The following is a 61,678-nucleotide window of genomic DNA, read 5'->3' on the forward strand; positions in this document are numbered from 1 at the left end:
TCTGTGGATTGCTTTCAATATAAGCATGAAGGACTGAGTATGCATTCCACTATCCATGTAAAAAGCTGTGCCAGGTATATGAATGTCATTTACATATTAGTGAAAAAATATATGTGAAGAAAGCTGGTTATTGCTGGCGTGAGAGTCCAGTCCTATTGGTGAATTTCAGGTTCAGTCAGACAACTTGTCTAAAAACACAAGGTGGAGAGTGTGAAAGAACACAATAGATTAATTATTAAATATAGGCCAACATAATGAGTAAGCAATACATTCTTATTTCTTATTTCTAATTACAAACATAAACAAATTGGGAAAAATATGCATAGATACTGGGCAAATAAGATAAAAATGGAAAAATAAATAATTATTTTTTATGTGATTTCTATATGGCAAATCCAATATTTAAAAGTGATAAATAATGTGCTAGAATATATAGACATTAAGGTTTGATAAAATGCACTGCTAGTTTGAATACATGAACAATTATAAAATGACCTTCTACTAAAGTAGAGCATTTGCACTTTGCTTAAAACAGAGCAATTTAGAAAAATAACTGAAAATAGCTTTATATTAGTAGTCAACATTAGCATACAAATTAATAATTGATGAGTTATATCATATGGTTTTAAAACGTTTGAAAAAGCTTTAAAGTATTCAATACTAGAGATTACAAAAAAATCAAATAACTAGAAATATATTTTCTAAAATAATGTTTAAATAGAAAAGATAATTCTGACTATGGTTGTAGATTATAAAGCTAAAACTATAATAATAAAGGAAATTAGAAAATTTTAATAGCATGTAAGAAAATATAAATTCATTATCAATTCTGTGTTACAAATCAGTCATTAATAAATGCAGTAAAAGGTGCCAATCATTGAATTGCATTTTTTCTTTCAATTTCATATTTTTAAAATTACAAAAAATATTGTTTGGCAAATACTTACATACATACATACATACACACATATACACAGATAGATATAGATATAGATATGGAAAGATTAGATAGATATAGATGTAGATGTAGATAGATATAGATATAGATATAGATATAGATATAGATATAGATATAGATATAGATATAGATATAGATATAGTTGGCATTTCTCTTCCAGCTCCATCATTCTGTCTCCTCTCTGCCAGTCCATTTCCCAAAGTCATGATTTTGTTTTTATTTTGTGACCAATTTAGTTTAATCAGAGTCATTAGGACTATACATTGGAGCTTTTCATGTTCACAAATGTGTATTAAATTTAAGGTAATGGCTTTTCTCTTTCTGAACTTATCAGAAACAAATAGAGCACTTCCTCTCTCCATGTATGAAGATTGAGGACTCCATTTAATGGCAGATCAGTGCAGATATCCACTGCTGTTATTATTTTGTGGCTTCAAGAGCTGTGTTTTGTCCAGAAAACTGCATTGCATAGCTCTAATCTCAAGAACTCATTTTTAAATAACTTTACAAAATTATTTATAGTAGACCGAGAATGAAGAGGAAGTATTTAATATTTATCATAGTGGTTGTGTTTCCAAAAGAGTTAACAAAAATGTCCACAAGGGTATTGCAGCATGAAGATTTCTGACTTGATAATTTTATGATATATAATATTCAAAGCAATGTAAAATAAACATAGTGTACTGACTATATATTCACTGAAAATATGCAGTAGCAAAGAGGTTGCAAAAGTAAGACTTTTAAAAAAAATAAAATATCACACCACATATATTGCCCAAAAATAAATGAATGAAGAAAGCTGAAGCAGAGTATGGAGGCAATTAAAAAAAAAAAACTTTGGGTGCATATATCACACAGAGACATACATGTACATTGTTAGACTGAGAAGAACATGTGCCAAAGTGTCAACTTTTGTTAGTCTTTCTATTCAGTAAAATGCCAATTTTGAAGTTGCCAGTATTTGCCTATAACTAACTTCTATTTTAATAATTTACTTTGAACCCAACTTAGGATATACAGATTATATTCCTTTTCAGATAGTTGTATTTGTGATTTAGCATAACTGAAAATAATTTCTAAAACAGCAGTCAATAGTTTTCATATACAAGTCATAGTTTCTTCATACAAAGCAATATGCTTATAATGTTAATAGTTGACATTTGTGATTATTTCCTCAAATGGATTTCATATTTCATTTTAAAACATTGTTTTGGAATTATTCTCTCTATTGCTGATGAAATTGAGAGTTAAGCACCCTGTGAAATTTGCTATTTCATACTACAAGAGGATGCCATCTGAGACTGTAGTCACTTTGAAAATTGCTTTACTCATAAGGTAATAACTTAAGATTTGAACATGGTATAGCTTTAAGAAGTGTAAACATGTCTTCTATTTTTTTATATTAAGTGTCCATAAAAACTGTGTGTATAACAAGTATTTCATTTTCTATATAAAATATACTTTTCAAAATGCATTCCTAGAGATTTCCAAGAAATGTTTGTATAATGGAAATGCCACAGCAATAATACAATAAAAGCTTTTGCTTATTTTCAGATGGAGAGGCCAGGGAGATAATGTGAATAAAGTTGAATTCTTAGCATAGTTGTAATTATCTTATTTGTCCAGAGCTCTCTCCTTCTTCTTGGTAACTCTACTGACAGCACATTTCACTTCTTTGTTTCTGAGACTATAAATGAGTGGGTTCAGCATAGGTATCACAATGGTGTAAAACACAGAAGCCACTTGATCCTTTCCCAAGGAGAAGGACTTATTTGATTTTAGATGAGTAAAGATCAAGGTTCCATAAAATATAGTAACTGCCAAGATATGAGAGGCACAAGTTGAGAAGGCCTTTTGTTTTCCGGTAGTTGAATTGATTTTCAAAATAGTCGAAAGAATGGACACATAAGACACAGATATTGTAATAAGGGACAACAGTAGGGAGGACGCAGCAAAGACAAATATAATGAATTCAATATCATGGGTGTTACTGCACGACAGGGCTATAAGTGGGGATGTGTCACAAAAAAAGTCATTGATGACATTAGACTTGCAGAAATCCAGTGTTCCCATGCATATCATAACAGCAGTAGAATCCACAGCTCCAAGCACATATGAGCCAGTAAGAAGGGCACTGCAGAATCTGCTGGTCATAACAAATGAATAGTGTAGAGGGTTGCAGATAGCTACGTACCGATCATAGGCCATTGAAGACAGAAGGAAACACTCAGTGGCGGCCAAAAGGACAAAAAAGTACATTTGGGTGAAGCAGCCCATGAAGGAAATGCTCTTGTTTGAAGTCAGCAGGGTCTGTAAGGTTTTAGGTGTGATGACAGTTGAGTAACTGAGGTCAAGGAATGACAGGTGGGTGAGGAAGAAATACATCGGAGTGTGAAGCTGGGCATCTAGATGAATGACCAGCATCATGCCTATGTTCCCCAGCACAGTGACCAGGTATATCAGGAGAAACAGCACAGAGAGGACCAGCTGGATCTCCTTGGAATCTGTCAGCCCCATGAGGATGAAATCAGGCTTGCTTGTGTAATTCCAGGTGGTCATAGTGAATAACCCAAAGCTGTTCAAAATCAAAGGTGACACTATGTTGAATGAATCTTAATAAAATGTTTTATGTATGTTTACCTATTTTCATAATGAATTTCTATTGCCTCAATGTTGATATAACTTTTATGGTGAATTAAAAAGAAGGAGTGCCAAAAAGTGAATCATGACCTTTGGTTATTATGTAATAAAGTTAATAGAATTCTTTACAGGTTCAGTGGAACTTATATCCCATCATTTGCAAAGAGGAGCAAAGTGCAGAATATTAAATAACTACTGAGTGTTTGCATCAAATACCTCATGGTTGTCTGTATGTTTTCTGACTCCAGAACATTCTTGTGATCCTGTATTTCTTTTTATCCTTAGTTTTTGAAATTTAAACAAAACTTTGACTATACCACAAGCAAAGCTAGAAAACCATTTTAAAGTATTATTTGCTCTTCATTTTCTTGAAATATGCATTGTGTCTCATTAATAATAAATCACCTTTTTAAATAAGTCTTGTTGGCTGCATTAAAGCTTATGAATATTGATGAAAAGATAATCTGCCTCAGCAATTCAAAATTCTACTAGAAGTAGAGTTTCAAAATATGACACTGACTTTTAGAATTTCATGTCATTAACACATTTTTTTGTAGAAATCCTGACAGTCCTTGTGAAAGACCCAATCTCGGTGTGTACAAACAGTCTTACAATAAGAACCTTGTTTTATTTTAACTGTCTACGTTCTTATAAATTTCAGAATACTTACTGTGAGCCAAATTGTTGGGAAACAACAACCACAGACCTTTCAATATCATATGCCTAAAATTTTGACAATTTTCAGTTTTTTTTCAAAAAATAAAAAAAGGAGTTAGTTTTAAGGATCTTAATGCTTCTGAAGTATGGTTTTTCTTCAGATTTCCAAATATCAATGCATTCATTTTCTTTAAATTTTGAAGTAAGCCAAAATATTTTATTCAGATCTTGTTTAATAGAACATTCACAGAGCCAAATGAGTTCTAGGAGCTCCTATGAGTCTCAGTAGATCAGTGAATGTCCTTCCTCTGTCCCTAATAATTATAGGAAAATTTATCCAATAGAGTTTAGCATCATGTAACCTGTGGTTATCCTCAGGGGCCAATTTTTAAGCAAGATTGGCCTGCTTTTGACAACCAAAGTTCAAGGAGTAATTGACCCAAAGTTTTCATTTTCTCTAGAAGCCCCACAGTGAATAGAATGGACCACGTCTTCCCTTCTATCAATACATTTGCAATGTAGATTGGTCATATGCAGTCATTTTTTATTACTTAAAAAGAGAGAAGATGCTCATAGATGTACATGTTTAGTAGTGGATCCTCGAGATGGTACATATGAAGTTTTCAGTGAGATATATTTTAAATCGAAAAGAATGATTCTATAAACAAAGGCTGTGTTCATTAAAAGAATATACTACAATAAAATATCAGCATGCCTCATTTCTATAGCCTGCTTATGATTTATTTTTTTATTTCATTAAACATGACAAATGAGATACAAAATTAAAAATTACTAACCATTAAAAAACACATAATGGTGCAAACCTTATTCCATTTTATGGAATCAGGTTATACACTTTCTTAAATGAGAATAAACTGTTTTAAACAATGATGTACATAAAGTTAAGTAGTTTTTGAAGAATGTTTCCCCAGAGTGAAAAATATAAAGGAGAATAAGTTATTTTACACAGAGAGAACTGGAGAAAAGACTGTTGGTGATCTGTCATCAACTTAAGGTGAAATAAAAAAAAATCTTTACATGTAAAAGTGATTCCTTTAGTAGGGGGTACACACACCTTAAAATTTCAGAAGATATTTTATTATTGTGGATGGAGACATTTATTTGTGTGTATTACATCTTTGATGGATTTTGTATGACCAATGCTATTTGTTAAATGAATCTTAGCTATTACTGACTAGACAACATAGTTTGTGGAAACCAGCATTTAACCATTTGACAAACAGGTGACCTTGATGATTTCAGATAACTGAGATGCTAAGGTTGGCTCTCTACATGAATCTCAGTATACATTCTAATTTCCAGATCACCTTGAAAATATTTTACTTGGACATTTTCACTGACATACTTTTGTGAGTGTGGATTGCAAGCAGTTCAGGTCATGACAGTGAAGTCAATATACCTATATGTAGTCATTGTAGAAGCCAGCATATTTTCAGAGTTTATGCTGTTTCAGTTTACATAATAATTCCATTTACAAGTTAAGGTAAGACTTAACACCTCCCCATTTATTAAGATGGGGCAAGGTTACCCAGTATGATAAGTAGGGTCCCAAAAGCCAGTAAAAGAATCAGAGACAGGCCCTGTTACCACTGTTAGGAACCTTGTAAGAGGACAGAGCTACACAACTGTAATGTATATGCAGAGTGTCTAGGTCAGTCCCATACAGGCTCCCTGGTTGGTTGTTGGTTCAGTCTCTATGAGCTCAGGTTAGTTGATTCTGTGAGTTTTCTTGTTGTGTCCTTGACTCCCCTGGATCCTACAATCCCTTTTCCCACTCTTCTTCGGAATTCCACAAGCTCTGCTTAATGTTTGGCTGTGGGTCTACATCTGTTTCCATCAGTTGCTGGACAAAGCCTCTCTAACGGCAATTGCCTAGGCACCAATATGATCATAGGAGATGGCCAGTTCAGGTAACATATTGTCTACTGCTAGGAGTCTTAGCTGGGGTCATCCTTGTAGATTCCTTTGCACTAGGTTTTTATGTGACCCCTAAAACTTCCCTTTCTAGTAGTAGTCTCAGCACTTTCTCCCTTCATTCCACACCAACCCTGATCACCCATGTCCCCATGCCCATTCTCCCTCAACTCATGAAATCTGTTGAACCATCCTTGTTACCTAGTCTTTCTAGGTTTGTGGTTTATAGCATAGTCAGCCTTTATTTTATAACTAATATCCAGTTAAGAGTGAGTGCAAACCATGTTTGTCTTTTTTGTCTGGTTTACCTCACTCATGATGATTTTTTTTCTACTTCTATTCATTTGCCTACAAATTTCATGGTATCATTGTTTTTAACAGCTGAATAATACTTTATTGTGTGAATGTGCCATGTTTTCTTTATCCATTCCTCGGCTGAGGGACATCTAGGTTGTTTCCAGACTGTGGCTATTACAAACAAAGCTGCTATGAACATAGTTGAGCAAGTGTCCTTGTAGTATGGTTGAACATCCTTTAGGTATCTGCCCAAGAGTGGTGTAGCTGGATCTTGTTGTAGATTGATTCCCAGTTTTCTGAGAAACCACCACACTGGTTTCCAAAGTGGCTGTACAAGTTTGCACTTCCACCAGCAGCTCCACTTCTTCTCCAGAATAAACTACCATTAGTGTTTTTGATCTTAGCCATTCTGACAGGTGCAGGATCTAAACTCCAAGTCTCAGCCATTTGAGATTCTTCTGTTGAGAATTCTCCTTTTAGATATGTACCCCATTTTTTAATTGGATTATTTGGTTTCTTGAGTTCTTTATGTATTTTGGAAATCAGCCCTCTGTTGATGTGGGGTTGCTGGATATCTTTTCTTTTTCTGTAGGCTGCACTTTTGCCCTATTGATGGTGTCCTTTGCCTTGCATAAACTTTTCAGGTTCATGAGGTCCTATTATTAAGTGCTGATCTTCATGTCTGTGCTGTTGGTGTCTTGTTCAGGACGTTGTCTCCTGTGGCAACATGCTCAAGGCTAGTTCCTACTTTATCTTCTATCAGGTTCCATGTATCTAGTTTTATGTTGAGGTCTTTGATCTACTTGGACTTGAGTTTTGTGCAAGGTTTTAGATATAGACCTATTTGCATTCTTCTACATGTCAACATCCAATTATACCAGCACTATCTGTTGAAGATGCTTTCTTTTTTCCATTGTATAATTTAGGCTTCCTTGTTATAATCAGGTGTCCATAGATACGTGGATTTATGTCTAGATCTTCTATTCAATTCCATTGATCCACCTGTCTGTCATTATGCCAATACAATATGGTTTTTATTACTGTAGTACAGCTTGAAATAAGGGATGGTGATACTGTGGAAGTTCTTTTATTGTACAGGATTGTTTTAGCTTTCCTGAAATTTATTTTTCCACATGAAGCTGAGAATTGTTCTTTCAATGTCTGTAAAGAATTGCATTGGGATTTTAAAGGAGAATGCATCGACTCTCTGGACTGTTTTTGGTAAGATAGCCATTTTTACTATGTTACTCCTACTGATCCATCAGCATAGGAGGTCTTTCCATTTGTAATTTCTTTCTTCAAATACTTGTAATCCTTGTCATATAGGTCTTTCACTTGATTGGTTATAATTACATCAAGATATTTTATATTATTTGAGGTTAATATAAAGGGTATTGATTCCCTGAATTCTTTCTCAGCCTGTTTATCATTTGTATATAGGAAGAATACTGATTTTTTTTTAGTTAATCTTGTATCAAGTCACTTGACTAAAACTGTTTATCTGCTGTAAGAGTTCCCTGGTAGAATTTTTGGGATTGTTTATGTATACTATCATATCATGTGAGACTAATGCTTGGACTTCTTCCATTCTAATTTGTATCCCCTTCATTTCCTTTAGTTGTCTAATTTCTCTAGCTAGAACTTAAAGTAATATATTTAATATATATGGAGAGATTGGACAACCTTGTCTTGTTCCTGATTTTAGTGGAATTGTTTTGAGTTTCTCTCCATTTAATTTGATGTTGGTATTTGGCTTGCTATAAACTGCCTCTATTATGCTTAGGTATGTCTCTGGTATCTATGATCTCTCCAAGACTTTTATCATGAAAGGGTGTTGGATTTTTTTTCAAAGGATTTTTCAACATCTAATGAGATGATCATGTGGTTTGGTTTTGTTAGCCTTTCAGTTTGTTTATATTTTCATATGTTGAACCATCCCTGCTTCTCTGGGATGAACCCTAATCTTGGTGGATAATCTTTTTAATGTGTTCTTGGATTAGGTTTGCCAGTATTTTATCAGTGTTCATGAATAAAATTGGCCTGTAATTTTCTTTGGTGAGTCTTTGTATGGTTTGTGTATCTAGGTGACTGTGGCCTCATAACATGAATTTGGTAATGTTTCTTCTGTTTCTGTTTTGTGAAATAATTTGAGGAATATTATTAGATTTTCTGTGAAAGTATGGTAGAATTCTGTACTGAAACCATGTGTCCCAAACTTTTCTTTAGTTGTTGTTGTGGGACTTTTAATTACTGCTTCTATTTCATTAAGGTTCATCAGTATATATGTATATAAATTGTTTATCTGATTTTGATTTCACTTTGGAAAGTAGTATCTATCAAGAAATTTATCCATTTCTGTTAGATTTTTCAATTTTGTGGAGCACAGTTTTTTGTTGTATGATCTAATGACTCTTGAGTTCCTTGGAGTCTGTTGTTATATCCTCCTTTTCATTTCTGATTTTGATATTCTGTCTCTTCCTTTGAATAGTTTGGATATGGGTTTGTCCATTTTGTTGATCTTCTTGAAGAAAAACCACTTTGTTTTTATTTTATTGATTTCAGCCCTCAGTTTGATTATTTCCTACCTCTACTTTTCTTGGGTGTGCTTGCTTCTTTTTGTTATGGAGCTTTCAGATGGAATGTTAAGTTGCTAGTATGAGATCTCTCCAAATTATTTATGAAGTCACTTACTGCTATGAACTTTCCTCTTTGCATTGCTCATTGTGTCCCATAAGTTAGGATATGTTATGTGTTCACTTTCATTAAATTCTAAGAAGTCTTTCATTTATTTTTTTATTTCTTCATTGAGCCAGTGGTAACACAGTATAGAGTTTTTCAGTTTCCATGAGTTTTCTGTTGTTGTTGAAATCCAACTTTAATCCATGGCAGTCTGATAGGATACAGGAAGTTATTTCAATTTTCTTGTATCCGTGGAGACTTGTTTGGTGGCCAAGTATATGGTCAATTTTGGAGAAGATTCCATGAGATGCTAACAAAAAGGTGTATTCCTTTTGTGTTTCGGTGAAATGTTCTGTAGATATCTTTTAGGTTCATTTGAGTCATAACATCTGTTAGTTCTGTTATTTCACTATTAATTTCTTCCTGGAAGACCTATCCATTGATGAGAGTGGTTTGCCAAAGTTCCCCATGATTATTGTGTGAGGTTTGATGTGTGATTTAAGCTTTAGTAATGTTTCTTCTACAAATGAGAGTACCCTTAGGTTTTGGTCCTAGATGTTCAGAATTGAGACATCATCTTGATGTATTTTTCCTTTGATGAGTATGAAATGTCCTTCTCCATTTTTCTTAATTAATTTTGGTTTCAAGTCCATTTTGCTAGATATTAGGATAGCTACACTAGCTTGCTTCTCATGTCCATTTGATTGGAAAATCTTTGTCTAGCCCTTTACTCTGAGGTAATGTCTATCCTTGATGTTAAGATATATTTCTTGTATGCAGAAGAATGATGAATCCTGCTTTGGTATCTATTCTGTTAGCCTTTGTATTTTTATTGGTGAACTGAGTCCATTAAGATTGAGTGATATTAATGACCAATGATTGTTAATTCCTGTTTTATTGTTATTATTGTTGGATCTCTCTCTCTCTCTCTCTCTCTCTCTGTGTGTGTGTGCATGTGTGTGTATTTCCTTTTTTTGTAGTTTTGCTGGTGTGAGATTATCTATGGCCTGTGTTTTGGTAGATGTAGTTAACTTCCTGAGGTTGGAGTTTTCCGTCTGGTAACTTCTTTAAGGCTGCATTTAAAAACAGATACTGTTTAAATTTGGCTTTGTCATGAAATGTCTTGTTTTATCCATCTATGGTAATTGACAGTTTTATTGGATATAGCAGTCTGAGCTGACATTTGTTGTCTCTTCTGGATTTTAAGGTCTCTGTTGAGACATCAGGTTTGATTCTAATAGGTGTGCCTTTATATATTACTTTGTATTTTCTCCTTGTTACTTTTAATATTCTTCCTTTGTTCTCTGTGTTTAGTGCTTTGATTATTATGTAGAGAGGTGATTTGCTTTTCTTATCCAGTCTATTTAGTATTCAGTTAGCTTTCTGTACCTTTATAGCCAGGTCCTTCTTTAGGTTGTGAAAATTTTCTTCTATGATTTTGTTAAACGTATTCTCTGAGGTTTTCATCTAGGATTCTTCTCCTTTTTATATTCCTTTTATTCTTAGGTTTGGTCTTTTCTTAATGTCCCAGATTCCACTAGTGATTTACTTTAGGAAATTTTTATATATAACATGTTCTTTGGCCAATGAATCTATTTCTGCTATTGTGTCTTCAGTGCCTGAGAATCTTTCATGTACTCTGTTGGTGAAGCTTCCATCTGTAGTTCCTGCTCAGTTACCCAGATTTACCATTTAAAAAATTGCCTGTGTGTGTGTGTGTGTGTGTATGTGTGTGTGTGTGTGTGTTTATTGCTTCTATTTCTATTTTTAGGTCTTGGACAGTTCCCTTCATCTATTTGTTTCTTCTTAGCATTCTTGGGATTCTTTTAGGGATCTATTGATTTCGGCTAATTTTTTGTATGTCTTTTCTTCCATTTCTTTAAGGGATTTCTTTCATTTCCTATTTAAGCACCCCTATCATCTTCATAAAATCATTCTTAAGGTCAATTTCTTATGATTCAGCTGTGTTGGATTGTTTAGGTCTTATTGTCATAGGATAACTATGATGGTATAATATTGCCCTTTTTGTTATTGACTGTGTTCTTACACTGACACTTAAACATCTGGATTTGAGTTGAATATAAGTCTAGGTGTTTATCAGTTGGATGGGTGTTTTGTTCCTAGGTTTCTCTTCCTTCACTGGTCTTCTGGCCTGGGGTTCCTAGATCCAGCCTGAGCTCTAGTAAAGCCAAAGTCTTCAGAATTTGTAGGCCAGGATATGGAGCCCAGGGGAGGGGATTCAGTCTAGAGTTGCTTGACAGGCTTAAACGGATTATGTGGGTGGTGGGTGGTTTCTTACTTGGGGTCCCTAGAAGGAGCCTGTCCTCTGGTAAAACTTTGAAGGATTTGGGCCCTGGTGTGGAGACCAGGGGAGAGGGTGCAGCCTGAGGTTATTGTGTATTTTTTAAGAGTGTTAGCAGGCAGTGTGTGGTATCTTATTTGTAGTCCCTAGGATGATTCTCACCCCCACTAAAGCTGCTAGTTTTGTGGCCCTTAAATAAAGCCCAAGAGGAGGGGTGCAGTCTGGCATTGTTGAGTAGGCTTAAAGAGGTTTAGTGAACAGTGGGTAGTTTCTTACCTAGAATCTCTAGGACCAGCCTGGCCTCCCACAAGGCTACAGAGGCTGTGCTGCCTAGTATGAAGCCCAAGGGAGGAGATCTATTTTATTTTATTATTTTATTTTATTTTATGTGTGAGTGCTTGTATAAGTTTATATGTACCATAAGTGTACTATAACCAAGAAGGACAGAAGAAGGCATTAGATCCTCTAAAACTAGAGTTATATACTGTTGTGAGCAGCCAGGTGAGTACTGAGAACCAAGCCCAGGTTTGTTGCAACATCAGCAAGTACTTTTATCTGCTGAACCATTGCTCCAGATCTAATTTGCATCTCGGAGTCTGAGGTCACTACTATTAACAGAAAATAAGCACTGCTGATGTTTTGAATGAAATAAGGAATGCCACTTCTGATCCTTTCAAAGAAGCAGATATTAGAAAAAAATTATACATGTTTCTAATACCTTTGATAGTTACATAAAGAGTACATTCTTTAAACATGCAACACAAGAAATAAGTTATGTAAATAATCTCATATCTATTTATGAGTCTTACATATTCAATGAAAACTACGCAAAAAAAATAGAGGCATTTTTAAGCATAAAAACATTCAGCTTTCCACAGGACTGAAGTTTGAGAGGATGTTGGATGAACATTCTTTAACCATGCAGAAGATCGCAGTTAGAGCAGCAGAAAAACAGCACCGCCTGCAAATATTTGTCACTCACACTTTAGTCCATTCAGGAAAAATAAGGATAAAACAACCTGTGGGCTACATCCAAGGACATTTTTGTCTTTTTTGAGCCAATCTCTTTCTAGGCCTCTTTACTGTACTTTGAAGCTTATTCCCTAGCCATAAACCCCATCTCCTGAATAATGCTGTCTTATGATCTCCATCCCTTTACCAAGTTCACTTTTCTGTATATAAGAAAGTACTTGTGTATTTATATTTGAGACATCTAATATATTACTGTGAAAATCACACTAGCTCTTGCCTGCAGCTCTAGGGAACATTTGAAATTAACATAAACTTCTCAGTGTCTTCTGTTTTTAAATTATATTTTTGTGGAAACAGGGAACCAATATGTAGACAGTCGAATGATTATGTTCATAAAATCTATATGATATAACTGTGATTAGGACTAATGTCAATATGCTAGAATTAAAATATGAGGTATTTTGTAACTAGCAATTTAATGGTGAGCAAGTTATTTATTCTATGAATGAAGCAGACTCATCAGTATAGCAGGTCCACAAAGTACAATTAATGAGATGCTGCACTGAGGTGGAAGAATAATTCTTATGGTCTTTTACTTAATTATGTTAAAATAAAACAAAACACTAAGCATAAGACATACAATAATATAGCTAATAACTTCTATGAAATATAAATGAATCACAAGAGAGGGATGTCAACAGATATCACTTCAAATACACAAAGCAAGGGTGGTTTCATTAACTAAGAAAAAAATATTTTCACTTATTTGCATGAAGCAATATTCAATAAAGAAATAAAAAGGAAAATGTCCAGTAAATATTTGGACCAACCTTTAAAGGGAAAACACAGGACTCCTTGCTGTCAAAATCACTTAGCATGACCCATGTAATGGATAAGTTTAGGAGTGAGTACATCATACTTAACTGACTATCAGTTGTAAAGATAAGGAAATTACTCTACATGTGAACAAAAGACTTAGTCTTTTGTTAAGAAGGTATTAAAACAGAATCCAAATTTATTCTACAGGTAAAATCAACATAAGCTCATAGAATGGGTAAAATATTGTTGGATATGATAAAATTTCTTTTTTCTTTCTTTTTTTTTTTTTTTGGTTTTTCGAGACAGGGTTTCTCTGTGTAGCTTTGCACCTTTTCCTGGAACTCACTTGGTAGCCCAAGCTGGCCTCGAACTCACAGAGATCCGCCTGGCTCTGCCTCCCGAGTGCTGGGATTAAAGGCGTGCGCCACCACCGCCCGACTGGATATGATAAAATTTCAATAAGTTTCTTATTATTTAGTTTGACCAGCTGTATATGATTACAGAAGCCTGAGAACCCAGCATTTGGGAGATGAAGGACTGAATACCAAGATTCTGAGGTCATCTTTGCAACACAATAAGCTGAAAACCACCATTACCTAAAGGGACCCTGTATCAAAACAAAAATTAAATCCTTTCTTGAGCATGGGCCCTACCTGCATATAGTGTGATGGATTCACTTAGTCTCATTCCACTTATAAAAACTCACTTTTCATCTCTCAGCAAGTATAATTTGTGAACAGCTTCTTGGTTTTCTGTTTTCATTTGGTTTGTTTGAAGAGAAAGCAAGAACTTTAAGTCTGGTGAGTAGAAAAAGAGAGGCTCTGGGAGGAGTTGGGGGAAAATAAGGATGATAAGAATGTATTGTATGAAATTCCCAGAGAATAAATAAAAACAAAGAAAAAGAAAAATATAAAGTCAAACAAATTAAAAAATAAAAACTGAGCTTGTCAAATAAAAATGTAATTTCCATTAGTTAAGGCTTTTTTGTTATTTCTCAGTTGCCAATTTTATTGTAAATATAAGGGCTGGAGTAATGGCTCAGCCATTAAAGGCTATGTTCACAACCAAAAATATTGTAAATATAAAAACTATATATAAAGTATAAAAAGGCATTTTGGTATATATTTTGGAGAAAATATAGTTGTGTCACACTTAAATATTTAAATACAATTGTAAAACTATCTACATTTAGATGTCACCTTATCAGATTTTGTTGTTCTTCATTTATAACTCAAAAACAAAATTGAAATATACTTTAGAAACAAACAAATAAAAACAAGATAAAAAGATGTTAAAATGATTAGAAAAAATGAAACAAATAAACAAACATAATCTTCTCTACAGTGTATTCAATATCAGTAATGAGCCAAAGCAGGGAATATAAACACCTATCATTTTCATATTTCTAATTACAAACACAAGCAAATTGAAATAATAATAGTTGCAGATTCTAGACAATACCAGTACAAGAACAAAAATTAAACTTAATACTTTTCTGTGATATAGGATGCCTCCAAAAGTTTAAAAAAAAACAGAGAAATACAATACATATATTAAAGTTTTGGAAAAATCAGATGACAATTTCAATTTGTAAACAATTATTAATTATCTATTAAAGATATAGTTTAAATTTGTTTGTAAGGACTTGTGAGTTTTAAGAAAAATAACTAAATTCAGTTTGTAGTATAAGGTTTATATATTTCAGCAAACAAATATTTAAAGTTGGATTGAAATAATTTCAGTACTAATTGTTACAGGAATAAAGCAACAAAATTTAGCTAAAGAGACCACAGAGGATAGTATAGCTTGTTACGATTGCTTTGGATTGCTGGCCTGAATCAGGTGTTAAAACACTATTCCTGAAGATTATATGCATGTTAGTTATAGGACAAAGAGATATAGAGCTGAAACTGTAGTAGGAGCTTATTTCTTGTTGCTGTTTAGTGTACACAGAGCTTGAAAGGACTGTTCAGGCTGCTTGAGATAGAAAAGTCATCAATGGTATTTACCCAGCTGTGGACCCTCCATGCTACAATACCCAACTGTCAGGGAAGGTTATGCCCACTCATAGAATAGTGCCATGGATATTTCAGGAGTAACAAACCACTCTTCTACATTTGAGATCTTCTTTTGGAAACTACACCTGGTACTGCAATCTGATCAAAAGTCTATGATTTGGGAGATCACGGGTCCTATAGGAGAACATATTGACATTATTTTGCTGAATGGACATGTTACCAAACTATCTTCTAAACATGTATGCTTATATGCATAGAATAGCACTACTTTAACATTTAGACAAGAAACTTTGCTTACATAGTAGGAAACTGAATTCAGAGACATATATGGTAAAAACACTAAGAAAAGTGACTGTTGAGGAATCATTAGTAAAGGAAAATCTTTCATTCATTCCCAAACCAGGGAACCTTTAAGAAGAGGTGGTAGGAGGAAGGCAATAGTAAGAGGATTGGGAGAAATGCTATGGAACACTGCAATCCAGTCAGGACCTGGTCCTTGTGTCCATGAAGGCAAAGCAGAGAGAGATATCTGTAAGAACTTCCTTAGACCTTTCAGCTTTCTGCCATGTATGTGTGTGGTGTCTCTGAAGTCCCACTTTACCTCATTTAATGATTGCCAGGAGAATTACCTCTTCTTTTCACTGATATAGACACAGCTGACTTGCCCATGCTCCAGAAAATTATCTGTCACTTATGTTCACATAAGCTAGCTAGGCAAAGTAGGTCAAAGAAAAAAATCTATAATAGCACACTAACTTGGAAAAAGAGAGATGGGAAGAATAAAAGTGGGTAATGGGGGTTGAATAATACATACATACATATATATATATATATATATATATATATATATATGACTTTTAAAAAATAAAGACAATTAAACAATTGGGAAGTAGACTATATGTTTAAATAGAAGGAAGATAATTCAAACTGCAGTTACAGAACATGTACCATCATTGAAAAGCTTGCACATGGATGTTTCTAATTTTTACAATGTTTCTATTCCTTAAAAACTAAATATTTTTCAAATTTTCACCAAAGCTATCATATAGAATTTTGTCAACTTAATTCTCTTTAACAGTTTACTCTAGATTTGTACTGTACATTCCAGAGAATGCCCTTTGATAGATATATTTTGTTTGGAATGAGTGAATTTATTTAGTATATAGCAAGACTCAGTAAAACAACATATAGCAGGTTAGCTAGACAGATCAAGTATAGATGATGATGATGATATGTAGATGGTAGATAGTTCGATAGGTAGGTAAATAGATGATAGATAGATAGATAGATAGATAGATAGATAGATAGATAGATAGATAGATAGATAGAGTGCATCATCAGATCTAGTCCTCAAAATTGGCAGCCAAAAAGCAACCAGGATAATATCTGTAAGGAACTCAGATGGAGGTCCCAATAGTGATAGTAAAGCATCCCCTTGAGTGAGACTTCCAATTAAAACTGCAAATATGAACAGATGAAGGTAACATTACCAAATTGAACACACACATTATCAACAGTAACCAGGGAAACTGAGGAAGTCATCTGGTGTTCCCAATTGAGTTCTCTTGGTGGATGAATTTTTAGCTTCTTTTTTCCAACTATAAGCACTTTATTTCATAGTATAAACAGGAGTAACATATTTGGACATAATTCACCTTCTAGTGGTGCCCAAGAACGCATGTGACTATTTGTCATTCCCTTCCATCAATATTGTAGTGTTATAAGAGCAATATTATCATTTGAGATATTGGCAGATACTTTGAGACAAACATACTTGGCTCTAAAATGAGACAGGGTCACACCACTTTCAAACCCAACTTCAATGAGCACAAACAACACCTGACTATTTACCAATATAATGTAACAAAATCAGTGTCTGATAATCACTGATTGTGTTCCTTCTCATCTAATTGTGCTTTCCTGAACTATCTGGAAAATTTTTGGAAACAAAAGTAGATATTCTTCAAGAAAGGGCATCATGAATGTAAAATATTGGAAACTAAGTATTAATGAAAATTAATAGTATTTGTGTTTACTATGCTTATATTTATGATTTAATAATAATAGATTGAACATATTTCATCTATTATTCTATCACATACACCTTAAGTTACTCTGTCTACTCTGAAGCTGAGTAAAATGAGGCTTAAACATTCAGAGAATCATTAATCATTTCATAGCTAGCTAGTTAATTCATACACTATAAAAGAATGATTCACAAGCTATTGATATTGTGTCAAAGTTATCTTTTCAATGGCATAATTAAAATTTAGTATGTTGAGTTTCTGTTTAAGATAGCCTCAGAATTACACATTTATTTTATTAATTTCTACTACATGCCTTCAAAAACATAATTATTTTAACCATGACCAATGTGTTTCCTGACTACCAAATATGACAAAGTTTGGAAACCACATTCCTGTGAACGGTAAATACAGTGTTTGTGTAAGGGAAGCTACACACACATAGAAGTCAGGCTGTCAGCGTCAGATGCACTTAGAGAGGCATCTTTAATCCTTTAATCACTTAGCACCAATGTGAACTTAACTGCCTTGAGCCCCCCCGCTTCTTGATAACTCTGCTGACAGCATTTTTCACTTCTTTGTTTCTGAGACTATAAATGAGTGGGTTCAGCATGGGGATCACAATGGTGTAGAACACAGAAGCCACTTGATCCTTTCCCAAAGCATACGACTTACTTGGTTTCAAATAAGTAAAGATTAAAGCTCCATAGAAGACAGTGACTCCCAGGAGATGAGAGGCACAAGTAGAAAAGGCTTTGTGCTTTCCTGAAGTGGAATTGATCTTCAAAATAGTAGACAGAATGGACATATAGGATGCACATATTGTAATAAGGGAGACCATTAATGTGAAACCAGCAAAGATGAATATAATGATTTCAATGTCATGTGTGTCATTGCAAGACAGTGCTAAAATTGGTGAGGTGTCACAAAAAAAGTGATGAATTACCTTGGATCTGCAGAAATGTAAGGTATTCATACAAAGCATATTAACAGTGGAGTCCATAGTTCCAACCATATAGGAACCAGTGATAAGGGCACTGCAGACTCTTGTGGACATAATGACTGGGTAGTGTAGAGGGTTGCAGATAGCTACATATCTATCATAGGCCATTGAAGCAAGAAGAAAACATTCAGCAGCAGCTAAGAGGACAAAAACATACATCTGAGTAAGGCAGCCAGTAAAAGAAATAATCTTGGTGGAAGTCAGCAGGTTCTCTAAGGTTTTAGGTGTAATGACATTTGAATAACTGAGATCAAGGAATGACAGGTGGGTGAGGAAGAAATACATTGGAGTGTGAAGCTGGGCATCTAGACGAATGATCAGCATCATGCCTATGTTCCCCAGCACAGTGACCAGGTATATCAGGAGAAACAGCACAGAGAGGACCAGCTGGATATCCTTGGAATCTGTCAGCCCCATGAGAATGAAGTCAGGCTCATTTGTGTAATTCTGAGTGTTCATAGTGAATTACCCTAAAACAAAGGAGAAATCCAAGGTGATCTCAAGCTGAACAACTTTACTAAGAGTTTTATTGAATTGTACATGCTGGTATTTGTTTTGGTATAGTTTGGGTTAACTCGATATTTCTTTTACAGCACAAGGATAAAGAAAATTGACATGTATAGATGTAACAAGTCATATTTGAGTAAAATATGATAAAAGGTGGCATACTATGGTTTTTAACTACCATGGTAGTATTCTAAACAATTTCCTTTAATAGAATCTTAATTAATATAGAATATTTGTTTGTAGATAGAACTGGCATAGGTTCATTTTAAATGAAGAGTCTAGAAGGTTCAAATAACTTGTCAGACCTAATTTTAAATGAATGCTGCCTCTTTTCTGTTTTCTGTAGAATTTTGCTTAGAGAAGCATGAATATGATACCATATCTGGCATATTACTGATCATTAAATTCTACTTACTTACTATATATAATGAGAAGAGAAAAAAAACTTTATAGATTATCTTTTTTTCATTTAATATTGATGTCAGTTAAAACCAACTACAAATATATTTTAGTTTTTATAGATTTTAATACGGTACTTGAAAATGTATAAACATTAACAGAGACTGGAGGCTTTCTCTTCCTGTAAATGCAACATCAAATATCTTCTAAAATTATATTCATCATTCATAGACTTTTTTTTGTCTCTGTATAAACCTTGATATTTACTTGGACAAGGTGTAAATGCTATGTTTGTTTCTTTCCATAAAGCCCTTATTTCATCCTAACAGATCTAAGCCTTGCCAATTTTAAAAATACTTACTGTGAGCCAAAGTTTGTGAATGCCAATTTTAAAAATACTTACTGTGAGCCAAAGTTTGTGAATGGAAAACAACACCAACGAAAGTAACTGAATAAACCTATTAATATCATACATCCAAAATGATGCTAATTGCCAATTTTTCTTATAAATAATATATGAAATTTAATTAAAGACATGAACATTTCTGTACTGCAGCATTTTTCCCATGTGATCAATACTTTCATATATTTTCCATAATTTTTTAAAAATATAGAGTTAAGTCACCCTGGAAATTATTCTTGGGTCTCTACAAAAGGGAAATTTTCTCAGGCAGATATTCTTTAAAAGCATCTCAGAGAGCTACTGTGAACATAAGCAGAGCAATACAGGACTTTTCTCTCTGCCATTGTCTAAGGACATTGAGCATCATCCACCACGTGGTCTTTCTCAGGGACCAATTTTCTAGCAAGATTACTTGGCATGATTTCAAAGACCAAAGATCAAGGTTTTGGTTTCTACCAAGAAGCATGATGAGAAGGATAAATACGTTCAATGTGTCTGGTTTTATTTTTTATGAACTAAATTTAAAACCCTTTTTAAATTAACAATAATTGCAAGAATGTATGAATTTTTGAACTGTGTTGTTTAGGTAGTGCAATTGTCATATCAGATAATTTCTTACTCCTATGGAAACATAACAATATATTATGCATACATACATATGCACTTTGTAAGTTAGTTTATCAGTGACAGTCTCAAGGATAAAGTGGTGAATTTTTCCCTGAGAGAAAATTTAAATGTAAAATTGTGATTCAATAAAAGCAGTAGACTATGGCAAATCTGACATTAGTCAATGGAGGCAATCCCTAGTTCTTGTTAACTGTTATGTAACAGTAACACACACACACACACACACACACACACACACACACACACACATACGTGTGTGCCAATTTTCACAATCATTTTCTTCTGGGTACAAACACAGTTTTTTGTCTCACTTGCGTATTTTTATAATTATTATACTCTCTATATAATTTTTTCTTGCTATTTTGCCATTAGAATTTTATGTACTATGGACTGACTTGTGCTTACCTTTTACAAAACCCTTAATTTGATTTATTTTGTATTGCATGGGTGTCAGTCTTAACTAAGTGAACTCAACATTCCCAATCTGATAAACACATTTTAGCATCACAAGGATGACTGATCCTCCATTTTGATTGGGGATGTGACCTACTTTAGCAGCATATGACATTTGAACAATTTCCTTCATTTTCACGGTGAACTTTAATGTTAGTTTTATTTTATAAAGACATATTATGGAAAATATATGGACAAAGTATATTCTGAAGTTAATAAAAACGCTACAAAGAACTGAGTAAAACAATGCTCATTTCAAATATTCTAATTAAGTCAAATGGGCTCTGTAATAAGAATGAAATAATGTATGTATGATGTTAATATGGGTAAATATTTTATTTAAGTTTTTTTTGCTGGACAAGGAAGTATTGAATTGAGAATCAAAGTGAAATATTCTAGTGAGTTTTATCTTAATTCATAATGAAATCAATATTCCGGAATAGGTAAAAATGACTCCTATGGTTTAGACAACAAGGGGTTATGGCATGTTCAGTAACACCACAGGGTGTCAGATGTTAAATGAAATAGAACCTGAGGCTAAGTGATGAGTGGGATCCAGACTTTGGAGAATCTCATAAAAACTGAAGAAGGCTCAGCCTAAGAAGGAACTATAACTTCCAGCTAGCTGTATCTTACTTTTAGAACTACCTTGTATGTGTGTAAGTAGTTTAAATAAAACATTTGTAAATATCAGTATTTTGTGTGTGGAATTCAACAATTTTATATTATTTATTGTTATTAACAGGGTTTTACCATGTAAAACTTACTGGCCTCAAATGAAACATTGTCTTGTATCAGCCTCCTAAGTGATGAGAATATAGGCATGTACCTATCTATGTCTGGTTCAGTATTGTTTCTCATGTCAGTGCAATGGTTGATGAAATAAATCATGAAGAAATACATTTTCCCTAAGTAATACAGTAATAATAAAACTCAGGGATGTGAGCACTTAATGTGAGGGGCCAGAATCTCTACTTATGCTTAGACTTCTGTAAATTCATAGATAGAATGAAGCACGAGATAGCTTTTACCTTAAATTGAATGCCATTAAGTTAAAATATAAGCTAGATTGTGTTCTTATGTATTTTCTGACTAGTTCAAGGATATTTGATTAGTCTGGTAAGATATAAATATGATTTTTAACATATATTGGAATATGTATTTTACAGAATTTGGAATTTATGGCTATATAGGATTATACATTATTAAAGTTTGAATAAATGTGCATCTGTGTGTACATATGTGTGTGTAAATTATATTACATATATTCATATTTATATAATCACTCCGGTTTTCCTACATATGTGACTCTATTCAGAATCTTATTACTTAAAAAATGAGATATAATAAGGATGTCTATATAAGCCTTTAATCAATTGTTTGGTATCTGAGGAAGGTGAGATTAAGGTATAGGCATTTACAGAGATAAGAATATATGGAGATAGTGGGGATTTGGTATTGCAAACCTCAGAGAAAAGCCTCAGAAGAAATCAACCCACCCACCACAATTTGGCAACTCTAGCCTCCAGAAGTGCAGGGGAAAAATATTTCTATTGTTTAATTTGTTTGTTATATGGCATTTGCTTACTTTAAACAGAGCTAGTAAATACAATTGATATTAGTAAATCCATGAATATGTGTGTATGGATGCAAATGAGTGCAGGAACTGAATAAGAGAAAACTGGGTGATGATTTTTTTCTACTTGTAAAAAAATGAAATAAGTCGAGTAAAAATTATGATTTTTATTTTTGTATTGAAAATAGATTCTTCTCTCATATACTACACCCCAACCACAGTTCACCTCCCTTAACTGTTTCCAGTTCTCCAAATCTCCCCTCTCTCCCAGATCCACTTTCCATCCATTTCCTGTCAGAAAAGAGCAGGTCTCCAAGAAACAACAAAATGCGACAAAACAAGACACAGTAAGACAAGGCAAAAATCCTTCTGTGGAGACTGGACAAGGCAACCCAATAGCAAAAATGTCCCAAGAGCAGGGAAAATGAGTCAGAGACACACATGTTCCCACTGTTAGGAGTCCCTCAGAACTACCAAGCTAACAGCCATAACATAGGCAGAGGACCTGGTACAGACCCTTACAGACCCTGTGCCTGCTGCTTCAGTCTCTGTGAGCCAATGTGAGCTCTGCCTAGTTGATTCAGTGGGTAATGTTCCCATCATTTCCTCCATCTCCTCTGATGCCTAGACTCTCTTCTTTCCTCCTTCTGCCAGGTTCCCCAATCTCTGAAGGGAGAGGAGGACCTGATAGAGACCTCTACTTTAGACTCTCTCCACATAGTATTTGGCTGTGGATCACTGTACACACACACACACACACACACACACACACACACACACACACACACACACACACACACATCTGTTGCTGAGGGAAGCCTCTGTGATGATTAGTGTCAAGATAACAATCTATGAGTAGAGCAGAATAGCATTAGGAATCCGTGTTCTCTTTTTTGTTTGCTTGTTTTGTTTAGTTTTTTTGGACAGTCATGTTTGGTTCTACCTAAGTCCCTAGGTCTCTGGACTATACTCTCCACTTCTTGGCCACCCAGGCTGGGTAGGTGATGGTATCCCTCTATTGTGGTAGACCTCGTTAGAAGAGGCAGTGGTTAGCCACTCCCACAAGTTCTGTGCCACCATTGCCCCAGCACATTGTGCAAGTAGAAATGATTTTTGGTAGAGAGTTTTTTGGATTGGTTAGTGTCCATATTTCTCTTTCTGTACCCTGCCAAAAAGACTAGAAGGTAGGAGTGAAAACTCCATGCAGGTACCAGTTGGACCTCTCTACATTCAATGAACTATGTGGATATTGCCCTTGTCAATGGAGTTCAGCTGTCAGTTTCTGGAAAACAATACTCTAAGCATCAGCCAAGATTGCTTAGGCATATCTATGGGACCCCATTAGACACCACTGCAAGTGAATGCATCTCAGTCTCACCACTGGAAGTTTTGCAAAGGATGGCTGGTTCAGGCCCCTTATCCTCTATTAGCAGTACACCTTATTAGGGTCACATCCATAGATTTCAGGTAGTTTCCTGGATTGTACTAGATTTCCACACCACACCTGCCAAATACTGCCCAGTTCCACCTGTCTTTCCCTATACACTCTCTCTTATCCCCACAACCTGATCCCTCCTGCTCCCATCCCCATCAATCTCAAATTGACCTGTAAATTATATTCTATTTTCCCTTCCCAGGGAGATCCATGCATCTTCCTTAGAGCTCTCTTTCCCTAACCTCTCTGAGTCAATGAATTATAGCTTATTATTTACTTAACAATTAATATCCACTTATACGTGACTACATATCACATTTTTGGGGGGTCTTGGTTACCTCACTCAGATTGATTTTTCTAATTGTATACATTTGCCTGCAAATTTCATATTAGTATTATAACAGCTGAATAATACTCCATTGTATCAATATAGATATGCCACATTTTTTTTTAATCTATTCTTTGGTTGAGGGACATCAAGATCATTTACAATTTCTGGCTATTATGAATAAAGCTGGAATGAACATAGTTGAAGAAAGGTCCTTGTGGTAGTATGGATATGCCATACAAGCGTCACTTGTGTATATGCTGAAGAGTGATATAACTGTGTCTTGAGGTATATATATATATATATATATATATATATATATATATATATATATTCCCAATTTTCTGAGGAACTGCCATATTGATCACCATAGTTACTGTAAAAGTTTGCACTCCCACCAGCAATGTAGGAGTGTTCCCCTTGTTCCACATCCTTGTCAGCAAGAGCAATCACTTGTAGAATTGGCCTTTATCATTCTGAATGGTGTAAAAGGGAATATTAAAGTAGTTTTGGTTTGCATTTCCTTGATCGCTAAGGATGTTGAACATTTCTTTTAGCATTAATCAACCATTTGAGTTTCTTCTACTGAGAATTCTCTGCTTAGATCTGTATCCCAAATAATGATATTTTTAAAATCCAATTATTTGGGTTTTTGTTACTTAGCTTCTAAAGTTCTCTATATATTTTAGATATTATTCCTCAATCAAATGTGGTATTGGTAAAAATCTTTCCCCATTCAGTAGGCTGCTGCTCTGTTCAACTCACAGTGCCTTTGCCTTACAAAAGCTATTCAGTTTCACAAGGTCCTACTTATTAATTGTTGATCTTAGTGTCTGCGCTATAGTTGTTCTATTCAGAAAGTGGCAATGTGTTCATGGCTGTTCCTCACTTTCTCTTCTCTCAGGTCCAGTGTGTCTGGTTTTATGATGAGGTCCTTGATCCACTTGGACTTGAGTACAGATCCTTACTTTAAAACGTTCACTGAGAATAGAAAAACACAATTGAAATTAATGAGAAATTTCTAACAGTATTGGTGATATGGAGGTAATTAAAATTAATTTTTGTATTATTGTGTGTTTAAAGTAAAAAAAAAAATTATTGTGTGGCCATAAATTTTTTAACTAAGTATCTTCTCATTGCCTGTTTGACATCTTTGTTCCTGAGACTGTAGATGATGGGATTCAGCATTGGAATCACAATGGCATAAAATGTGGATACTATCATGTCATGTTCCAAGGCATAACTGGAACTTGGTCTCATATACATGAAGAGGATTGTTCCATAATAGATGGACACTCCAGTGAGGTGAGAGCCACAGGTAGAGAATACTTTTTGCCTCCCTTCAGCAGAATGCATTTTCAGAATGGCAAAGAGGATGAAACTATAAGAGATGATAATAATTAATATAGTGACTATCTCAATGGAGCTCACAAAGATGAAGAGTAGAAGCTCATTCATTCTAGTGTCAGAACAAGAAATAGCCAATAAAGGAGGAATATCACAGAAAAAATGCTTAATTTCATTGGATCCACAAAAAGATAGGCTAGAAGTAGCTCCTGTATGAATAGAAGCATGTATAATTCCACCAGTGTAGGAGGCAATGATGAGTGACATGTAGACTCTGGGTGACATGTTCACTGCATATAGAAGTGGGTTGTAGATAGCTACATAGCGATCATAAGCCATGGCAGCCAAGAGAAAACATTCTGTGGTTCCACAACTGACAGCAAGAAACATCTGGGTTATACATCCAAGGAATGATATGACTTTCTCCTCTGACATAAAATCTATTAACATTTTTGGGGTGATAATGGTAGAAAAGCAGGCATCAATGAATGACAAAACACCCAGAAAATAATACATTGGGTTGTGGAGCTGGGAATTCCTAATGACTACTACGATTAGTCCTAAGTTTCCCATTAGTGTGAAAAGGTAAATAGCTAGAAACAGGAAGAAGAGAATGATCTGAAGTTCAACATTGTCCGTGAGTCCCCTCAGGATGAATAAAGATATTTCAGTGGCATTCTCCATATTGAAATCTCAGACAGTCATCTTGAATTCTTTCAGAAGAAAATCATTCATAGTACAAGAAAATAGTAGACTCTTGGTGGCAAGAATAGTATCTGTCCCTTTTCATTTATCAACTGATGGTGCAAAATGCTCAAGCATGAATAAAGAATCCAGTGGAAGGTGTGCATTCATGACTTGGTGATCTTATGTTGTTCTTAAAACCACCAGTTCTGCTAGTCAGTTCATCCAGATATTCAGTTACTTTCCCACTTTAAATTCTATTAAAATCCAAGTTGAGAATTAAGAGTGGTAGTATTGGCCTGGGAATTGGAAGTAGGTCTGTCAGAAACTGAAAGTCGTTCTTACAAGAGAGAGGCTAGCTTGAGCATATGGGACTGTTAAAACAAACAAGGAAACAAATTGAGGAGGTAAAATCCCTCTGACATTCCAGACAATCAAATGTTCTATTAGTGTCAGCAAACAGGATGCAAATATAGGTTTCCACATCTTTAAGCAACTAAGAAAAATAATTTGATATATTTTTCTCCTGCAGAATGAGAAATTTATTTCACAAGGTACGTATAAAGATTGAGGGAAAACATGGTAAGGGTATTGTTCTAAAGAGCTATTTTGGTTATAAAACATGCTGAAATGAGTTGATGGTACAGAGTAAAGGCTTCATGCATTACAATATTTTACATGAATTTTAAAACAATTCTAACTTCCTTTGAACTTATTAAATGTTTTAATAAAATTGTGGCTGGTGAGATGGCTCATGGGGAAAAGTCCTTACTGCCATGCTGACAACTTCAGTTTAGTCCCTGGACACTCACATGCTGGAAGGAGAGAATCAAAGACTTCAAGTTGTCCTCGGATCTCCACATGCATACCTTGCTGCATGCATGACACATTCCCCTAAATAAGCAAGAAAATACAAGTATTTAAATAAATGATTTGATTAGTAAAATTGAAAAATAATTGAAGGTGAAAGTAGAACATGATAATTGCATGACAACATATCAGACCTTTTAAATTCTTGGTGCATTTTCTGTTAATAGAGACAATCAATAAATTAATTAGATTTGCCAAACTATTGGTGTCATTCATTCCAGAAAAGTCTTTGGACTTGAACTAGTGAGAAATTAAGAATGAAACTACATATGAACAATCTGGGACAGGTGTGTAAAAGAACTGTTGCTGGGCAATGGTGGTGCACGCCTTTAATCCCAGCACTTAGGAGGCAGAGGAAGGCAGAGCTCTGTGAGTTTAAAGACAGCCTGGGCTACAGAGTCAGTTCCAGGAAAGGCTCCAAAGCTACACAGAAAAACCATGTCTCGAAAAACCAAAAAAAAAACCAAAAAAAAAAAAAAACAAAACAAAACTGTCAATATCATGAAACAATGTTATGATACCATAAATAATACAATCAAATTAATTATAAAAAAAACTATTTGCCTCCTTTCCCTCCTTCCCGTTCTTCCCCTCACTTTCCTCTCTTCTTCTTTATTCTCTCTCTTGCATATTTTCCCCTTTTCCTCCCAGTTCTCTTTCCATTATTCATTCTTTTTATCCATCCTTATATTACCTCTTAACACAATATATCCCAACCTCAGTATTTCAATGTGGGTGTTTATCTGTTAAGCCATTTTACTTTTCATTTTGGTATTTGTACAGTTGCTTCCTTAAAGTGACAAAGCTATCATGAGGTCTGATATTTTCAAGTGTGGATATTCCTTCATTCAAATGAAAAGTATACAGATTATTTCTCATAGAAAAGTTCATTGAATACAAACAGAGAAAAGGTGAAAGAATGACCCAGAGGCTGGAGAATAGATGCATGGATAACTTGAAAAAAATAAACTAAAACTCCACATTAAAAAATACAGAATATTTAAGTACAGAGAACTGGCAATAATAATAATAGTAATAAATAATAATAATAATAATAATAATAATAATAATAATAATAAAACCTTCTGTAACCAGTACCCACACCTTACCTGTCACTCTAGTGGCAAGCTGAAGAGGTAAATTGAAAAGGATATAAAGTTTTCATAAATGTTCAACTTTAAGTAACAAAGTCTAAAAATAGTCCATTCACAAATTATGGGTAAGTGAAACAAACATTCCTACCATAGTGTTGTGTTGAGCTGTATGAATTTGTAGACTGAAAAATATTTTATACTTAATAATCTTTAGATCCATGGAACAAACTAGAACCCAATGAGTATGAGTTTAAAACAAGCTATGTAAAAAATGCAGCAATATGTGGTAGTAATTCATTTAAAACATCTGAATAACTATAATGGAACAGTTTAATGGCTACATACGTATGTAATTAAATAAAAATTCCATGTGAGTAGTGACTTGGAGACAGGATTGCCTCTTTTTAGAACTAGAAATTAACAGTCAGGGCCATTTTAACAAGAAAAACAAAGACCATGCATGAAACATGAATTTCTGACCTGAGTCCATACCTGCCTTCTACATGGGGCACTTCCAACACCATCCACCACAGTGACATGAAACAAAACATGAAATCAGCTGTGATATGAGTGACTTTAAAACTGTATGTCTAGCTAGAAAAAACCATCATGTTTTTTCACATTATATAAAAATACAGTCTCCAAAACCTTTTAAGCTAATTGTTTTCTCCTCTCTTGACAAATTCCTCATTGCTTATGCTTCAAAATTGCCTTCACTTTTCATTATGACAATGAGGTACACGTCTGATTTACCACTGCAAGCATTAATTATACATTTAAAAAATTTTCCTTGTTGGTTACATTGACTTGGGCAGAGTTCTGCATAAACAAGATTTCAATAAATTTATCTTAGTCACTTTTTCAATAGCTGATAATTAAATTTTATCTTCCAGGTTTAATAATGAAACTGTTTAGTACAAAATAACATACTTTATATTGAATTGTAGGTCTCCTAAAATGTACAATTTATAAGTCTAAAAATCAATCTTACCTGTGGAAGATCAATTACAGGTTTAATTACATGACAAATATGGTTCGTTGAGATTATTTATATCTGCTAACTTTCTGTGAAGCCACAGGAAATTCTCCTGGGTAGTATTGTTCTAATTATCTTCTGTTTCAGTAAGCACTGTGATAATTTATCAATAGAAAAAAACAAGTGGTTGGAAAAATTGCAACACAGGCTGATAAATTTTAGAACAAAAAGGGATTTTTTTGGTCAAAAATGATGAATTAGGAAAATAAATATTTTTAATACACGATAAGAAATCTTAAAATACCACACAAAAATCTTACAAGAAAAGCTTTGATAGTGAATTATAATTTAAGTTTCATGGTGCATGGTAATGGTCTAGGCTGTTTATATTGTAATAAGTCAATGATTATGATACACTACAGTAACCCAGTAACCTGCAATCACAATATACAAAGCAAAGACCAGAGAGATGATAAAAATCATTAATGTCTTTTACCCTTCATTGTGCCCAATATAAACACCTACTTTGCAATGAACAAAGAATAAAATTTGAGGATAGTGGAGGATTACTATTTACAAGTAAAAGACAAATTAAAAAAGCTAGTGGTCAGTGTGGTGGTGGTGCACACCTTTAATCTCAGCACTTGGAAGGCAAAATCAGGCAGACCTCTGGGAGTTCGAGGCCAGCCTGGTGTATAAAGTGAGTTCAAAGACAGCCAAGGCTGCACAGAGAGACCCTGTCTATAAAAACAAAAAATGAAAACATCAAACTGCTAGAAATACTGAGAAGTCAAAATCAATCTAACAACACTCCTTAAGACTTTGTAAAGCTTATTATGTTGTGGATCATGATCCTAACTTATAGTCTACTCAATTGAAATATTATACATACTTACACCCACCCACACACACACACACACACACACACACACACACACACACACACACACACAAATGTGTATGCTCCCACGAACAAGTGCCATATGTAATTGACACAGCAGCACACAGAGTTATAATAGAATTTGACACTGGTACACTGGTAAATTAGGAAGACACAATACTTTTTTCCAAAGCCAGGTATGGTGGTGCACACCTATAATCTTAGCACTTGGGAGGTGGAGGCTGGTAGATCACATCTACATGTGTGTTTCATGTGGTTGCATAAGTGAGAGGATAGACTCAGCTGTCTTCCCCAGTTTGTCTCACAGTGCCCTCGGACTCACTGACTCAGGTAGGCTGGCTGCCCAGTGAGCCTCGGGGATATGATAGGTACCACCTCCCAATGCTAGGATTACAAGCACTTGTCACGATCCTGGCTTTTTTATGGAGGTTCTAAGGATCAGGCAGATTATCAAGTTTACTCAGCCAGGGTTTATCCACTAAGCCACGCCCCATCAAAACTTTTAATAAATGTAAATAAAGATGCTATAGTGCCCATGCCCATGATTTATGTGGATATAAACTGTCCTGGCTAGTTTTATGTCAACTTGACACTATAGTCTTCTGAGAGGAGGGAACCTCAACTGAGGCTATGTTTCTAGAAGATGGAGCTACAAGAAGGTAAACCTGCAAGGCATTTTCTTAATCAGTCCTTGATGGGAGAGATACCAGTCCATTGTCCGTGGTGCCACTTGAACTGGTGGTCCTGGATTCTAGAAGAAAGCAGGCAGAGTAAGCCATAAGGAAGAAGCAATTAAGCAGTGCTTCCCCCTGGCTACTGCATCAGCTCCTCCCACCGTGTTCCTGCCCAGTTTCAGGATAACTAAGCTAAATAAACCCTTTCCTCCACAAGTTGATTTTGGTCACAGAGTTTTATGGCAACAATAGAGACAACTAGGACATAAACTTCTCAGTCATTTATGCAAATGGTAAACACTGTTGTTACTAGACTACAAGTAAAACCGTGGGCAACTTGGCAAGAAACTTTTACCTTTTCCAAATCCTTTCACAATTTTGCATTCTCACAAGCTGTCCATGGGTCCCACTGTTTTACAACATCAACATCAGTATATTGCAGGTATCCTGGATTTGTTCATTCTAATTATTATGCAGTAGAGGTTCTGCTATTTTAATTTGCATTTCACTACCCTCTGATATCTGAAACCTATTTTCATACATTTATCTTTGTTTATGTTGCTTTCTCTGGTTTGTGACAGGGTCTTTCTGCTAAGCCTGGCTACGTTCTCTCTTCATTGTCACCTCCAGATAGTTTCCAGATCCCTGCTGTACTGAATCTCTCTGAATCTTAATAACACTGCCTTCAAGCTTCCTACAGGTCTGTTCTTTCATTAAGAAGACAAACCCAAGAGAGGTAGCTCAAATTTCTTCAGTAATGTTTTAAAAAATACCCCTTGTATATTAATATGAACAGATGGAGAGATTAGCATTTTTAAGCAGCTATGTGGTAGGTAGGTAAAGGGCAGATCCTGAGAAAGCCAAGAGTAAGAGGAAAAGGATGCCTTAACAAAACTCAAAAGGAAAATAAAATAAAAAAAAAATCTCTTTCATGACTTAGAAGTATAATGTTTTTAAATTCACATTTTTTTTGTTTTGTTTTTGTTTTTGGTTTTTGGAGACAGGGTTTCTCTGTGTAGCTTTGCGCCTTTCCTGGAACTCACTTGGTAGCCCAGGCTGGCCTCGAACTCACAGAGATCCGACTGGCTCTGCCTCCCGAGTGCTGGGATTAAAGGTGTGCGCCACCACCACCCGGCCTAAATTCACATGTTTAATTAATAATCTTTATTGAAAGGTTATACATTCTCTCATAAACTATGTTTATATATCTTTGTACATGTTTACAAGATAATGAGAGATAAAAATTCTATTTCAAGAGAGGAAGTTGGATTTCTGAATAGTTATTAAGTCCATGACTCAGAGTCAGAGCTATAATTATGTTTTAAATCATTTAATTTGTTTTTCAGTTCAGAGCATATGCATCTTGCATTGAGGGTTAATTGGTATCAAGGTCTAATTTGCATTCTTATAACCATTTGTATCCTTTTATAATGAAATTTCATTTTTGAATGTTATTCACCTGCTTGCCATTGGGGAAACAACGACAACACTTGGGTACTGTTCTATCCCTAATGACCTTCAGTGTGTTCTTCCTGGAGAGTCCCTGGGGATTTTAGAAGAGCTCAGGGGCCTGGTCTAAGGAGGGAATGTGTAGTATTTATACCTTGCCTCACTTGACTGAGAAATTATTTTTGAAGGTAAGAAGAAAATTTTTCTATTGCATGTGAAATATTTAGAAGACATAACCTTTCATTTAAAATTGTAATGTGTGTGCTATCATTGAAATACAGATAGAAGGCTGCATTAAGGAACATAGCCTGGCAAAGAGGCAGGATGTCTCACATATATTGATAGCATCGATCTAAGTCAGGGATTTCCTTTAATACGCTTGAGAAAACATAGCAGAACAAGAGCAAAATATTAAAGGATATATGCATAATTTAGAAAAACTACAAACCAGTCTTTGGTTACTTGCCATTGAGGTTTTTAATATTATTTTTTTAATTGGGGATTTAAATAAAGTTTGAATTTTTTGTCCAATTGGGAAATTCATACAAATCAAAGACTGATTTGTGAAATAATCTGAATATATGGAAGTTTGATTTTATGTTGTTTCTAGTAAAATAATATTCCTGTTATAGTAGGTGTAAATGTGGTCACAGGAAAAAAAATGGACATGATTCCTGGCTTTTCTCTGAACTGTGTGACCTTATCAGGTTCTGTGACTAAGCTGGTCAAACTTTTCTCATCCATTAAAGGCTATTGAGTCACTTCTTTAGCATGATTTTACATAGATATAAGGTATACATAAGAAAATGAACATTGCATGTCATGATTTATTTCGCTTGCACTATACCATAAGAGTACTATTTTTTCTTATGCCCAGTGTTTTCTGTTTTCTAAATTTATTATATTTTGTAAAAAAATTCTCTAAAATCTTCTTCATTATACCATGTCTCAAATATGTCAAACACACACACACACACACACACACACACACACACACACACACACACACAAACAAACAAAAAAAATTAGTTTTAGCTTCCTCAAATATTTAGTAGAAACTTTTGTGTTTGTGTTTGGAGGTCGTTGGAGAAAGTACCTGATCTGCTTAATTATTATCAGTCATGCATCCACTCAGTACCTTACACTGGATTACATATTTGCTACAAGGATACAGTTTTTACAATAGTTACTTCTCTGAAAAATAAAGAAATTAAAGATGGTTGATATATTAGAAAACACTCCTCTTTCTATCAAGCAACATGTCCAAGAGTATTTTATAAAAATTCCAACCAGTTAATTGCCTATCAAAAAAGGACAATTTAAAATGCATTCATAGTTTATATTTTCATGTGTTTTGATTTACTTAATTCATATTATGTTTTGTATTTTCAAAAACAATTATATATTTCATTATATTTAAAACTATATTGTAAGGAAGTATAAATTATTAAGAATAAATACAATCTTTATAATGTTCCTTCAAAACAGTAAGACACATATGCATGCATGCATGCACACACACACATATTTAATTGATGCCATGTAAGTTCTTTTATTGATACAGGCATTCGGGGTCTAGAGAGATAACTCTGCCTTTAAGATTGCTTACTGATCTTCCAGAGGATTCAAGTTCAATGCACAGCCCCAACATCAGTTAACTCACAACCACCTATAACTCCAGCTCCAAGAGCTCCAACTCTGGCCACCCTTGTTGTCAGTCCACAAGTGGTACATCTTAACAAAGGTACTTACAATATAGCCATTTACTTAAAAATAAGTTATCATATTCCTATACATGCCTATGTATACTGCATAAGTTGTCTTAATTTACCATGAAATTGGAATTTTGTTTATGTTTTAAAGTTAAGCACTCTAGAAATCTAGGAGAAATAGTGTTTTATTTGTTCATTTATAACCCCCCATTTACAAATTTATTGATTCCATGTATTGGAAAAACCTTCCACAAAAATTTAGAAACTTTGTTTAGAAGCAAAGAATAATTTTCAATTGCTTTTTTTAACTGTCTTATTTTCTGTTTGAAACTTCTGTATGACAAAATACAGTACATTTACTATTGGATGAAATAGTAGGTATTTTTCATGAGTAGTAGGTATTTTCCTCTCATAAATGTAGGTTGGTACAAGTCTTGCTGAAAGAAAAAGTTTTCCAGTGCTGAATACTTCATCACCGTTCTTGTTTGGTTTTCCTTCTTTCGAACTGGTGTTACCAAATTTGGTGTCCAAGTCTGTAGCCAAAGAAGTAAAGTTCAGCCACCCATTCTAGAGAGTCAAATTAAAAACACAAAAGCAGAAAAAGGAAATACATTCAACATAGCTACACTTGGAAGAACAAAGAGATCCTGTGACCCCTATCCTGTTCCTTCTTCAGAGTCATGCCATAGGCTAAACAAAGGGCCAGAGGTACATTCTTGTCTAGTGGTCTCTGTAAGGTGTGGTTTTCATCACTACCAGCACTGCAGGATCATCTTTCACAGTGCTGTGACAACATGGTAGAGCTGTAGGAGATTGCTTTCATGGTGACAGGTTGGCGCTCTGACTAGTACGATTTCTTTCCCCAGAACCAGCTTCACAGGAAAATTCACGTCTTTGAAATCCATTGTTTCACTAGACTGATAGTCACATTGAGCAACACAAACATTTCTTTAGTATATCTTCTTTCGGCCAGGATAATTTTTCATAGGAACTGAATCTGGGCCTCCTGAAGGCTAGTTGAGCACTCTACCACTGAGCTGCACTGACATTCTTCATTTGAAGATCTTGTTGGAAGTGATGTGACATCTAATATTTCATTCCAACAACAGAAATATTCTTTTCAGAGAAGAATGTTTAACATTTTGCTTGGAACAAGTTTGTGCCATATATTGTGGTTTTCTTACTTCAAGAACAAATTACTATGTGTAAATAATTCTCTTGGTATTTAGTGAGTAAAAGGTTGTTCATAGTATTTCAGAAACCCTATCAGAGCCATAATATTTTCATGATATGGTTGTGAATTAATTTTGACAAAATTATTTTAAGGACTTTATGTTAATAATCAGCATATGAACCAATAAATCTGACATTAGTATTAATTTGAAAGCCAGAAAAGTATGAGAAAATGAAAAATCAACAGAGTTCACAAATTAACAGTCAGTGATGGTTGCATTTAAAATAAAATGTGATAAGCAACAGCAACAAAAATTATAGCAAGGAACTTTAAAGAATATTCATTCTCTAGAGTTGATCTGTCCACCACTGAGCCTGCCATGCTCATGGGAAGGGATAAATGTCTAAAAATACGAGTGCAGAGGCTTCAGTGAGAAAACAAATTGCAGATATGAACACACAAAACCTCACTTCTAGTTAACTAAGAATGGTCAATAAATAATTCTCATTTGATTTACTCCATAAACCTCAACTTATTGTTATCATATTAATATGATATGCTTTCAAAAATAAGAATATTAAGGAAATTTACTCTATTAATCATATATGGTTATGCTCAGGCTCTCTGAATTTTACTATAATATTATAATGAAGGTATTTGAATAATGAGGGCAACTGGAGTTAACAAAACTGCACTGGCTATCTTTTTTAGCCTGATAAATTTATTCAACAAGAGAAAAATAACCTTTTTTCAATTTATTTAAACAGAGAAATGCATCTACTCAAACTCATTTCATTTACTGACAATCTCATCAACGACAAACGGCTTTTCCAATACGAGCATGAGTGTATGATGTTATTGACTTTAAGTTTACAGAGTGTTGCGTTTAGAATCTGCAAGTGAAACCAGAAATGACAAGGACTCCACCAAATAAGAATGCAGAAAAAAATTCAGGTGAACAATGTGACTGAAATCACAGTGTTTATACTACTGGGATTCACAGATGATTTTGACATGAAAATATTCTTGTTTATTTTATTTCTTGCAATATACCTTGTAACTCTGATAGGAAATCTGGGGTTGGTTGTATTGGTCATTGAGGATGCACGGCTCCACACCCCCATGTACTATTTTCTGACTGTTTTATCACTGTTGGATGCCTGCTTTTCTACAGTACTGACTCCCAAAATGTTGGTCAATTTTCTTTCAAAGAATAGATCCATTTCACTTGTCGGATGTGCAACGCAGATGCTTCTCTTCGTTACGTTTGGAACCACAGAATGTTTCCTTTTGGCAGCAATGGCTTATGACCGTTACTTGGCAATCTACAGCCCACTTCTATATGCAGTGAGGATGTCACCCAGAATCTATGTGCCACTCATTATCGCTTCATACACTGGTGGAATTTTACATGCTACTATACACACAGTGGCTACTTTCAGCCTTTCATTCTGTGGATCCAATGAAATTAGGCACGTCTTCTGTGACATTCCTCCATTGCTAGCACTTTCTTGTTCTGACACTCACTTAAATCAACTTCTTCTCTTCTACTGTGCAGGCTCCATTGAGCTAGTCACCATCTTTATTGTCCTGGTCTCTTATGGTTTCATCCTGGTGGCCATTTTGAAGATAAATTCAGCTGAAGGGAGGAGGAAAGTGTTTTCTACATGTGGAGCTCACCTAATAGGAGTGTCCATTTTCCATGGGACAATCCTCTTCATGTATGTGAGACCAAGTTCCAACTACACCCTCGAGCGTGACATGGTAGTGTCAACATTTTACACCATTGTGATTCCCATGCTGAATCCTATCATCTACAGTTTGAGAAACAAAGATGTGAAAGAGGCAATGAGAAAGTTACTCAAGAGAAATTGCTTCATGAAAAAAATGCATTTTAAAAACTGAGTAAACCTAAAGCTAACATGAGCTTATATTTACATCATATATGAATGTCCTATACGTTATATACCTAACATTTTCCCAAAAAGCATTAATTAATTTTTAATATAAGATATGGGAGTGTTAGCATATGATTTACATATCTATACTATGTTTACATTGAAATATATCAATTAATTATTGATATGCATAAGATCCTATTCATAGTTTTCAAATAACTTCACCTTTGCTGGATATGTCAGAAATTATTTACATTAGGGATATTTAGTTTGCAATTGCTCATATTGATTATGGAAACACAACATAGACTTAATTCCTCTTTCTTTCGTCTTCTTGTGAAATTTTGCTTTAATGGCACAATATTTTCTTACATACTTCAAACTTATATGTACATTATTTGGTGCTGTTGACTTAAATAATGGGTTTGTTCCTATAGAGTCTTTTCCTTTCAATTCTTCAATCACAGTGATGGAATAGAAACTCCAAAACATAACCAATATATTTAGTGTTGTTATTGAGATTTCTCTATATTATCCATGCAAATGAATGTATAGACTAAAAGAATAACCTTAAATTGACTTCCATAAATGCCTCTTATTTATCTACACAGCTGACTGCTTTAATGAAATAACATTTCTTCTTATGCTCAAGGTCCTTGCTCAGTTCCTAATCCTATCTTCTACTATATGTACAAGAAATGATTGTGCATTTGTTATAATACCACAAAGCACACTCGTATCAATAAAAGGCTCATAATATAGAGAACACATTCACTTAAACTCAAGAATATACCAGTTATATTCATTTTGCTATATTTATTTCTATTGCATATTTGGTTTACATAATGAACTATTAATAATGGAATTTATTTTTATTTTGAGGAGATGAAGCCATTTCTCAAAGAAGTCATTTTACTGTGGTCATACTGGAAAATGCCATCAAATTTAACAAAATAAAGCTTTGAACCTGTTTAAAAAGGTCACATGCCTCCATCAGAAAACCTGTCGTTCTGCTCAAGATAAGTAGTAGTATACAAAATCAGCAATAGCATCAACAAGATTCAATAATGGTTTTATATTTTAATAACACATTTGCTCAGAATTAAATCAAGAAAAGTATCTTGTTTTTACATTATCTTTAAAATTTCTAGGATCACCAGTCTAATTAGAGTAGCATATTATTATATGAAATGATATTATTTGAATAGTGATAGAAAGTGATGGGGCTCTAGACTCAGACAGTGGGATACACTCCAATGTAAAACAGGGCCACTTCTTTAACTAATGTGGTGACCGTGAACTCGGTTTAATCTCTCTATGCTTGGGCTTCACCACTCATAGTTGTTAGTCTCCAAGTTCAGTTGTTGAGGTCCTGCTGTCAGTGGCTAGAACAAATATAATAGTCATAGAGTAACACAATCAACATACTGATAAAATGTATAGAATTGAGCTGGTGATAAATGCCCTGGAATAGAAATTAAATAGAAAAATACAACTTTAAATAAGGAAGTGAGGAAGAACCTTATTAAACACAAATAAAACTACACACCAAAAAATGCAATTGAGTTCAAGAAGAATGTATCAGGGGCTGAAGAGACGGCTCAGTGGTTCAGAGCACTGGCTGTTCTTCCAGAGGACTCGGGTAGAATTCCCAGCACCCACATGGCAGATTACAACTGTCCATAATTCAAGTTCCAGACACCCATGGCTAAATACTAATACACATAAAATAAAAATAAATAAGTTAAAAAAGAAGAAATAAGAAACATTTGTAATAGTATAAGGACAGTATTCATAAGAAAGAGGAGGTTAGAATGCAGCATGGTAAAGGAAATGAAGTTTTAGGGCTGCAGAATGAATTAGCCTTTGAAACTAGGACTAGAATCAATGTCATTATCTATCAGGAAATACTTCCAAAGGTTTTCCCCTTTACTACTCCTGGAGCTGTGAAAGAAAATAAAACTTAGTATTTAATAATACCATTCTGCTAAATAGTAGAAATGTACATCTAAAAATATGTTCTGGAAAACAAACTAGTAGGCTTCATCAATAATTTTCCAAAATGAAAATTGGTCTGATACAGTGACAGAGGAAGTATTGAGTACAATCTACATATAGTCCTCATTTCCAGCTACCCTATGAAACCATTAGAATTTAAACAAATTCTGGAATAGTATTGTCTTTATTTGAAGCATAAAGAAGAAGACTATATACTGAAAAGACTGAAAAATATCTTTTCTTTGAAGATTTTTTATTTAGTGTATTATAACTATGTACAATTTTTTGAGTTTATTATATAATTATATTTCCCTTCTATTTCCTCCTTTGAAACCCTCTCATAAGCTTCTCTCTGCTCTTTCAAATTCATGAACTCTTTTTTCTTTAATTTTTGCTACATATACATATGCCGAAGTATACACATGTATATTCACTAGTATAAACTGCTCAATTTGTAGAATAATATATATATGCATACTTCAGGAATAATTTTTTCATATCAGATAGTTAATTGATGTGTTTTTCCCTCAGGAAGGCTATTTTTTTTTTCTTCTTTTAGTGTTTCTTACTAGCCAGTGTTTCTTTTGTATGGTTGGGGGAATGTGGGCTTTTTCTCTGTTAACATTAGCAGGTCCATTGGCATCTTCCTTGTTGAGTTCATGTTTAGACAGTCATGTTTTCAGTGTAGCATTTGACCATGAGACACACTCTCTCAGCAAAGTCATTGATCCTCTCATTCTATATACTCCCTCCTCTTCGGCAATATTCTGTGAGCTTTAGGCGTGGGACTGTTTGGTAGATGTATCCATTGGGATTGAGCTTTCTCAACTCTGAATATTGATTGGTTATGGTTTTCTGTAGTGGTTTTGTCTACTGTAAAGAAACATTTCCCTGATGAGAGATGAAGACTGAGCTTATCTGTCGGCATAAGGACAAATGTTTATAGATTGTTGCTAGGGATTATGCTGGTTAATAGAGTAGTAATTGTAGATTCTCCTCCAATAACTACTAGCACTGAATAGTTAGCCAGGTTTTTAGTACCAGGCATGGTTTCTGCTTTTTGAGCAGGTCCTAAATCCAATTAGAGGGCTATTGTTTGCCACTAAGTTATTTTGTGCTACTATTGCATCCATTAGGTTATCTTGTGATACTGGTCATTGTTATGGCTTACAGACATCATAACTAGACAGAACTCTTGGTTTCTTCCCTCTGTAATAAGCTTGTATGAAAGATAGTCCTCAGGGAGGAGACATTGAGTTCACCTCCAGCTCAGAGAATTATGAGTCTTATTTCAGAAATTCATGGTACCTTCAGTAATAAGGACTTACTTTAGACCCCTGAGGGGCAACTAAAGGTAATAGCAATAAGTTATATGTTTTGGGGTCCCTTGGACCACCTTGGCTCAAAAGAGGGTTTGTCTTGCCTGGCATTGAGGCTTTTATTAGGTGGTGTTGGAGTTTCATGGGAGCAATATCAACCCAAATGAAAAAAAAATTCATTAGAATGTATACTTATATTTATGTTCAGATATTTGATCAGGGAAATGGAAAAGGTAGGCTCGTTATGGAGTGGAAGGGAAGTAAATACAGAAGGAGGGTAAAGGGAAATGGCAGGATACACATGTTTTGGTGAGGAAATGGGGGAAAGTGAACTGTTTAGAACGGATCAAGGGAGGAAAATGAAAAAAATGAGGGAGGATGGTACAATAGCAATAAGGATTCTAAGACAGCCATAAGGAATCATGTTATTCACTATTTATCTAAAAGAACTCATTCCTTTTGGTTTAATGAAAATAAAACTTGTGTTTTGCTGGTGCCTACCAGAGAAATAATTTGCAAAAACAAACTTTGTTTCTGCAAAATATATTGTTTGGCATATGGTAAATATTGAGCAAAATATGTAATTGTAGCTATTAAATATCTATCAATCAAAAGAAAACAAGTCATCTAGTACATTTTTCTATGCTGCGTTAGTCTCTCATCTCTAATCTCCCTGTCTCTGTGTGTCTGTGTGTGTGTGTGTGTGTGTGTGTGTGTGTGTGTGTGAGAGAGAGAGAGAGAGAGAGAGAGAGAGAGAGAGAGAGAGAGAGAGAGAGAGAGAGAGAGAAGAGACTGTCTCTGGTCTCTGTCTCCATTTCTTTCTCCCTTCTTTTTTTTTTTTTCTTGGATTTTTTGTTTGTTTGTTTTTTATTATTTTATTTTATTTTACAATACAATTCAGTTCTACATATCAGCCACGGATTCCCTTGCTCCCCTCCTGGCCCCCTCCTCCCAGCCCACCACCCATTCCCACTCCTCCAGGGCAAAGCCCCCCCCCCCCCCCCCCCCGCAGGTTTAGTCCTCTCCTCCCAGGCCGAGCCAAGCGACCCTGCATAAGCCCCAGGTTTCAAACAGCCAATTCATGCAATGAGCACAGGACCCGGTCCCACTGCCTGGATGCCTCACAAACAGATCAAGCCAATCAACTGTCTCACCTAAGGTTGGATAAAGCAAAGGGACAAATAGCCAAATGAATGGAAACACATGACCTATGAACCAATGGCTGAGGGACCCCCAACTTTCTCCCTTCTTTTACATTTTTGGACAGAGTGGATGGGGACTGTAAAAACCACTAAGCTAGTCTTCTCAGTGGCTAGAAACAGAGTTAAAGTGAGGAAACAAACCGCTGGACTCTCTCCTTCATTGAGTAGGTGGGGGAGCATTGGGTGACATGAAATGCTTTGTCAGTTTTAAAGAGACAGTTAGCTATAGAAAGAAAGGTGAGGTCAAGAGAGCCTGCAAGTCAGTGGAGGCTGTTTGGGTTAATAAGGAACCAGACGCTCTTGCCCAAGGTGGTTGACTTTTGTTGCAAATAGGGGATGTGATTGCTTTCCTTAGGTTTCCATTTACTTGATAAGAATCCTTTTGTTTACTGGAGTGCTTCTGTTTAAGATGTCATTAGTACTGCTATTTTGGGGCCTGCATTGGACCTGACAGACAGGTCTCAATTAGCCCAGCCTAGCCTGAAACTTGCTATATGGTCATGGATGACTTTGAACTTCAACTGCTTATCTCTACAACTTCCTAGTTCTAGAAGTAAAAGTGATTATCAAGACATTGAGTTAATTTTTTTTAATGTTATCCTTTTTAGACATAAACAAAGTAAATCATCACCAAATAAATTTTATACAACATAGTTACAAGTAAAACAAAATTCATTTATGCATCAGCCTAGGCTCAGTGTGCTGGGCTCTGCTGACTCCTGTAGATGTAACCAACCATCTTATTAAATAAGAAACATAGAGCCAATACAGAGATAAAAGGCAAGAGGTCAGAGAAATAGCTAAGAGCTAAAAACCTTACCCTTCACTGTCGCAGTGGTCTTACCTCTCCGAAAGAGAGCTACTTCCTGTATGTCTGTCTTTTTATAGTGTTTCTGTTCTGCCTTCTCATTGGTTGTAAACCCAACCACATGACCTCTTAGTCACTGCCTGTCTGTACAGAACTCCAGGTCTTCTTTGGTTGGTATTGGGATTAAAGGCGTGTGTCTCCATGCTGGTTGTATCCTTGAACATGGGTAGAGATCCGCTTAGCTCTGCCTCCCAAGAGCTTGGATTAAAGGCATGCACCACCACCGCCCACCTTCTAAGGCTTGCTATTAGCTCTGACACCCAGGCAACTTTATTTATTAACATACAAATCACATTTTAGTACAAATAAAATATCACCATAGACTCCCCATGGGAGACCTTGATTTGGGGGATTTAGGGATGTGGGGTGGCTTGGGAGAGAAGGCTGGAGGGTGGGAGGAGGGAGGAGGGGGATCTGTGGGTGGTATGTAGAGTGAGCAGAAAATTTTCTAATGAAGAAAAATGAAAAAAAAAAGACTCCTCCATTGGTGGTGGGAGTGCAAACTTGCACAGCCACTTTGGCAATCAACATGGCAGTTCTCAGAAAAATGGGAGTCAATCTACCTCAAGACCCATTTATACCACTCCTGGGCATATACTCAAAGGATGCTTTACCATACCACAAGGACACTTGCTCAACTATGTTCATATCAGCTTTATTCGCAAGAGCCAGAAACTGGAAATAACTTGTGTCCATCAATTGAAGAATGGATAAAGAAAATCAGGTATGTTTAGACAATAAAATATTATTACTCAGCTCTTAAAAACAATGAAATTAGCTGGCAAATGGATAGAACTAGAAAAGATCACACTGAGTGATGTAACACAAACCAAGAAAGAGAAACATGATAGGTACTTACTTCTAGGTGGATATTAGCAAGAAAGTACAATCCACGTGCTCAAAGGAGTTATGTGTGCAAGTAAGGCTCAAGGGGGAACCCATGAATCTCTCTGTGAGGGGATAATAGAATAGTCATCACAGGTGGATGGAGGGAGAGGTCTGGATGGTGGTGGGTGGACATAAGAACAGAAAGAATCAGGTTGGGGAAGGATTGAGGGAAAGAGTACTGGGAAAGACAACTAGAATCAGAGGCATCTTTGGGATAAGGTAGAAACCTAGTCCAATGGAAACTCCCAGGAATCTATAAGGGTGACCATAGCTAGGACTCTTAGCAAAGAGGGATACAGAGCCTGAACCAATTGTCTTCTATAACCAGACAAGACTTACAGTGGAGGGATTGGAACCTTAACCCAGCCATATAAACTTTGACCTACAATTTGTCCTGCCTTAATGATATACTGAACAAAGGTAGTCCAGAAATTATGGGAGTGGCCAACTAATGACCAGCTTGAAACCTATATGCTGAAAGAGAGCTCACTCCTAACAATGCCTGGAGGGACAGGACCCAGAGTCTGGACAGTCCACAGACCTAGGATAGTACAAAATTGGCAACAAAAAAGGTCAATGAAATGATCCTAAATGTTATTCTGCTATTCTCATAGATTACTACTTAGCCCAGTTGTCATCAGAGAGGCTTCACCCAGCAACTGATGGAAATAGATTCATAGACCCACAGCCCAACATTAGGTGGACATTGTGAAATCCTATGGGAACCAGAGGGGTTAAGGACACCATGGGAAAACACACAGTGAACTGACCTAGGCTCACTGGGGGCTCACAGAGACTGAACCACCATCCAGAGAATTTGCATGAGATTGCAATGGGCCCTCTGATAATATGTTGCAACTGTGTGGCTTAATTATCTTGTTGGACATCTGGCAGAGGGAGTAGAGAATGTCTCTGATTCTGTTACCTGCTCGTGGGACCCTTTCCTCTTGGTGGGTTATCTTGTTCAACCTTAATAGGAGAGGAGTTGCCTAGTATTACTGCAACTCCATGTCCCATGGCTGACTCATGTACATGGAAGGCCTGCACTCTTCTGAAGGGAAGGAAGAGGGAAGAGGTGGGAGGCACTTGTGGAGAGAGACTGGGATGAGAGGAGGGTAGAGGGGAAACTTTTATCAGGCATAGAAAAAATAATTAATTGATAAAAATAATAAAAAATAATTAAAATAAAATAACCTAAATTAAACGTTAAAGAAAAGAACTACGGGAAAAACTAAAGGAAAAAGAATAAGGCAGTTTGGTATGACTTCTTAATACGTCACATCAAAACACATCTTTCAAATGTTTTCCACGTGCACACACTGGAGTCATCCTACAAGAAGGCTTTATTTTGTTTAAGTCTATGTACAGAGAGTGTGTGTGTGTGTGTGTGTGTGTGTGTGTGTGTGTGTGTGTGTGAGAGAGAGAGAGAGAGAGAGAGAGAGAGAGAGAGAGAGAGAGAGAGAGAGAGAGATCAGAAGCCCATAAGGGGGCTCTGCTTGAGCTGCAATTACAGTAGGTTAGGTTGTAAGCCACCAGATGTGGATGTTGGAAACTAATCTTGGATCTTTTACTATAGCAACACATGTTCCTAATGGCTGAGCCTCCTGACTGAAGGGAACTAGCCTTAAGCTTTAGCATTCTAATCATCAGAAGCTAGAGTCCAAAATCCACAATCCTTAGTTCAAAACAAGATCACTTAACCCCTCTGTGGATTCCTTCTTGAGATTAAAATAAATGCTTCATTCTCATTATACAGAAGTTATGGCTTCATAATTCTCTAATATTACAGGGTATAGAGAACATCACACAATATAATTTTAACAATGAAGATCATTGTTTCTAATTTTCCAATCAGTTGTCTTTAAAACACACATATTTATACCACAAATCTAGTATATATTTCACATTATTATAACATAGATTTATAAAATGTTTCCTTAGTAATATCTAGGAACAAGTTATATAAAGAAAGCTTCACACACACAAATTAAATAAAGCATACAATAAGTTTCCAATAAAGACGAGGGAAAGACCTAATAGGAAACATAGAAAGAGAAGAGCCTAAGTGCTGCGCACCACTGTTATCTTAACTGCCTATGGTCCTCCCTCTTCTTGATAACTCTACTGACAGCACTTTTTACTTCTTTGTTTCTGAGACTATAAATGAGTGGGTTCAGCATGGGGATCACAATGGTGTAGAAAACAGATGCCACTTGATCCTTTCCCAAAGAGTAGGACTTCTTTGGTTTTAAATAAGTGAAGATCATAGTGCTATAAAATATGGTGACTGCCACTAGGTGAGAGGCACAAGTGGAGAAGGCTTTCTGCTTTCCTGAAGTAGAACTGATTTTCAAGATGGCAGAGAGAATGAATGTATAAGACATTGATATGGTGAGAAGGGACACCATTAGAGTTGAACCAGAGACAATGATTATTATCATTTCAATGACATAGGTGTCAGTGCAGGACAGTGCTAGAATTGCAGGTGTGTCACAGAAAAAGTGATTGATGACATGAGAGCTGCAAAAATTTAACCTGCTTAGACAGAGCATATTGACAGAGGAATCAATAGCTCCCATCATATAGGAACAAGTGAGGAGGGCCTGGCAGCGTCTTGTGGACATAACAAGTGGGTAGTGCAGAGGGTTGCAGATAGCCACATAGCGGTCATAGGCCATGGAGGAAAGAAGAAAACATTCAGCACCACCAAACAAGACAAAAAAGTACAACTGGGTGAAGCAACCCGTGAAGGAAATGCTCTTGTTTGAAGTCACCAGGTTCTCTAAGGTTTTAGGTGTGATGACAGTTGAGTAACTGAGATCAAGGAATGACAGGTGGGTGAGGAAGAAATACATCGGAGTGTGAAGCTGGGCATCTAGACGAATGATCAGCATCATGCCTATGTTCCCCAGCACAGTGACCAGGTATATCAGGAGAAACAGCACAGAGAGGACCAGCTGGATCTCCTTGGAATCTGTCAGCCCCATGAGAATGAAGTCAGGTTTATTTGTGTGATTCCAGGAGTTCATAGTGAATGGCTCTAAAATGCTGAGAAATCAAAAGCGATTTTAGTAATAGCTGTGTTTGGATTAAGAATTACAAATATTTATATAATATATCTATATAATAAGATAATTTATTTTTAAAAATTAAAATATAAATTGTCAGATATTGATGCAGATGTAGACTAGTATTTGAAAATTTAGAAAAACATCCAGTGTCACAAAGAAAAATTTTCCTACTCCAAATAATGTGTCTGAACAAGGTAGAGCTTTCCTCTTAATCAAGAGACTGTGCTTGGAAGGACAAAGCATCCCAAGGTAGAAAGTGCACATGGCCTAAGGCAGGTGGCATCTGTTCTTTCCCCCATTGACAGGAGTCTGACCTCACAGTCTTTCTTAGCTTTAAAAGAATCCTTGACAAGAAAATGAAGGAAAGCAAGGAGGGCTTGGATACCTAAAATTTCTAGAATATAACTGGGTCTTTGTGTACACACAGGATTTATAGTGTGTGTATCGAGGTGGGGGTAGAACATTAACATGATAGTCTTACAAGGTGAAGAAGGTAAAAAGATTTGCATTGCTTGTCACAAACACAAATTTTACAATGTTTGATGGAAAACACCAATATTTAATATTTATTTTAAGCATGATATGACATTTTACTTCATCATTCCTGTTCCAGTCCCTTTTAGTTAAAATTAGAATTTAAATCTGGAATAAAATGGAAAATGATACAACATATATCTGTCTACCTAGTGAATTTATAACTCCTATTTTTTCTCTTTCTTTTTAGTAATATCGTGACTATGAGGGGAAACTTTTAATTTTCATATTATAAAGGTGAGAAATGTGAGGTCTTAAAAGAAAATCAATCACAAAGGACTATGGCAGTCTTTAGACATTTAACATAGGACATATTATTTCTTCATCAATGTGGTATATTGTTTTATGTTTGTGGGTGTTTTGCCTTCATGTATTATACACCATGCACCATGATTGTGCAGTGTGTATGTGTGAAGACAGAGGAGGGTGTCAGATCCTCTTGAACTGTAGTAACAGTCAGTTTTGATCTGCAGGTAAGTGCTCTGAATTGAACCCAAGTCATCTAGAAAAAAAAAAAAAGAAAAGAAAAACAACCAGTGCTCTTAACCACTGAGTCATCTCTTTGTCCCCTTAATTAAAAACTTAGTAAGACTTTATATGGAGCTAAAACTAATAGCTTGAATTAAACGTTTAAAGTGCAAATTGATATGCCTCATAATTAGAAGAAAGAACTATTTGTTCTCAGGGCTTTCCTTCCTGAATACCTTTATTATTCATGATCATGTGACAATAAAGGCTGTACAGTCACCTACATATTTTACTAAAAAACAAAAAAGAACTAAGAAAAGTTCAGAAAAGTTGCTGAAGTAAGAAAAATTAAAGCACTGTGATCCTTCCCAGAATCTTGATCTCTGAAGTTATAGCATTTTAAACAAATCTTATCAAGCTTGACAACTAATCAAGAATTATAGGGAACATTTACAATGTATCATTTAGTCCCCATTTAATCTCAAAATCATTGAACACATTATAAATAAATTTTAATCATAAATCACATTATTGTGGTAAATTAGAATTATAGATATTATAGTACTTGACCAATCTAAAACTAATAAAAATATACTTCAATGCACTTACATTGAATGCAGACACTGACTTTGTCAACACTACATTTCTATTTCTGCAAATACCAACACTGTTCATGATAAGACCCAAACAAAATCACCTAAAATCATCTAAAGTTGGGGATACTTACTGTGAGCCAAGGATTGTCATGACACTTCTTTCTTTACTGTAGTCTAGAAATGCTTCAACATTAAATTTTTCTAGTGTATAAATTATGAAAGTATTTAAATGACTTGGACATTTCTATAACATAATGTTTGTTTTCATTAGGGTGGATATTTTTAGATTTTTGTGCATTCATTTTTTAAATTATCAATGAAAACAATCTACAATAAAATTTTGTTTGAGTCTGGTCAAATGAAAATTTTCATAAAAAGTTCAGTCTCTAAAGTATGCCAAATACTTGAAAGTCCTCAAGTGTAGTGCATTGCCTCATCCTGTTTTGACAAAGCGCTTCATATAACCAACACTGAAGATCACACAACATGAGACAGTCCTTAGAGACCAGTTTGCAGGGGAATGAAATTGGCACACTTTCAAGGGCAAAAGTTCAAGGGCAAATGATCAATGGCTTGTTCTCTCAGAATTTCTACCATGAATCACAGTCTCACGTGGTCTTCTTTTCTGATATTTCGCATGAAAAAAATTGTTTGTTTTTAAACTGATCTAGTAACTATCGAGTTTTTTACATTGCATAATGATCACATAGAGTCTTTCTTATGATGATAAGCAATGTTTAGAGAAATAATTATTTTAAGCTTTATATCATAAAAATGAACAAAATTCTTTATTGTGAGCATTTAAAAGCATGTTTATAGGAATAGACATATTAATCAGAAAAGAAGGTAAAGTACAACAGATTTCAAAAAAGTAAATGAAAAATTCAAATTCATTCTTGATATTTTGTTAACATAATTGTAATTTGTCTCAATTATTTTCTCTTTGTGGGTACATACCTAATTTAGCACACATATTCGCTTAATTTTTTGCTTGTTCATTTGTTTTTCAAGACAGGGTTTCTCTGTATAGCCCTGTCTGTCCTGGCATCTGCTCCATAGACCAAGCTGGCATCGAACTCACAGAAATCCACTGCCTCTGTCTCCTGAGTGCTGGGATTAAAGACAGGTGGCACCACTGCCTGGCTATTTACTTAATTTTAGTCTACTATAGTCAATATTATATCCTCAATTTACATTTAAAATTGCCAAAAGAAATTAGTAAATGTTGTAATGAGGTTTTGGATAGTACATACTATTTGTGTATAAAAATGATGTGAAATATAAATTTACTTATATGGTAGAGAGTAATTTATATAGTATTTATAAGATAATGTTTATTTAATAATTTATATTTATTTAGTAATATTTATAATATAATTTAAATAGTAGGAAGTAATCATCTCAGGGAAACTAGCATAGTCTTATACTTTTACTATTTCAATATGTCCTCAAATTAATTAAAAATTTTTTGAAAGTTTGACAAGTTTTTGAATAGAAATGTAAAGTACAACAATGAACCTAAGTATACATGATCAGAAGAACTTGCATTCAGTTTCTTATCTTTTCACTAATAAATTTCTTTCCTTTGTAATGCCTGAAATATTTCATGAACTAAAGTAAATTTAAAAGTTACTTTTCATTTTATATAAAAATATACTTTAAAGATGGTGAAAAAAGATGTAAACTCCAAGAATACCTATGACTAACAGCAACATCCCTAAGCTGTTCTAAATCTAGCACACTGAATGGAAAAGTGCCATTGTTTTAAAGATTGATGCAATATATTTTAAGTTGAGTGTCTGCTTTCACTGTTCAACAGCTAGAAGATATCTAACACCCTACTGATGTGACACATGGTATGAAGATTGTCACCTTAATCATTTAGCAGAGAAAGACCAAGAAATTTGGAGTAATAAAGCCAAAAAATGACTGAATAAACAGGAGACACGCTTGTGAATGTTACCAGTACAGGGTATAGAGGTAAAAGAAAAATGGGTGGAAAGAGTCTAAAGAAGGTAAATTTCTTAAAAGAGATATATGGATATTTAAACATAATTTTGGCATTTAAAACAAGTTACTCTCATGAAGAGAAATAAAAGAATTGTAGTTTTCACACCTAGGTACAGACAAGTGATATAATGTCAATAACAAGAAGAAGGATAATTAGAGATAAAAATATTTATTAATGCCAATAATATTAATATTCAAATTATTTGCATAATAATACAATAATACACATATAAATAACAACAACTATTTCCACAAGAATAAAGATGAATTCTCTTTATGAGATGCTTATTCAAAATGTAAAAATGTGATAACTACAAGCCATATCTAATTAGGTAAGATCATAAACACAGCATATAATTTTTTAATGCACTCAACCCCTCATCATATTTATTCACAAAGGAAAATCAAACTGAAGCCACTATAGCAAAGGAATATATTTACATAGAGTTATGTCAAATACAATGCATCAATGAAATATTTCAAGAATAGCCTAGAAATTTTCACACACTTAAACAATGTTATAGAACTCTATAATCCTGTATTTTCTAATGCCATATATATATATGTATATATACACATACATACATATACATATATATTTGTAGAATTTTACTGACTGGACATCACTCTACACAATAACAAAGTAGAAAGATTGCAAGTCAACTGAGCATAAATCTGTGACTCTAGGACACAAAGAATGTTTTACAGGTAAATGGAGAAAAACTGTAACTGTTATGTTCAAATGGCTCAAAATTTTGTTTCTTCAGGGCACAGGTTGCCTCACAGTACCTATATGGTAGCTACAACCATCTGTAGCTCCAGGGCCAGGAGATGAAATCTTCTCTTCCAGCCTCCCTGTGCATCAGGCACACACATGGTAGTGCATCTCTACTCATACAGGCAAAACACTCACATATAAAAAAATTTATAAACTATAAGAATATTTATACCTTAGTGTGATATTATGTTCATTGAAATACATACATATGTCTTCCTATTGCCTTCTGTATTTTTATTACATGAACAATTTATGAGCTGAAATGACCTCCTGATGAATTTAGTATATCTCATAAACAAGTAAAATAATGATTTATATATCGAATTCTAAGACGCTATGTTCTCAATAACTCTGTGGTATGTCTTTTGAAATTACTCTACAATTTCCTGATTGGTGAAATAACTATTTGAAATTACCCAGGTCTTTTTTTATTTGCAATGGGTGTGGTTTGTCATAGAAAAAGTTTCCTGTGGATGACTCTCAGGAGAGCATTTTTCACATCTTTGTTCCTCAGACTGTAAATCAGTGGGTTCAGCATTGGAATAACAATGGTGTAGAATACAGAAGCCACTTGTGCCTCGGTGAGGGATGATGTGTTATCAGGTTGCAAATAGGTGAAAATCAAGGAGCCATAGAAGACAGTGACCCCTGTGAGGTGGGAGGCACAGGTAGAAAAGGCCTTCCACCTGCCAGCTGCTGATGGGATCCTGAGGATGGCAGAGATGATGATGAGTTAAGTGGAAGCAATGATGAGGAGAGAACTGAGGAGTGTGAACCCAGCTAGAACAAAGATCACAAGTTCTGTGCTGAAGGCATCTACACAGGACAGGGCTAAAAGAGCTGTGGTGTCACAAAAGAAATGATTGATGTAGGAATCACAGAATGGCAAACTGCTTATCACACAGATAGATATCAGAGAGTTTGTAAATCCAATTACATATGGTATCACTCCCAGCCAGTTACACACCTTCTGGGACATAATCACAGAATATAGCAAGGGATTGCAGATTGCCACATAGCGATCATAGGCCATTGATCCCAGAAGGAAACACTCACTACACACAAACCAACGAAGAAATACATTTGAACAAAGCAGCCTACAAAGGAAATTGATTTCTGTGTGGACTGGAAATTGACTAGTGCCTTGGGTGTTACAGTGGAGGAATAAAATATGTCAATGAATGCTAAATTGCTGAGAAAAAAGTACATAGGTGTGTGAAGCTGAGAGTCAATTCTGATTAACATGATTAGCCCAAGATTGCCCAACACAGTGAATAAATAGATGAAAAGGAATATTAAGAACAGAGTGACTTGTAATTCTGGATGATCTGAAAATCCACTGAGCATGAAGAGTGTCACTTCTGTGAAATTATTCTCTGTCATTTTTGATAACTCAACCATTGATTTAACCTTGAATAAATAGTAAGAAAAATTTTTAAAAAAAGACACTGAAGACAAAAGATCCAAGAATCAGTGTAGGCTTGACGTCCAGCATTGAGAACAAAATAAATAGGTAGTAAGCATTGAAAGACGATATGGTTTTTAGTATTTTAATTTAATTTAATTTTTTGTTTGTGTGTATGTGCATGTACCTGAAAGCAGGTACCAGTAAAGGCCAGAGGGACTGTTGGAAATCTGGGAGTTGAAGTTACATGATGTAGTGAGCTGTCTGATGTGGGTGATGTTCACCAAACTCCAGTCCTCTGTAGGAAGAAGCAGGTGCTCTTAGCCTCTGACATACATCTCCAGCCTTTGACTTATTTTTAAAGCAAATGACAAATACAAATGGATATTGAAATGAAAGGTTATGCAGAATTTTGAATGCTCTAAGACATCTTGTCTATAACAGTTACAAGATGCTCCTGCTAAATTACACTATCATCTATCAAACTCTACCACTGGTACAAAAGTTTACCCCTATCAATTTATTTATTGGAATCAATCATTCAATACATTTATTTTTTGAAGTATTAGGAAATATAAAGCCTACTTAGAAACTGTAATTCATGTATTTAATTATAACTTCATATTGGATTCATAATTTTTTAACATCTAACTTACAAGTTATGGACAAGATGGACACATCTAATAGTGTCTCAGACTCAGTACATTTCAGTTAGTTTTCATGCTGGAAAACTGTAAACATCCAACTCACATTTCATTTCCATAAAGCAATTGTTCCTGTTTCTCTATTTTCTGTCACTTATCCTTTTTGTTGATGATTTCAGATGCTGCAGACTTTAATGTATAACACAGTTCCAATTTCTTCACCTGAGAATGTAGAGAACATGACTATACCCAACTTAACAGCACACATGACATCAGGAAGTAACAAGTTCTTTGTTCAAGAGTAGTTCCCAAAGCAATGACGAAAAGTCTGAAAACAAAAATTTAAACCAAAACATTATAAAGTGATCTCATGAAAGCAGAAGTTACTTTTTTTAATGCACTGACAAGTACATAAGTAAAAATGAAAGTAGAATGCACAATTAAAGCAAATTTGTTTTTATATTTAGCACATCATGCCAAAGGGGCTTGAATCCTATTGTGTCTACATAATCATTTAATGTGCCTCATGTCCACAAAGGTTCCTATATATTTATTTACATATTTAATATGAAGTTGTGCAATGATATCATATTCACTTGTCTGTCACTAAAATAACTTTCTTAAGTCTTACTGGAACATGCAAATTTGAAAAAGGAAAAAGTAATCTAATATGACAAGCATACACATTATATATATATAGCTATATCAACAGACGTACTTGTTTAAGTATCATGGAAAGATAATGATGCTCACATAGACTTGCAAAAAAAGTCTATTTCTCTTTCTGTACCCATTCATTTACTTTTAATATCCATTAATTTTACCTCCTTTGATGCTCTGAGTTCCATGACTTATCGATGCAGTGCTTTGGTTCTGTGATTATTAGTTTTACTTCTGAAAGACTATGTAGCACAAAGTTATTTTCGTCTATTGCAGACCGTTATATATATCATGATACTGATAACTTTTAGTGCCTTTGATAATATGATACCTCTTGTTGTTGTTTAATTACTGTGCCCTGATGAAGTAGAAATAAAAACTAAATTAACTGTCATTTGTTTTATATAATTTCCTTCAAAGTAAAAGTCCTTATTTTTCCTCAAACTTTTATTCATGTTCAAAATATTTTATTGGTAGCATTATTTCTAAGAAGGCCACACAACAAAATATTATCTATAACATTCTGTGCAATGGAGACTTCTTATATATAGACCTCTTCAAACTCTTAAGCTCACATAATAAAGGAGCTTGTCAGTTGCCACATTTGATCTCTTGAGGTTTATGTTTTAATTGTACTCTAAGGTTTGAATCTAAATAGAAGGAAATAACGCCAATGGAGACGCTATTATAACGTGAGATTTTGGTTTCACTACTCTGCTTGTGACATTTAAAAGCCAGGATTGAGCAACACTATAACATCAACACCGTGGGCTTTTTATTTTATCTTTAGACTATGTTAATTATATTCACACATTCACATTTTTGATAATTTTAAGATTTTATATGAAAATTAGGCTGATATAAATAATGTAAATATTTAAAAAATGTGAGTCTATGATTGTTTCAATAGTTATACCTTTGTACCCATGTGAGAATGTCTTAATCTTTCTGATCCTTGGTGTATATGATTGCCCAGTGGCAATACAGACATGTACCTTGCTTCTCTTTGAAAATTACATTTGATGATATATCACAGATGAGGCATCTTGCACAATGTTGAGACTAAAACAGATATTCAATGACTGACCTCTTCAAGCCTTTATCTAAATGGTTTATAAAATGATTTTATATTTATGTATAAATACTTATTACACTGTTTTCTCCAAGTGTGATATTTACAATCATGAAAAAAATTACAGCCGGGCGGTGGTGGCGCACACCTTTAATCCCAGCACTCGGGAGGCAGAGCAAGGCGGATCTCTGTGAGTTCGAGCCAGCTGGCTACAATGAGTTCAGAAAGCGCAAAGCTACGCAGAGAAACCCTGTCTCGAAAAAAAAAAAAAAAAAAAAAAAAAAAAAAGAATAAAAAAAAAATACAGTTTCTGTCAATTATAAAAGAAAGCACTACAAAGATTTAAAAATGATTTACTTTTTAGCTAAATAACCAAAAACAATGTTCTAAGACTCAAAGCTATGACCTACTGCTACATATCACTACAAGTGAGTGGGAGAGTTTTTGATCTTACCAGTTTTGGTCCAAGTAGTTTCCTTAAAATCATGATTGCATTTACTATACCATGCAGAATGCAGTCCCCCATTTCACAGAGCTCAGAGCTTTAGTTCTTAATTTTCTTTCTGTGCCTGAAGAACATTTCCTTGTATCTTTGTATAATATTGCTATCCCAATATCTAAACATTGTTGCAAATATTCGTTTCATAAAACGGCTACTTTCACATTTTAAAAAAAAAAATTTATTCTTCTTTCATATAATACAGGTCGACCAAAGCTTCCCCTCCCTCCACTCCTCCCAGATTCCTCACCGCCTCCCTTCTCCCCCAGATCCAGTCCACCCTGCTCAAGTGCTGGCCTTCCAGGGACATCAAATGAACACAGCATAACAAGATACAAAAACACTGATACAAACCCTCACATCAAGGCTAAGAATGGAAACTAAGTAGCAGGAAAGGGGTTCCAAGAGCAGACAAAAGAGTCTAAGATACCTCCATGTCCACTGTCAGGAGTCTTCCCAAAGCAAGCAAAAAGCCATAACATATGCGGAGGACCTAGTGTCAACACATGCAGGTTCAGTAATTGCTGCTTCAGTCTCTGTGAGTCCAGATGAGTTTCATTTAGTTGATTCTGCAGGCTGTGCTCTCCTGGTATCCCTGACCCGCCCCCCTTTCCATGGAATTCACTGAGCTCTATCTCCAAGGAGAGGAAGGTCTTTGATGGAGAACTCCATCCAGAGTTCTCTCTCTGCCTAATGTTTTACTGTGGGTCCCTGCATACTTTCCCTTAAGTTGCAGGAAGAAGAGTCTCTGATGACGATTGGAATAGGCACTGATATATGAGTATGTCAGAACGTCATTAGGATCATTCCATCTACTTTCTCTCTGTCTCTCTCTCTTCCTTTCTTTCTTATTTTTGTCAGTTGTGTTTGGTTTAATAGACTGAAAAACAAATACATTCCAAAGTTTATTTTCTTTATAATATCTAATGTACAAGTGCCTAAGTTGCAAAGAAAAATTATGTAAAACTTGTATTTTTGTTGGGATGTGAACAAATATTTGGAATGTTGTAATATGAATCTTAAAAGGTCTTATTAATACAAACAAACCCAGTGACAGGTATTGGGGTGAATGCTGGCAGATCAGAGAGACAGAACCAGCCACAGCTTCCTCACCTTGCCAATTCCTCAGCTGATCCTGTTTTCCCAGAATGGAAGCCTCTGAGTCCTCATCCGGAGTGAATCTCAGCTGAACTGCTGCTCAAAAGCCTAAAAGCTTAACTGACCCAAGTTCCTGGTTTTCACACCTTATATACCTTTCTGTTTCCTGCCATCACTTCTTGGGTTAAAGTCATGTGTCACCATGCCTGGCTGTTTCCAATGTGGCTTTGAACTCACAGAGATCCAGATGGATCTCTGCCTCTGAAATGCTAGGATTAAAGACACGTGTGCCACCATATTCTGGCCTCTATATCTAGAGGCTATTCTGTTCTCTGAGTCTAGATAAGTTTATTAGGGCGCACAATATTTTGGGGAACACAATATCACCACAGAATATATTTAGGAATTACTCTTGTGTAGTAAAGTGATGAATGTAGGTTTTGCCCCAAGATCCATGACTTCACTAGCACTGAGTGGTTGGCTAGACTTCCAGTACCAGTCACAGTTATCATTTTGTTGAGTGGGCCTTATGTTAAGTTAGAGAGCTGTAGGTTACTTTAGCATGAATCTTAAAAGTTCTTATTAATAAAATCAAACCTGAGCCAGGTATTGGGGTGAACTGGAAGATCAGAGAACCAGAACAAGCCACAGCTACCTCACCTCACAGTATCCTCAGCTGGTCTTGTTTCCTCAGACTGGAGGCCTCTGAGTCCTCATCCAGAATGGGTCTCAGACGAACTGCTGCTCAAAAGCCTGAATGCCTAACCAGGCCAAATGCTTAACCAGCCAAATGCTTGACCAGGCCAAATGCTTCTAGTTTCTGGTCCTCACACCTTATGAACCTTTCTGCTTTCTACCACCACTCCCTGGGATTAAAGGCTTGCTTTCTGGGATTAAAGGCGTGAGTCCCCATGCCTGACTGTTTCCATTCTGGCCTGGAACTCACAGAGATACAGAGGGATTTCTGTCTGTGGAATGCTAGGATTGAAGATATGAGTGCCACCATTTTCTAGCCTTTATATCTAGTGGCTGTTCTGTCTCTGACCCCAGATAAGTTTATTAGGGTGCACAATATTTTGAGGAACACAATACCACCAGAGGTTACCATTAAGGCATGTGTTCCACTCACTACTGCATCTTTATCATTATCCTGGCATCCTGGTCATTGATCTAGTGCATAACACACTCTGAAAACCATGGAAAGTAGTTTTCACGGGGGAGCCATTCAGCTCACTACCAGCTGAGGACCTTGGGCCCTATTTCTGAAGCATATAGTTTCTTCAGCAATAGGTACATATCTTTGACTTTTGAAGGGCAACCAAGAGCAATACTAATAACCTATAATGTTTGGGGGATTATATACTCATGTATTTAGGAATACATACACACATGTTAACAACAATTTAAGAAAACAATCAATTTGAAACAGAGCAGGCTATAGCATAAGGGAGAGTTTTGAGGGAGGAAATAGGAGGAATAATAACAATGGAAATGGTACTATAAATCACTGTCTTCAAGGATATGGCATGGTGCTGCAATCATGAACACACAGCACAAGTGACCAACTGCCCAAAAAACTGCACAAAATAAGACAAAAGATATTTGGGAGTAGTTGACTCCAGATGTGAGATGCTTTTGCAACAGAGTTAATGGTAAGGAATAAGTGAAGGTAATTAGGGAGTGCATGAGATTCTAATGAATTGTATACCTGCATTAAACTGCTAAAAATAAGGTGGAAACTAAAATGAATGAAAAATGCAAGAGAAATGCAATATTTTCAGGAACATTCACAAGAATATTTTTAGACAAAGAAAGATCCTTGAAGTTTCTCAATGAGAACAATGATTGCAGATGAGAGAAAAAGAATCAAGTCATCAATTACATTGGAAACCACAATAATTGGTTGTGGAAGAGTGACAATACCAGGAGATAGAAATTCTAAGAATAAACATAAGTGGTTGGATAAATGAAAATCCATTGGCACATTTAACGTTTGATGTTTATTTATCTGCATACACTAATATTTGAGCTATTTATTGTTCTAGAAACATGAACACAGTTGTAGGTTTTTTGTGGTTTGTTTGTTTTTACAAGCTTACAATCACCACTCACTATGTATTACAAATCTGTTATGCTGAGTGTTAGCATGTCCAGATGTGCTCCCCTGGTGTTGTCTAGAGTTGTCTAGACATGGCAGCAATGGGGAATGAAGATTTAAATGTTCTTACAAGCAAGCTAAAAAAATGACATGTGGATATAAGCAACACATAGTTCTGAGTACCAACTAGTTTTTAAAATAAAATGGCATTTCAGAAAACTATATTATTTTGAGGAAGATGTTAAATTCTGATTTTTGATGAGTTTCAGTAGACACAGATAAGTGAAGGTATTTGTATTGGTTTGCAATACTTCTGTTCAACTGAAGGGTATAATGTTTCCATGAAGGGAAAAAACACCCCCATTTACTAAATATTCCAATTTCCATTGTTCTAAATGAAAGGTGGTATAGGAGAAATTTAAAATAAGTGCTATTTATTAATGTCAACTAGGAGAAGGCTTATTTATAAGCATACAATAGTATGTCTTTGATTTTCATCTCTCAGAGTTTTGTCATGTCTGACCTGTGATCTGTGTTCACATCTTTTGACCTGAGTTGTTTCATCTGTAAAATGGTCCGCTGTAACAAAGAAATGTAGAGTTTTCTTATGTAGTCAGTTTTCCTTAATTATTACTATTTATATGATTCTTATTCTTCTCTTCCCCTCTGTTCTTGAAGAAAAGTGACAATCCTATTTTAAAATAGTCAATGATAGAAAATGGAGTCAATCAGTTATAGAGTATATTATATTTTTCAGAACCATCACTTGAGAATGAAAAGTAGATATCAGTGACATGAAACTATTTAAGAGAAGACTTCTGAGATTCTGCAAGGAAAAAAAACAACTGCCAGAAGGTTTGTACCTGTACTAAAGGCAGATGTTTGTGAAAACAGGGATGCTGAAAATTCATTCTGGGTGGCATCTTCACTCAAGGAAGAACAGAAACTACCATGAGTCTTTTCCATGTGGGGTTTTATTGTTGGAGAACAAGACAGAAATGCACTTGTCGTGGCATGAAACAAACACTGTGAAAGCTTCCTTTCTGCTTTTAGTGTTGCACTAAACGCCATTTGTTTTTTCACATGCACATTTCCCTCTCCTCTCTCCCCTTGTGCCTTTAAACTAAGTATATGGACTTGTGTACATAATTATTGAGAAAGTGGTTCTTTTTATGAGTTTCAGATTAATACAGAAATAAGCCCTCATCTATGTCCCATCAGTAAACTCAATGTAATTCTTAGAACTACTCACATCTCCCTAAAAGGAACTTGTGTTTTATAAGGGGGCTAGTTGGAAAAAGAATGGCTCCTGTGGTATTGGGAAAGGCCAATCTTATTATATTGCATATTTTATATAGTGCGGCAATGTATATAATATTCACATATATGGCATATATGTGCCATGCATATATGGGATAATAAAATCACAGTGAATAATTAATTTAATGCTAATAAAAACATTAAAAATTAAAGGCCTGCCATGAATATATGTTTGAACAAAAATTGCTTTCAAATATTCTTACTTGCCCCTGCTTGAAACACTGTAGGCATTTAACCACATTTTAGTCTATAGTATAAAGAAGCATGCCTTAATTATCTCTGTCTGGAAATTCATAGTCACTGAGAAAACACTTTTCTCTTAATCATTCTTCTCATGGCTTCTTTGGCCTCTTTGTTTCTCACGCTATATATCAAAAGATTCAGTACTGGCAGCAAAAGTGTGTAAAACACAGATAGGATTTTTTCTGTGTCCTGCGGAAAGCTTGAGCTGGTTCCCATGTAAGTAGATATCACAGTTCCATAAAAGAGTGTTACTACAGTTAAGTGGGAGGCACATGTCGATAAGGCCTTATAACTTCCCCTGGCAGAATGTATTTTCAGGACAGTGATAAGAATCCCTAGATAGGAGCCAACTACTATCAAAAACGTCGTTATGGAGGTAGCCCCAGAAAGAACAATGAATAAAGCCTCACTGTGGTGGTATCTGAGCAGGAGAGCTGGAAGAGCAATGGAATATCACAGAAATAGTGGTCAACGGCATTGGGCCCACAGAATGTCAGACTGAGAAGGCTTCTCAGGTGGGTGAGTGAGTTGGCACAGCCTAGCAAGTAAGAGGCAGACACCAGATAGATGCAAATCGTGGGGGTCATGAGAACCCTGTAGTGAAGTGGACTGCAGATGGCAAGATACCGATCGTAGGCCATTGCAGCCAAGAGGAAGCATTCTGCAGTCAGAAACATGTTGACGAAGGAATACTGTAGGAGGCAGCCATAGTAGGAGATGGTTTTTTGATCTATCAAGTAGTTTATCAACATTTTGGGAAGAAAGACTGATGAATAGCAGAAATCCAAGAAAGCCAAGTGGCTAAGAAAAAAGTACTTGGGGGAATGAAGCTGGGCAGTAGCTAAAATTATTATGATAATCCACAAATTGCCTACAACAGTAATGACATAGATTAAGAGAAACAGCACAAAGAGTATAGTATTCAGCACAGGGTCGTCAGTCAGTCCTAGGAGGATAAAATCACTTATCACACTCAAATTTCTGTCAGCCATTGATGTGATTCCTTTATGGAGGATCTGCAAAGAACCAGAAGAAAAAAGAAATGACCAGAGAGTACAGTTTACAGTCATGAAATCATTCTATTAGCATCTTCTAAGAACTTCAAAGCTTTCTTTATCAACTATAATGATACAAATCAAACTCAAATTAGCCAAGTATGAAAAGTCAGCTTTTAAGAACATTTTCTTCAACATTCCTCTCATGGAGGAATTAAAATTAGCATTATGTGTCATATGAAGGAAGATGTGTGAGAACATGCAATACTCTTTGAAAGACACAATAAGAATCAAGTCTTTATTTTTTTCCTGGTAGAGAGTGTAGTCAGTGGGTCATGGGTAACAGAATATTCTAAACTGCCAGAATAAAAAGATGGACTTTGCCTTCCAGGGGTTAGTACCTACTATGGAAGAATAAAACATGCAAGCAAACAAAATTCTCTCAGCATTTACTATGTAGGTTAAGACATCAAAAGAATGTTCTCTATTCAATTTAGGCAAGTTAAGCAGTAAAATACAATATAAATTTATGAAATATATTGCATGTATACACACACACACACACACACATATATAATAAGTGTAAACAGACACAATAACATCTAATTTAATGTAGAGTGAATAATAAAGGAAAATGAGACTCAGAGTCTGGATTATGAAATGAAAATAAATTATAGTGAGATGTTTCTTTCAAATAACTTGTTCTGCTGTTCCACAAAATTAGTATTTGAAACAGTAAATAGCACTTACCATAAATGATCTGATTTTTCTGCAATTTTTACCCTTCAGTGTGGATTTGAAAACAGCATATATTTTGTTCACAAGGCTTTGATTTTTTTCTTTTGTCTTTTAATCTCTGAAGTCAAGTGGACAAATCAATTTTAAGAAAGAATGTGTATACCTATGACCCAATTGATGATTTATAGATTTAGATTTTTAATTCACAAAAGTTAGATGACTAGGTTAATTTTATTTTAAGATATGACTTCAAATAAATAATGCCATTTGTTGATTTATAACATACTTAGAAAGTGGGAAAGTAATGCTTATAGGAAATTCTTAACAAAGAAATTTTAGGAATATTTAATATGCTGGGTTACA

General features: G+C 35.1%; 7 protein-coding genes across 7 annotated transcripts; 1 reads left to right on the forward strand and 6 right to left on the reverse strand.

Annotated features, from left to right (window-relative positions):
* Positions 1 to 2,572: 2,572 nt before the first annotated feature.
* LOC114687435 (olfactory receptor 8H1-like) lies at positions 2,573 to 3,517 on the reverse strand. The gene has a single exon (XM_028862090.1). The coding sequence runs from the start codon at positions 3,515 to 3,517 to the stop codon at positions 2,573 to 2,575; it is 945 nt and encodes a 314-aa protein (XP_028717923.1).
* Positions 3,518 to 17,801: 14,284 nt separating this feature from the next.
* On the reverse strand, positions 17,802 to 18,763 carry LOC114687453 (olfactory receptor 8H1-like). The gene has a single exon (XM_028862105.1). It carries the CDS (start codon positions 18,761 to 18,763, stop codon positions 17,804 to 17,806), a length of 960 nt encoding a protein of 319 aa, XP_028717938.1. The 3' UTR covers positions 17,802 to 17,803.
* Positions 18,764 to 25,127: 6,364 nt separating this feature from the next.
* On the reverse strand, positions 25,128 to 26,066 carry LOC114687454 (olfactory receptor 141-like). Its single transcript, XM_028862106.1, has one exon. It carries the CDS (start codon positions 26,061 to 26,063, stop codon positions 25,128 to 25,130), a length of 936 nt encoding a protein of 311 aa, XP_028717939.1. The 5' UTR covers positions 26,064 to 26,066.
* A 9,736-nt stretch (positions 26,067 to 35,802) lies between these two features.
* Positions 35,803 to 36,837, forward strand: LOC114687455 (olfactory receptor 1102). The gene has a single exon (XM_028862107.1). The coding sequence runs from the start codon at positions 35,850 to 35,852 to the stop codon at positions 36,816 to 36,818; it is 969 nt and encodes a 322-aa protein (XP_028717940.1). The 5' UTR covers positions 35,803 to 35,849; the 3' UTR covers positions 36,819 to 36,837.
* An 8,330-nt stretch (positions 36,838 to 45,167) lies between these two features.
* Positions 45,168 to 46,115, reverse strand: LOC114687457 (olfactory receptor 8H1-like). The gene has a single exon (XM_028862108.1). The coding sequence runs from the start codon at positions 46,113 to 46,115 to the stop codon at positions 45,168 to 45,170; it is 948 nt and encodes a 315-aa protein (XP_028717941.1).
* A 4,879-nt stretch (positions 46,116 to 50,994) lies between these two features.
* LOC114687437 (olfactory receptor 8I2-like) lies at positions 50,995 to 51,926 on the reverse strand. The gene is given in 2 exon segments (XM_028862092.1): positions 50,995 to 51,608; positions 51,611 to 51,926. Coding segments are annotated over 2 exon segments (930 nt in total).
* Positions 51,927 to 59,636: 7,710 nt separating this feature from the next.
* LOC114687438 (olfactory receptor 1052-like) lies at positions 59,637 to 60,574 on the reverse strand. The gene is given in 2 exon segments (XM_028862093.1): positions 59,637 to 60,001; positions 60,004 to 60,574. Coding segments are annotated over 2 exon segments (936 nt in total).
* Positions 60,575 to 61,678: the final 1,104 nt, after the last annotated feature.

This window comes from Peromyscus leucopus, chromosome 4 (assembly GCF_004664715.2).
Source record: "Peromyscus leucopus breed LL Stock chromosome 4, UCI_PerLeu_2.1, whole genome shotgun sequence".
Taxonomy (NCBI): Eukaryota; Metazoa; Chordata; class Mammalia; order Rodentia; family Cricetidae; genus Peromyscus; species Peromyscus leucopus.

What these genes read in the sequence shown, in the direction of transcription:
- LOC114687435 (XM_028862090.1), bottom strand. Translation starts at nt 3,517, where the DNA reads ATGACCACCTGGAATTACACAAGCAAGCCTGATTTCATCCTCATGGGG.
- LOC114687453 (XM_028862105.1), bottom strand. Translation starts at nt 18,763, where the DNA reads ATGAACACTCAGAATTACACAAATGAGCCTGACTTCATTCTCATGGGG.
- LOC114687454 (XM_028862106.1), bottom strand. Translation starts at nt 26,063, where the DNA reads ATGGAGAATGCCACTGAAATATCTTTATTCATCCTGAGGGGACTCACG.
- LOC114687455 (XM_028862107.1), top strand. Translation starts at nt 35,850, where the DNA reads ATGCAGAAAAAAATTCAGGTGAACAATGTGACTGAAATCACAGTGTTT.
- LOC114687457 (XM_028862108.1), bottom strand. Translation starts at nt 46,115, where the DNA reads ATGAACTCCTGGAATCACACAAATAAACCTGACTTCATTCTCATGGGG.